This window comes from Ambystoma mexicanum, chromosome 2q, assembly GCF_040938575.1.
Source record: "Ambystoma mexicanum isolate Mex_15411 chromosome 2q, UKY_AmexF1_1, whole genome shotgun sequence".
NCBI classification, from domain to species: domain Eukaryota; kingdom Metazoa; phylum Chordata; class Amphibia; order Caudata; family Ambystomatidae; genus Ambystoma; species Ambystoma mexicanum.
In genome coordinates, this window is record NC_090924.1 from 709091217 (window position 1) to 709163305 (window position 72089).

The following is a 72089-nucleotide window of genomic DNA, read 5'->3' on the forward strand; positions in this document are numbered from 1 at the left end:
GTGATATGTATCCAGTAACTCTTCTTTTTTTCTCCATGGTTTAAAAAGTTGTAGTAGGGACATGTAATACAGTTCTTTATGTTGAGGAGTTTTTAATGACAATTTGATATGATTAATTAAGCTGCATTTTGTAAATTTCACTAAGCTGCCTTCACAATTTACAACTCTGTATCTACCTTTCTTTTCATCTGGTTTAATATTATTTTTGTATCTGTAGTTTTGGGCTATGTGGTAGAGACACATGGTTTCCAAAGTGCTACGCCTGTTTGGGTAGTATGTGTCTAGTAAATTGTTTTTCAAAATGTGTTGGCTGTTGCGATCATTTTTGGCTATTGTTTCTATGTCGTCATATGATTTGAGAACATTTTTCTAGATTTAGCAGGACCAAGTCTTAGCCATACTATATTGTCAGATTTTCCATACAAGGCAGTGCGAGTTAAACAGCCTGCAGCTACATAGCAGCCACATTCTCTATAAGAGAGCATTTTTATGCCTGAGCTGTACAATTTATGTGATAGTGTTTTGTCAGATGATATGTCATCCCAGAGGTCCTGAAGTTCTGTTTTCTCTGCTTTGGTTCAGTAGGCTGTGGCATATCGTGCAACTGCAGTGGAATTGTCTGCAATGTACTGCACATCTATGTTAGCATTCCATATGAGGGCAATGATTGTATTGTAATCATTGATGTATTTTGATTATTCTGTTCTTTTTATGTAGTATGTGTTCTTAGGTGATTTACCTTTGACACTATGGGCCTCATTACGAGGCAGGCGCTCACAGAATGAAGGGGGCCGGTACGGGATCGGACGCCTTCATTCCATCAGGGCCGATTATAAGGTTCCCATCGCGGGACCCGGATCGGATGCCTGGTAAAACCAGGCATCCTTTCCGGGTCCCGTGAGGGGAAGAAGGAGGTAACAACGGGACACTCATAATGTGCACATTGTTACCTCCATCCCCATTCCCATTGAGCCCTATGGGGGCTCAAATGGGATTGGGGAATGGTTCCTGCAAGGAGAACTTACCGGGTCCTCTTATGTCAGAATGACCCGGTAAATCCCCATTGCAGGAACCCGGAAAAGGAGCCCAGTTTGGACTCGTAATGAGGCCTTATGTCAGACTAAAGACATGAAGTTGTTTACTTGACCTGTTGCTGAAACTGGTCTTGGGAAACCAAAGCGGCATTTGGTGTAGTATTTCCCTTTTTTTATATTTGCGACAACAATATTTCCCACATTTGTGTCTTTGAAATTGTAAAATTTGTGCATGAAGGTCACTATGTGTTGTTTGTCAAGAGATTTCACAAGTGACATATTTTTGGATGAACTGCAAAACAGTGGCATCACTGTCTTGACCAAATTTAGGAGCATCTCTAATCCATAATAGCATGTGGATTTGTGGTGCTCCTCTGGCTTGGCATTGTTTTCTCCAAAAGAAGTGTTGAACTTCTCTAAGGGGAGGAACAGTCTTATTACAAATAAAGTGTAGCATAGCAATGAAGCGATGATGGAAATATCTTGCTACATTTACAGGATCTAGAGAGCAGAGTTCTCCTGGTGTTTTCATATCTACATTTGTTTTGTTCTTGTTTTCTATGCGTAGGAAATTGTGTAAATCTTCCCATGTATATTCTGCACAACTTAATGTTACAAACCATGTGGGTGGGCCAACGTTTCTTATCATACAGCGTACATCTCCATAATGTCGCAACCAGTATTCTTTTGTACCATGCATATTTGCTAAAAGATGTGTAATACTTGTCTGTAAAACCTCATCTTTTTGTTGCACTTTTTGTAATAATTGCGTAGCTGACATATTTTTGAAAATGGGTAACTGATTTTAATGTGTCCGCAACTCCATAGCATAGAATGGCTAGTCCACTTTCAAAGAGAAGGTGGAATATGTATTCCACGTTTTGTCTGAATCTGGGTCGTCAGAATACATTAGTAAAGAGCGATATTCTGATGCTGTTATCTGTGTGGGTCTATCATCATACCTTCCTCCTTTTCCAGTAGGAAAGAGTAGAGGAAAGGTCTGTGCTTCTATTCTTTTTTCCCTTATGCTGATTGGAGATCCTTTGGCTTGTCTTATTTGGTACGTTTCCAGTGCATCATCTATAGTGTATTTAGAGTGTAAAGGATAAATGGTATAATGATCTAAAATATTGGATTCTGTAGCAGGATTTAGAAGTTGAAATTGACACGTTTCTGGTGACTCTTGAATTATTTCAATGGTTTCTCTAAGGTTTTCTTCAATATTAACTTCTTTGTAGTATTCATTGTTGTTTTTTTGATATTGCAGGGCTCGTCTAACTTTATGTAAGTCCAAGAGTTGTTGCCAGATTTTTTTGTCTTTTGTAGGTACGCCATTTACTAAGTAAACATTGATCTATTGGCCAGCGCATTCCAAGAGTGTGTACATTTTCTTTGAGATCTAATGGTAAATAACCTACTTTGTCACAAATGCCTTTTACTAATTCAGAGGGAGATAATTTAGCTATTTTTGGTTGAAGGCATATAATTGCTTGAATTGGGTGCACTGTTTGAATTATGATGCTCTCATATAAATTTAGTTGTTTCAGGGGTTTTGGTAGTGGGAATAATTCCAAATTATTTGTGATAGCACATGAAGGTGTTTGGTTGTTGTCAAGTTTTGAAGTGCAGTAATTACAAAGTATTAAGGGGTCAGTAATTTTGTATTTGTTTTCTGCTATAAGGTAGAGAGCTAATTGGAACCATTTGGAATCTTCATTGTCTTCTATTTTGTACGTTATGTCTACAGTTTTTGTGCTACTTTAATAAAAAGACCTGCAGCAACACACACACATGGTTTGGTTCTTCAGCTGAGGTACTTTTAAACTTTAGTATTTCTTTTTTGTATGTGTTTAATAGAAAGTTGCTATTTGTACAATAGTTGCTAGTTTGTTGTAAAGCTGTTGCATTTTGTAAGTGGCTTTTACTTCCAAAATATCTTCTCTGGATATGCTCTTTTTCTTCGAGTAGTTGTTTGGCTGTACCATGTAGAAGATTGTTATTTAAATTGGCTAGTGCTAAAGCAGGACTTTTGCATAGTAGCGTTTATGGATCAGATTTCTTACAGCTGAATGATGTGTTGATATCATTTTGATATGATGGAAGGTGCTTTTGCAAATAGGTCCTGAAATGCAGACTAATGAATGTCCTTGTAGTCCTGTGTATTTGCACACTGGACAGGCATCCATATTTTGTAGTAGTTTCATTTTGAATTTATCCTTGCTTTTTACATACTGATTGAGGAAATGCCGTAAAAATTTGAAAGATTTGTTTTCTTTTTTTTTTTTTTAGGCATTGTTACACACTGATGTGCATGGCCATTTGTAGACTGGACGTTTTGGTTCAGTAGAACGGAGAGGTGATACTGAGTTTTCTGGGGATATTTTTGTGAGCAGAGTTTCTTGTTCCATAATGGTGTTATTAAGTTTTTCATACCCTTATCCACTACTATGTATGGCAATTGGGTCTGTTTGCTTTTATTTATATGCTTCTTCATTAAAATATGGTTCAGTTCTTGTGGTGTGACTCCATTCACCTCCACAGATGTTTAAGAAGCTATTTCTTTTTTTGATTCTGTTTATTGAGAAGTCTTTTTTATAGTTTAGTAGTTAGTTATGTTAGTGGTTTCATTCCGTTCAAAACTAAAATAAATAACTTCCTTTTGAGAAGGATTGCACTGTCTATGAGAGCTTCTAGGATTAATTTCTATGGTAGGTTTTAAAGGTTGTGCATGATTTCTCTCCTGCTTTTATAAGGTTCTGAAGGACTCTGTGGCAGAACATTTTTTGTAAAATATGTTTTTTGGTATGGTTACTTGCCACTACATCAATATTTATGGGTGCAGCATTAGCAGCAGTGGTAGCTGAAGTCTTGTTAATGACTTTCTGTTTCGTTTTACATTTTGATAGAGGAGGCAAAGTTTCTGTACTGGAAGCTTGTTTTGGTCCGCTAAATGACTGTAATAGCTGTTTTGTTTGAACTTTTTGTACAAAATCTGCTAGAGATGGATTCTTATTTTGGACACTATTATTTTGACTTGCTCTACTTCTGCGTTGCTTTCTATGGAGTTGCTTTTTGGTAGGCATTCTTTGGGGTCTGTTGGAGAAAAAAGGAAAGTGTGGGTTGGACTATTGTGTAGTGTATGCATGCTTTGTGCATGAGTGTCTGAGTATGATGGTAAGGACGATTGTGGAGTTGTGTGATTGTGCACTGGGCAGCTACATCAAGTTGGAAAGGCTATTCTTGTATTTGTGTGTTACTATACTGGGTTCAGATGACAATATAAAGTATGGAACTGGTAAGGGGAAGCACTAATACTACATCTAATGGTAACAGGTTAATACACTTGTTTATTCTACAATACTAAAATGCTAGTGTGTTTGAGTAACAGTCAGAACATTATGTTAGTATTGTACTTAATTATTTGTATGGAAAGAATAAGTTTCTTCTAAGTCCTTGTTCGTACTTCAGACGATGCTGCTTTTCAGGAGAGTGGTCTTCACTGCAATTGTAAAAGAAAGAAGTTAGTGAATATGTGTGTTTATTGCAATTTTGATAATGTAGACATTGTTATTTTTTGTTTTCATAATTATACTGTTATTTCTCCCATCTTATGATATGATACGATATGATATGGCATTTGTAACGCGCCTATACACAAGTAGGGAGGGGGACAAAGGGAAGACAGACAGCGATCTTACTAGGCCAGGTGTCATTCAGATCGCGCACGTGCATGGGCATAGGCGAAGGGAAAGTGCAAGGGGAAAGGGTGAGGGGAAAGTGCAGTACAGGGGTAGTAGAATAACAAGATAAATAATAAGGGCCAGCTGGTGGCAAGTGCAAGGTAAGTGCAGACAAGTGCTGGGAGGGGGGGCTGTAGGGATACAGAGACAGTCCCGCAGTGCAGGGGTTGCCAGGGAGGCAGTGCAAAGGGAGAGTGGCTGGGCCAGGGACCGAGATTGGTGAGAGTGGCCCAGATTGCAGATTCAGTGCAGTTTCAGTCATGAATTTAGCAGGGGAGAGGGGGAGAGAAAGCAGAAGCAAAGAGGAAGGTTTTGAGGTGCTTCCGGAACCAGAGATGGTTCTCCTCAAGTTTCAGGGAGGCAGGAAGGCTGTTCCAGAGGGTGGCCCCTGCCGCGGAGAGAGATCTACCCCCAACTCGTTGCTTTCATTATAAAATGAAATAATATTTTTTTTAGATAGGTGTGTGTGTAAACACAAATTTGAAGAGCAGAAAGGTTTGCAATTGACACTTCATCATAGCAGATGGGAGAAATGACAGTAAGTTCATTTTATAGTACAGAGTAAGTGGCATATTTTTATATTTATATTTTTATATTATATTTTATTATTTTATTTTACATTTTTAAAGCACTCACACCGCCCGCAGACATCGAGGCGCTATCACAGGAATTGTTTGTTTTTTAGTTGCGTAATTATTTATCTTAGTTGCATATTTATTACGCGCTTAAACACCCAGAGGTTTCTATGCGAGGACCCGGGGTTCGAACCTGTGTTGCTTCGTGTCGTCTTGCTTCCAAGGCCCGCACTTTGCCGCTGAGCTATGCTCCCGGGATGTATTGCATTCTTTGAAGAACTGTACATGTACTGTGTTGAAAATATTCATACCTGTAGTATGTGTTCATGCATGTGGATGTGCATGAATCTGAAAGTAGAAGTCTTGGGGAGTTTTACAGTAGTTAATGCTGTAGGTCCTTTGCAGTCACAGCCGAATTGTACTGAGAGTGATCAATCATACATCTAAAGTGCTGATCTGTGATGATAGAGTTAGATGTAAAGTTATTGGATGTAATTGGTGATGACTGTGTGACTGCTTAACAGTAGCCAATGTGGGAATGGTGCAGAAAGTGAAGTGGAAAGGGTAGAAGGGCTGCCCCAGTGTTACGCACTCTGCAGTCACTGCGGATGTCTGTGGACCGAGGGTGCCACATCTGGGGTTTCTCAGCAAATCCAGCATGGAAAAGGGACTGTAGGGATCAGCCAATCAGATGTTGAGCTTGAGGTTTGTGTTGAATGAGGCTGTGTGTAGTGAAGATGGCAAGGTGGAGAAAATCAGGGTGTTGGTGCTCAGAGATATGTTTGTTGATAGTTTGGAGCAGTATATTAAATGTAGGAATGTGACAAATAATTTTGATGTAAAAGGAGTGGAGGTGGTGTGGAGTACTGTGCCTGGTTTCTATTTGCAGGCAATTTTGGAAGTTTGTCAGGATATGGCTAGTTTCAATAGTTCAGATGTAGTTATCCTGCACTGTGGTGCTGTGCATTTGGGCTATGTCAGTGCCCCTACTTTGTTGCAAGATCTGCAAAACTTGGTTCAGGCAATCATGAAAGTCCTTCCAAATGCCAAGGTTATTTTTTCTGCTTTGTTACCTAGGGCAGTATGGGAAAATAGTTTTGTTTTTTGTCCTTAGCAAAATATTGCTAGGTGTGCAGTGAACCAAGGCTTGTTTGCTTTTATGCTTAGAGCTGGTATGTTCTTTTGTAATAATGAGAACATTGATTCTGATAATGTTGTTTATTTTAAAGAAGATGGCATTTCTTCATCTTTTATGGGAAATTCCATGCTGTTTTGGAACATAAGGGTTGCTTTGGAGAAGCTAGTGTGAAGATTTTTGGAGGAAAATAAGAAACCCCCCCCCAAAAAAAATACAAAATAAAAGGTGTTTTTGAAGTATCTGTAAAAAAAAAAAAAAAGATTCTTTTCAGAGCCAACCTCAAAGGGGAAATGGGGCAGGCTATTTAAAATTTTCATTCCGCACGTTCAGATTTTCGATCTGTCCGCGGACAACGTGGTTGTCCGTGGACAGCGCATATTACCTACAGGGATTTTGGGGTTGAGAGGCATGCAAATGATAATGAGCAGAGCAAGGGATTGGTTAAGAAGGTTTACTGGGTGTGTTCTGCAAGGAGAGAGTTTGTCAGTAGGTCTTTTTCCTGAGAGAAGAGCAGATAGCTATGTCTGTGTGTTTCAGAAAGCAGATTGTCTGGATTTTGGAAGATTCTTGGATAAATTGGTTGGAGGTGCATGCAGATCGCTGTGGAGTGGCTGCACATCTTGGATTCTCTCATGTGGAAGTGCACTGGCATGGAGTGCATGGAATGAAGTGGGTGAATTTGGTACCTCTCTGTGCTTCGTTGGTGACACAGCGTCATTCAGACATTATTATTATTCATTGTGGAGGGAACAGTTTAGGACATATCTCAGGAATCTCTTTGGAATGTGCATTGAAAGAAGGACTTGGGAAAGTCATGGACATGTAGCCAAACTCCAGAGTAATTTTTTCCTGTATTGCGCAGAGACAAATGTGGTTGCATTTTTTTTCATTTGGTACACAAATGGAGAAAGCAATGTTAACAAGGCTGTTTGTGCCTTTTTGAGCAATGTTGGTATGTCCTCTTTTCAGAATGAAAGCATTATGGTTTGTAGCAGACACATTTTTCGCAGAGATGGAGTACATCTTACTTATGCCGGCAATCAGATTTTTCTGCGAAATATACAAAATGCATTGCAATCTTTTTTGGAATTACAGCAATCCATTTTGCAGTAGGTGTTGAACATTTGAAGTTTTTGAAACACAAGGCAACACCACAAAAAATGCTCTTTTGAGAGCCACCACTTCCCCCTAAAGAAAAGTGCAATGGTTCTAATAGGGCAGTACTCCCAAAAAATACATGTCCGTGGACTGTCTGTGGACTTCTACAAAATGCACTGGGCCCTGCAGTATTTATTTGTCACTTCTATTTTTTAACTGTGAAAGGCAGCTCTGAAAAGAGCCTTTGTATTTTTTTGTTGTTTTATATTTTTTTGTTTTTTTAAACACGATACACAAGGAAAGGAGGGGAAAGGAGGGTAAGGAAGGGACACCAACCACGGGGATAAGAAAAGCGAGGTGGAGAGAGGAAGATGTAGGGTGGGCCTTATTGAGGTAGGTAGCAGACCTTCTGATGTTCCTTGACCGCAGTCTCGAAAGCACTCCCAAGGTTCTCCCTCCTGCAGAGTACTGCGTCACAGTACATGCATGATATTGTGAGCTTTGAAAGGTAAGGGTCAACAGAATCATGGATGGCCTGTGAGGCAGCTGGAAGGATGGGCTGTCCCACAGGAGTGTTTTTGTGGTGACAGGAGCGGAAATGGAGGATGCTGCAGAGGAACTCAACCTACTACATTTATCACAAGGTACAAACTTACGAATAGCCCCATTTTGAAACGACTTTAGGTGTCGCTTCATTGATGTAGTACCATAGTTATACGAACCAGGCTTGCCACGACTGAGCACCATGCTAGCACTGAGTGCAGATCACCTTGCTCGCATCAGCTTTTGACTTTCCATCAACGGTGGTAAATAACCACCACAACCAAGACTCACGATGAGTGCTAGTAGTAGGGACTTCCACTACCTCAACCTCTTCATCCTCTTCATCCCTCTCCTCTGCATCCTCACGCCTGTTCCCCTCTGCAGGCCCTTGGGGATGTGGTGGTGGTGGAGGGGGTGGGGGTGCTGATGCCGAGGTAGTAGCAGCAGAAGCAATTTGGGATGATATCTGGAAGATTAATAACCAGGAACCAGGAACAGAAAATTGCACAATTGTCCTGTTGTACAGCTTGGAAATCCAAAAGCAGAATGAGGATCGGCTCTGGGGTGTGGCCTTTTATAGGGGTTCTGGGGCACACTTCGCAGACATCCGCGCCATCCCCGAACACTTTGAACACCAAGAAAGGGCTCAAAAAGTTTCAAAAAGTATGTAGATCGGCAGGGACATTGTCTGGGACATGTGCAATGGTGAACTTTTACTGTAAAATACTTTGGAGTGCTCACAAAAGCTCTTTTTAAATGTTCAGGGGCCCGGACAGTGTCCGCAAATCAGGACACACGCTCGGCGTGGGTGTGGTCACATGATGACGTCGCAGACACGTTCACAAATGGGACAGCTGTCCTTAGGACACCAAATGCACAGAGCCGGTTGTGAGCATGGGCGCGGGTGTTCTACGGACAGTGTTCGGGTCTCCGAACTAATTAAAAGTGCGACACACAGATAGTGTGATAGTATGCAGACAGTTACGGACAGGCGCGATGTTCGTAGTACCCAAGGGTGTGGTGCCCATGTGCGCGGGTGTTCTATGAACAGTGTTGAAGGCCCTGAATAAAATAAATGTGCATCAAAACTTTGCAGACAGGTGGACAGGATATGTGTTCTCCGGATATATTCATTCTGTGTTCCGGACATTACGAACAAAGGGGGTGTTCTTAGAACACCCCCATTTTGGGTGATTGTGGACAGGCGGACATCTTGTGGGTTCTAAGGACACCTCGATTTTAATAACGAACAGGGCAAACAGGTATATTGTCCGTAGGACACCCCCATTTGGATTAGATGCGGACAGCCGGACATCTTGGGTGTTCTAAGGACACCTCCATTTTAATAACGAACAGGGCAAACAGGTATATTGTCCTTAGGACACCCCCATTTTGGTTAATTGCGGACATAACAGACACCCGTGCTGTCCACGGACAGCCTAACTGCCTTTAAAAAAAAATAATAAGACACAGGCATATACTAAGAACACACTTAACATTTTATTATTGTTTAACAGTATCAAAATTACGAAAGAGAGGGGGAAGCAGAAACTGAAACAAATACAGGGGAATCAGTGGTTTGGACATGATATTTGGAAGGGGAGGAAGGGATGGAAGTCTCATCGTAATGTTTTTCTTGCTGCGGAGGGTTTGGGGATAGTGGGCTGGGACATGGAGAGGGGGAACAGGTATATGTGGGACAGTGATATTTAATCTTTTCTTTAATGTGGTCCTCAACAAGCTGTTTTAGAAGATTGAAACTTTTCATTAACATATCCATTTTAGTTCAATTTGTTTCAGAGGATCTTCTAATGTCTCTCTTGGTATATTACACTTATTGTCTGTATAGTCTGTTAAAAAAATATATATGTTAACCACACATAAAGTAATGGTTATAAATGTGGTGTCTACCATTAGTATCACTGTCTTCACTCATTTCATCTCGTGGGAAATTTTCATCCAGCCATTTCAAAGTACTGGACATTTCTGTGTAAAAAAAAAATATATATTAGTTTTGGTGTATGTAATCGTGAACATTTTTCAATATATGAAATAAATATTGTGTACTTACTAGTTTCTTACAAACTTTTGGTGTTACTGATGTGTAGGTATGCTCTTGCTTTTTGCTGCACAGTTTCTGTGAGATAATTCCATTGGAGGCATATTTATTTTGTTTTGGTATTCCATTATATTGGAAACACTATTTCAGTGGATGGTTGGTGTCTTACATATACAGTTTCCACTTCTTATTTACTATTAAATATAAAGTATTTATGTTGTGCTTTTTGAACATGTTTGGTGTTTTTATTGTATGATACAATAATGTAAGATACCCCCTGAGTTTTTGGATAGTGTTGATGGTGACCGTGCCCATCTGCGGACAGGCGCACGGTCCGCGGACATCAAAATTACTAGCGGGACAGGGGGTTCAGTATTTTCTATGTTATATGTATGTAAGCTAAGGGAGTCTTAGCAAACATTTATAACATGTACATTACCTATATCTATATTCAGTGAAAAAAAATTTGTTTAAGGGATGTTATGGTTAAGTTGCGCTACTACAAACCTATGAAATTCAGTGAAAAAATCTTTGTTAAAGGGACATTATAGTTAAGTTGCACTACTAAAAACCTATGAAATTCAGTGAAAAAAACGTTGTTAAAGGGACATTATGGTTCCACGTAAAACCGAAAAACCCTTGAAATTCACCAGTTATGGTACGCTAAGCAACCATAACTCGCGCCACCACCGTGCACTGCTAAGACTAACACCCAAGACATCAAAGATGACATCACAAATGTCATTGATGACATCACTGATGACATCACATGTCTGGCTCCCTGTTTTCTCCTTTACTGACATATCTAGGCCAGTAACAGTCAGGAACTAAAAATTCATATACGAATAATTCATATTCAAGTACTATATTTGTAGAGTTATACAGCATTAATTTGAGGTAACTGTATATATGTTACTTACTATACTTTTGGGAGTGTAAGAATATTTCTACAAACAGGAGAGTACATACATAGTTAGTTGCAAAGTTTCTCTTCTCCTTTCTATCCACAGACGTAGATTTCAAAATGGATTCCTTTCCTCAGCTATGTCAGGCCTAATGTGTGCACTTACATTTAAATGCACATACAATTACATTGCTCATCAATATGTTTAAGCATTCATTCGCATATATTTGCAGTTTTCTTCCACACGAGCATTTAGAAGTCACTGTTGCATGTAATCCAGGCATCTCTCCATTCCAAGGAATAGGACAGGAGAGAACGTATTTATTGGATGTGATCACCGAATTCATTATTTTTTCCACGGAATACTAATAAAGATATGTTACTTCATTTTGGTTTTAGTGCACTGAATATACTCCGTTTTTTCTTAAACAGATTCAAAGTAGACTTAAACGCATTTTAACCACATTTAGGCTCTTTCCACCTCACCCTTTCACTGCAATCAATGGTCCTCACACTGCTGCTCTTCTCTCTGGTCCGTTTCCTTATATTATTAATAAACAAATGATATAAAAGAAATACTACATTGGGACCAGTGTTACAAAATCTGCACCCTTACTTACTTCATGAACTAATCTTCCCCAGGAGAACCTCCCGAAACTATTTACGAGTTCTACGTTATTGAAACGGTTGCAACTGGAATATAACGTTGTAACTCATGGACTGGAGCAATCAATTTACATCAGCTGAACTGGTGCTCATCCTCTGCGGCACCAACCTGCTGTGTATCTTTCTGCACCTGTTTACCTCCTCTTTGCCTTTTCCTCTTTTCAACCTATTAATTGATTACTGGAACTTCCGTTTTCTACAAGGTCGCTAACGTTCTTCTTATCTTGGAATAACCCCCAGCTGACACAAGCAGTCCAGCCAAATATCGTTTTCTCTGACTTTCTCTCCCAACTTTAAAATTCTTGAGTATGTGGTATGCATCCTTATTGCTGACTACTTTGAGACCAAAAGACTTGCAACACTCTTCTATCTGGGTTCCATAGCTATCACTCCACTTAAACAGCATTCACCCATGCCTCCTACTTCTTCAGCTCTGCTCGCCATTCTGTGCTTTACTTCATCCATATGCTCATTGCCTTGTTGGTCCTGTTTGACATGCTTGTCTTCTCTTTTCTTTCAATCTTGTCTTTCAGGTCACTGCCCTCACTTGGATTGCCTCCTATCATGTTGATGGCTTCTTCACATCTCAGGGAATACTGGCATCTCCTTTGCCACCCCTTTGTAACGGAGGGCTAAAAGGGGTCTATCCCCATCCCTCTGCTCTGCACTCCATACAACTACTCACTCAGCAAACCTATCTCGTATTTTGACTTCTACCAACTATCAACTGATTATAGCCAAATCATTTTTTCCTTCCCTTCATTTACCCTTGCGCATTTGTCTTGCAACTTCAGCTGGCTTTCTGCCATCCAACACTGGATGGTACTTTGTTTCCCCATGCTAAACGTGTCACATCCCATGAACCCCAATGTCACTTGTCTCAGGTAGCAAACAGCAAACTGTCCTACTGCTCTTCTAAATGGGAACAGTCACCACTTCTCTTGCCCAAGAGGTGTTTTATATCACATTGGCCATGTGCAGGTTTACTTGCAGTGACGCTGCTCACACACAAAGGACCAGGAGCATGTAACCTGTAGTTACATTCTGCTAGCATAATGATTATTTCCATGTGAGTAGCACACGTAGGTATTCTGCCCCTTTGCTGACTCGTTCTAGCTATCCATGAGCAAGGAAGGAACTACAGGTCCCAAGTTCCCACTGAATCTATTGTCATCTGTTGTGAATCTGTGTCCATCTTCTGTGAATCAACCTACCTAGATCCACTCCACCTCTGCCCACTATAACCTTGCTGGACGGCTAGCCATGCAAAACTGCTCCCTCTCCAAATGATTGCTCCTCATCTACAAATCCATTCATGTTCTTGCATCCCTTTACCTTGCTAGCTGCCACTCCGTCTTCTCTCCCTATCAGACCAATCTTTCTATCCCCACCCCCTCTGTGTCTCCTTCTGCTTTCACTCATTATCACTACTTGCCTCTCTTGATTGCAAGGCCCTCCCCACTAAATTCAAATCCAGTCCATCAGTGGAGGTATACACGTCCAGACTAGTCAAGGAAGGGTCAACCCTTACCTGCCAATACTGACCATTGCAGGATCACAGCTGACTTCTTTTCACCCTATGATCAAACCCACTCATCTGCTATGACTGTACATTTGTTAAGGATCCACATGCCCAGCACCTGTTCCTTATTGTTTTCTATGATCTTGTTTTCATTGCCAGTATATGTTACCCTTTTCCACCTCAAACTCCTGTGGCTAATTTGACAACAATTCACCCATCCGCGTGTTAAAAAAAAAAAACACTGGAACTGGCTCCACCATTGGTTTTACCTGTATCAATTGCTAGCATAGTCATTTCTTTTCAAAATGACATAGTGGTTGCTAAACAATAAAATACAATAAACAGCTAAATACATTAAAAAGGCTATAGCTATGCAGTATGCAATTGGTTTCTTCGCAAGGACTTTGCTGCTCAGCTGTCCCTGCATGTTCCTTTAAACTTCTCTTTGGATTTCTGGATTTCCTTGTTTTAACCTGTGTTTGGGTCATCCTTTTGGTATTGAAAACTCACTCTTTTTTAATCTTTAGCTTCTTACTGGCCTCCTGCTGGATAATCCTTATCTGTCTCATTGATTTCTAATCTCAACCTTAGAATATCATTGGAATGGACTATTGTCTCCTGGTACTATTATTATTATTATTATTATTATTATTATTATTATTATTATTATTATTATTATTATAAGGGCATTCATTGAGCGCAGATCTAGCTTTGATAAGCAATGGAGCACTTTAAATGAAAGGGAGAAGAACATGGCGAGGGGATCAGAGAAAAAAGAGAGTGGAGAGCTAACAACAGGGGACTGGGAAGGTGGGCAATTTGTCAGTAAGGGATCTACAAGTAACCAGGGGAGGAAACCTTGAGGATGAAATCACCCAATATCAGATAGGGTGGCGAGTGAAAGGTGTGTGGACATAGGTTTTAGGAAAGAGCCATTTCTTGAAGAGGAGGCTCTTGAGAACCTTTGTGAAATATAGAAGCGAGGGGGTGAGTCTGATATTGATTGGAAGGAGGTGCCAGAGTCCTGAGGCATAGACAGAGAAGGACTGTCTTCTGGTTCTTTACTTCCTGCACCAGAGGAGTTCAAGCCTGCACATGCCCTTACTTCTGGTGAATCATAGGCCTCTATAAATGCTGAGTTTCTCAGTGAAGTAGCTCAGGGTGCCAGCTTTGTAATGATGCAGCAGGATTTGAAGATGATACTGGCTTGCAGCGGGAGCCAGTGTAGTACAATGAGGGTCGGGATTATGTTGACAAATTTGCAGATTCCATTGATGAGTCATGCTGCAGCATGCATGAGACATCTGAAGGTTGCAAGAGTAGTCACTATAAGGCCTTCCAAAAGAACATTGCCACCAGCGAGGTGGGAGTGACCAACACTTGGAGAGCAGATCTGACGTTGTTTACTTGTATGAAGGGCCCGATTTTCCAAAGGAGAGAAGGCTGGTACCAAGCAATTTGTGTCTTCCTTGCTATGAGCTGTCTGAAGGAGAGGTTTCTGTCGATGTCAAACCCAAGGGACTTCGTGCAGGTGGACAGCAGGGTTGTGAAGACCTCAAAGTGCATAGCAGAGAGCCAGGTCTGGATGGCCTGGTGTTCAGAGTTGTTGTTCTATGGTAAGAATTCAGTCTTGGAGGAATTGAGCTTCCAGTACTGGACATCCATGACTAGATCAAGGAGAGGCAGGCTTTGAGCCTGTGGATATATTCGATGGAGAATATCTTGAGGCCGAGCTATGTGTTGGATTTGAACGTTGTGTGGCGTGAGGAGGGTTCCAAGCGGTCCCATGTAAAGATTGAACATCATAGGTGAGAGGATGGATCCTTGCAGGAATCTGGTTAATTTCTTGGTCTGGTCCTCTCCCAGGTCCTGGTACACCCTTAGCCACCTATATACAATTCTTCTCGGTTAGCTTGTCCTGAAAGGGATATGATATAATATGATATGATAGTTTATTTATATTGCGCCTATACACAATGTGTTTCAAAGCGCTTCAGGGCAAGGGAGGGAACAAGGGAAACTACAATGACATTCTTACATGCCATGAACAGTACGGATGTGAAATTAACTATCGTACTCAGCCTGACGACATTTCAGTGCAAGAGCTAAGACATAGATAAGGAAGGGAGGGGGAGAGTGGGAAGGAAATGGAAACAGACAGGCGACTGCCATACTAGGCCTGATGACATTTCTGGTAGAGCCGGAGAAAAACAAGAGGTGAGGATGAGGGGTGCAGAAAGGGAGGGCAGAACAAAACAAGCGACTATCGTACTTGGCCTGACAATGTTTCATATAGTGCTGTGGGGAGTGGGGGCAGTAAGGGGATGGGGGAGCGACAGACAAGGTTGCTATCATACTAGGTCCATGAACAATTCTGATAGAGTAAGTGCGTAAAGAAAGTAAGGGGAGGAGGGAAGGAGATAGGAGAAGGAAGAGAAGAGGAGAGAACAGAGAGTAAGCAGTCAAAAAGAGTGGAGAAGGAAGAGGGGATTGTGAATACAATCGCAGAAGTCAGTAGTAACATAATGTTGCAAGCCAGGATACAAGATGAAGATGGGCACAGCATAATTCAGGGCCACCATGAGTACAAGATGCAAACGAAGTACAGAATGAAAGTTGAGAAAGGGTGAAGCACCGTGAATGAATGAAGTCCATAAAAGTAAAATCCAGCATTGGCCATAACACGGTGATGGTGAAACCAGTATGTAGCAGGACATGTCCGGTGTGCGGGAAGGGGGGGGCACAAGGCAACAACACGGGGGACCAGAGAGTGTGGGGTTGACCTGTGGGACAGAGGGGGTAAACACATGTTGGTGCATGCTTACCTGCTGTTTTAGGATGCCCTCTCTCCATTTACAGATTATGGTACCTTACGCCTCTGCAGCCTCAAATCCTAGAGTCATTGCCATAAGGAATATTCATTATTACAAAAATGAACAAATACTCATTTGATCCCATCATTTACACAGGGGTGCACACCCTTTTCAATATGTTTCTGCAACAACCGCAGTAGCTGCAAAATTAAAGTAATTGCATTGCTGTGGAATTTGCGCAGTGGTGCAACTTTAACAATACTTTCCATAGAAGTTTAATTGTACACACTTGACCTATATGTTTAGTCTTTCTATATGTGATGAAGTACAGCCTACAACCTTTTACTAGGATATTGTACAGCCTACAACCTATTACTAGGATATTGTAAGTCATCATGGAGTGCCTTGAGCCAGCACTGTAACAACGCAAAAGGGCAAGTTCCTTTATAAGCTAATCCAACTGCAATTTATGACTCACAACATAATTTTTAGCACCTGCAAACCGAAACAATTGCATTGAATTACAGTCAGGAGAAGATTGTTTTGGCATTTATCCATCCACTGACCAGCCATAGCCATGTCAGTTATTATATCTATTCCCACCAGGTAGCCTCCCCTCTCAAAACACACCCTTGTGTGATCTATTTGAGCTAGCAGTATCATGCAGTAACATCAAATGGTGTTCTGTATTGGGCCTACCAATGTTCTTTCCAATAAGTCTTCTGTGAGTTAGTATATTAGTTGCTTTTTTAAATGAGCTCACACAGTGATAAAATGCCTTTAGCCACTGTGCCATTGGCTACTTCATTTATAAGCAAAATGTGTATCCTAAAATCTGTCCCTTGCACTGAAGTCCTGTTAAAACATCCATTGGCAAGGCCCACAGCTTTGGCTACTGTATGGCGATTAGATTGGTATTTGAAAGGCACTGACATCATATGCCCAGGTATTCTAACAATGTTCTAGCTGTTTCCATTATATGGTCAAGTACTACTATAATGGCAGTGGCAAGAACAAAATGCCTATCCCATGACTAATACAAGGACAGCAATGTTGGCTTTGCCAATGCTCATTACATTTGCTATGTTATTTGATATTTGTATAGCACCGACTGCCATTGTAATGGCTTCGGGGAGGGCTGTGGGGTGGAAGGCCCTTTCTAAGATTTTAATCTGTGCAACATGAACATTCAAAGAGCATTACATTGCATACTAATTAGAATTAGGTGACTATTCAATTACTAGCAGAGGCTGCTAGTTTAAATATTACAAACATCATGCTGAGCACTGTGTTCAGGTGCAGAGATGATTGCTATGTCAGTGACTATGTGACAACTGGACCAAATCTATCAACCCATAGGTTAATTGTCTACAGTTGATGGTTCTGCTGTACTTTACATGTAGAACACATGTACACTGAATAAAAGGCAGTCACATGCAAATTACATCCAAAATTGTCAGCCGTATCAAAGATAAATTCAACACATGTCCTCTTGTCTGTGCAATTGGGTTATTGCAGTACAAGTGTTTTATATTGGATACAAACGGGATTGCAGTGATAAATAGCCATCTGTAGAAAAATATACTGCCTCGTCCTCCATGAAATCACCAATCTCAAAGACTGCCGGTGCTCTAGAGAAAAAACACTCACTCCAACCCAACCCACCTGAGTCCCTGAATATGCATTTCCCCACCAGCGGAGTCCTGTGTGCCCGAGCTTGGGCTAGTGGGAATTCTGGTGATGTATTTTGCTCCCGTCGGGACCCTGTAATCGCCCTTGGACCAAAACAAACATAACGCTAAACCACAAGCACAATGGCAACATGAAATCAACTTGTACACTTGGCAGTGACATCTGTGACACATTGCAATGCACGTCCAGAGTAGACAAATCACAGTTTCATATGAAGATATGTATACATGGTAATATATCAGCAAGAATTACACAAATCCTGAAATATCTTTCTGAAAACATATTGTATGATGATCATCTCTTACTGACCAATCAAAGTCTAATACATAAATCTATATACATATTTGAAAATGTTTGTTTGGATGTTCATGGTTGGCTCCAGCCCCATAACAGTTGGTGGGCTGAAATGTTGGCCCACGGCCGGCATACCAATCTGGGGTGTACTGCTGATAGTGAACTTTGACCAACCCCACCCATTCGCCCTGCACAGGGGTGGAGCGGGGTACTGCCCTGTGCTATCGGAAGACTGTCGATTTTGTGATTTTTCAAAAATAGGAAGTTATGACACAATAAAACATACACAAGCCTATAGTAGACCCCCATATACATACCCAGGTGGTGCCGCTAGTAGGGATATATGGGTGAGCATAGAGTATCATGTGGTAACATCAGAGTTTGTGTTGTACATGGCCTGCCAGTGTTATTTAATACCAGTGTTCTGAGGTGTAAGGCCTTGATTGTGCATTTAAATATGTTCCTGTTGAAATTAAAATAAGGCAAATATGTGCCCTTGCATCAGTTCTATGTGATTAGGTCCAGTTAAAAACAAGTACTAACAAAGGCTATAATTTAGGTTGTTGTGTCGGTAATGGATAGGCATTAGTATTAGTGAGGTACTGACATCATATGAATGGGCGCTGACACCATTTTCCAGCTGTTGCCGTGTCGTGTTCAGATCCATTATCGCAGTGCTTGCGGAACAACTATTCCTTTGTTTCTAACTACTTTATCATGTACACACTTCAAAGTTTGTGTTGTATAGGGACTGCCAGTGTTATTTTTTGGCTGTCTTCTTAGACTTAATGCCTCAATTGTGCATGTAAATGAGTTCCAGTTGTAATTCAACTAAGACATATGTGTGCTTCAGCACCTGTTCCCTGTACTTAGGTCCTGTTGAAAACAAGTATTAACAAAGACAAAAGTGTTGGCTTTTGTATAGATATTATGTATTGCAAATGGCCCTGTATAGCACCCTTCTGGCACTGTGGCCTCGCTGTACGTGGCTCTATAAGAAACCAGCACTGGCAATACCATCAGTTTGGGCTTTTGTGTAGGCATGGGAAAGGCACTTACTAGGCACAGCCATGGCATTAGCAGGCCATTGATGGAAGCAGGATCAAAATGGTGAGAGTACCTGGGCATATAACTGCAGTGACTGGCAAATGCCTAATACTTATACACAAGCCAAAACTATTGGCTTTGCCAATGCTTGTTTTTAATCGGACTTCAGTGAAGGGGACGCAGGGTTCTCATAAATTGAGGGGCTGAAGGCAACCTGCTTAAGACATTTATATTACACCAGTAGCGGGTTTACAACTCCAATTAAGTAATTCATTCTCAGAAGACTGCTTTGAAAACCAATGGCAGGCCCTTTGAGCATCAAAGTTTGATGGTAAGGCTTGAATAAATCGAGCTCAAAGAGTTCCCAAGAGGAGGTGCTTTGGGCGGCGAGGGGCAGCAACACGATGGGAATAGCCATATGGATTGGCATGGCATGGGCAGTCAATGGGTGGGCAACCAACCAAACAACACCTACAATCTGTATGTCCCTCCTCATATGCTATTTCTCCCTATCTGTTCTCTAATGCAAAAGTTTAGGCTTATCGGTATCTCAAGCACCACCTAATAGTCCAAACTAACAAGCATTGGCAATGACAATAGTTTTGGCGTTTACTGCTGTTCTTTGCATTTTGCCTTTATAGGCACCTAGGTGCAAGGAGGAGAGTGCAAAGTTTTAAAGGAGGATGTGATGAGGGGTGTAGGTGTGCAATAGAAAGAGAATAGCAATAGAGCAAGGGAGGAAGCCATTGATAGATAGTGACATCAATGATGAGTAAGAGTAAATATGAGCAAGAAAGGGTAAGAGTGAGAGGGTATAAAATAAAGAGAGAGTGTGAGAGGAAGGAAGAGAGGGGATAGGGGTTAAGAGAAGGTTGGATGGGAAAGGGTGGGGTTAATAAAAGGTGAGGGTGGGTGGTGGGGGTAAAGAGAGATGGTAGGGTCGAGTAGAGAAAGAGGGGGTAGGATGGGTGGCAGTAGAAGAGGAGGTAGGCTGGGGATAGAGAGTGGGGGTAGGGTGGGTGGATGGGGTAGAGGGAAGGGGTGGGTTGGTTGGTGCAGGTAGAGAGAGTTGGTAGGCTGGGTGTATGGGGTAGAGAAAGTTGTTACGGATGAAGGGGAGTAGAGAGAGTGGGGGTTTAGTGGGTGGCAGGCAAATGAGTGGGTTATGGTGGGTGAGTGGGGTAGGGTGGCTGAGTGGAATAGACACGGGGGATATGGTGTGGGGTTAGAGAGGAGGAGGTAGATAGAGGAGGTAGAGAGAGCGGGTGTAGACTGGGTGGGTGGGGGTGCAGAGAGTGGGCATAGGAGGGGGTTAGAGAGAGTGGAGGTATGCAGGGTGGGTTGGAGTACGATGTATGAGGGTAAAGAGAGTGAGGGTAAGGTGGTGACCAAACTTCAGCTTCGATTAAGTATTTGGCCGAATTCCGGCTGAAAAAAAGCTATTCGGCTCTGGCCGAATAGTTTGCTATTCGGCTCTTGCTGAATACTTTGACATTCTCATTTGAATACAATGCATCATGAACTCAGAAAGGCAAATATAGACTTCGGTTTGCAAAACTGAATAGAATTAGACCAGACAAATTGCTATCACAAAGCTGAAAAATATCTTATCTTGTAATCTGCTTTTTAGGGCATGTTTTGTTACAGATTCTTAGACAAAAAATGAGCTCATCTTTTATACTTAGCCTGCAACAATACAGGAACATCTTTTCTTTTAGCGAATGTTTATATGCAATGTGCACTTTTTTCAGTTGGAAAAAACAAACTGAAAGAAATGTGCATAGATACGTTCAGTTCCTGTCATGTCACTTCCCATTGCATACGTCATAGTTCCCCCTTTACTTTTTTTAAGGAATTGAGTCCTGACTTTAACATTATCCGATATTTCATCAGGAAATTATAAGTTGCATATGTTTGTGTATTGGCGAGAAATAGTGGCTAGAATAAGTGAAAAGTGAGCAGCATACGTATGGGTTGGGTGAATAGTTGTGAGATGGAGTTCACGCATTTCAGATTTGCTCTTGACTTGTGTCCTGCATGAGCCAACATGAACCAATTTTATACATTTCTATGTGAGCAGCAAAGAAGTTTCAAAACTTGACCACATCGACTTTGCAACTGGATAGAGAATGCAATGCAGCTGATTCAAAAAGGCAGTCCTTTTGCATTTGTGAAGCCTCCTACTTTAACTGGCACTGGATATGCAACAATCTTCTGTACGTTTGGGTCTCTTCATTTTGGTTAAATCTGCTTTATTTCTGGCTTGTATACTTTAAATAAAGATGCTACATTAATTACAATGAAGAGAAATAAAGGTATACAATGAATTTAAAATGGTGCTTTATTTGTTTTTTTAATAAGTGTTTTTTGAAGTTTGGGACATGATTTATTAAATAAGGCAACTATTCGGCTTCATATTCGGCTTTGGCCGAATAGTTGACAAACTATTTAGTATTCGGCCGAATACTAAATATGCTAAAAATGACTGCCTGAAATTGTTTGACTGACTTAATGAATGCATCTGATTGACTCAAAATATTCTTGATGATGATAGAGAGTGGGGGTAGGTGGGGTTGGGAGAGTAGGGGCAGGGTGGGTGAAGAGAGTGGGGCTAAGGGGGTAGAGAGAGTGGGGGTATGAAGGATGGTGGGTGGGGGTAGAGAGAGTGAGAGTAGGGTGGCGACTGACTGACTACACATACCTTTAAAATGACTGACTGAAATTGTTTGTTTGACTGACTTAATTAATGCATATGACTGACTAGTCTTGTATTACATTTTTGGCACTATGGCCATGTGCATTTATATCCTGCACCTCACATGGCATGGCCTTTATAGAACTGACCCCTTCCCACTCCTCTCTCCTCTTCAGCATAGCAGCGGTTTGAAATTGGGGTACTGCATACAACAACATAGGGTCATTACAGAAACACACCTATGAGCCAAGCAAATATTTGGAACAGTCTCTTACTTTTAACAAACTAAATCCCAGGACCTTTTCCAAGGAACATTCCCCCACATTCCTTGAGGGCTTTGCATACTCTCCCTTACCTCTTTTTTTTCAATGTGCTTCTTGTTAGACATCCCGTCACTCATAATCCAGCTGAGCTGGGGAGGCGTCAGTTTAACAATCTGATGGTTTTTGCACTCTTTGCAAGTGTAATAGGAACAGAGTGGTGGCATTTTAGGGTGTCAGTGGATCCGGCTGCCTTCTCGCTATCCCTCACCTGTGCCTCGGGTAGTGATGGATTGCACTGTCTGCCACAGAGCACCCGTGAGTGAAAAATAACCTCACCCAAAACGACACCAAATGCAGTAAATAATGTTTTTGAAAAACACGTGCAAAGAACAAATTAAGCAGTGAAGGCACAGATTCTGTGTTTGCAGATAACACTCGGAACTGTCCCCTGCCCTTCCCCCAGGCGATTGTGTGCACTCCTCCCTGATGATTCGAGTCACAGTCTGTGGTTGGTGGCTATGTTGGTGCCAGCTTGACCATCAGCAGCGGGGTCGGCGAGAAGAAAAAAGATGTCTGTCCCATCTTGCAAACAGATCACTCCGCGGCCTCAAATCACACAGACATGAGACATGTGACATTACTCCTGATTGGGGCAAAAGACGTTAAACAAACCACTATTGGATTTCATCCTCTTAGTACAACCAAAATGTACACTTAGTGCTTGGTCATTTTAAGGCAAAGCATTTCCTGTTATCATGCCGACCACGAACACTGCTTCTTGAAGCCGTTCTTTACTGTAGCAATGGTGTTGGTGAAGTTTTGACTTGCACCAAAACGAAAAGGAGGCAGAGTTCATTAGTGGGACAGTAGGAAAGTCAGGTGTTGGTGGCGGTGGTTGTGGTGTTGATCAGGGCAGGTTGGATGTTTCCAGTTCCTGACTGCAAATCTGCTTTCTATGAGTTTGGCGGAGAAACTTGGGAGTGTGATATCCATTGGGAAGTTCCCAAAGTCTGATAGACTGCAGTGCTTTGGGTCTATTTAGTCGCTGATGTGAGAGAGTGAAACAAGGCTAAAGAGGAGAGGGTAGTCACAGCTCGGTTAGAGTTGATGTGCTCATGGCTAGGCCTGCGGTGGCCGTCTAAATTGTTTTGTATTGCTTAATAATACATTGCCACACTTCCCACCCCTTCAACACCTAATCCCATACCCAAACTGATGCACACTATCTTTCAAATGTTCATATATCTAAATGCATCCTCTATTAAGGTTGGCAAAAAAGGACACCAAAATGCAGTGTGTAACGTGTTGCAAATAACATGAGCAGGTTTAATAAAAGGCATTCTGAAGTCTTTTTCTGGTTTATAACAAGTTGCAACTAACAAGTAGCTGACGACACTCCTATACCAAACAACTACTGTAATGGCCTCTTCCTGGGAACATCAGCTAAGAACATGGAAAAGCTGCAAGTCATCCAAAACAGCACACTTCGAGCAGCAATGGGCATTCCCAAAAGGGAACATATCACTGCCACCAGGAAACAGGCGCACTGGCTTCCAATCCAAGAACGAGTACTCTTCAAAGCCATTGCCTTGACCCACAAATGTATCCACCAAACTGCCCCTCCTTACCTCACCCAAAGGATACACCTGACTGCATCCACAAGAACACCTTACGCAAACAGGATTACAGTTCCCAAAAGTACGAGAGTCAGAGCAGGAGGTGCCAGCTTTCCCTACCTAGCAGCCCTACAATGGAATGCCCTGCCACCACCCCTACGAGCAGGAAAATCACACATGGCATTCCGCAAAGCAGTAGAAACGCTGCTCTTCACCTAATCATCGCCATATACCACATCCGTGCAATTCTGTTACCTATGCCGGCAGGATATTCACCGTCTATCTAGAATGTATATATGCATAGGTTTTACCTGTACTTCCATTTCCCCTGTCACTATGTTACCTCACAGGTAACAGTGCCTCGATGGCCACGGGCTGTTTTTGCGCTATAAATATGTAAAAATAAATAAATAAACTCCAGCAGTGTGCTAAATAGATATAAATAAATTCATTTAAAGGCAGCTGACATTCCGCTCTGTTGTGTCCCAGGAGGCAGGAGAGTGGCATCGCAACCCATATGTAATAACCTTTTACAGAAGTTGGTCATGTCATTTTCCTATTACCGGTGTTAGTGATGTCACAACTTGACTCTAACAATTCAGAGGTTTTCATACATATATTGCCGACTTCGGTGTTTTATATAGACGGGTGGCATAGGGCAAGAAAGGTTTCTTGTTCTGTGGTTTTAAAAGCTAATGCAGAAATAGCTATATTTGTATGGAAATAGAGTTGTAAACTTCTCTGACTCGATTTCCCAAGGTTCACAATGTTCCAACCAGTTCTTTGCTTATGTGATTTCGACCTTAATAGAAAATGCAATGTAGAAACACAGCACATATTTGATGGACGGTGCCGCTGAGCCAGGTCTGATTTCCTGCACCTCCCAAGAGGGGGCAAGTGGTTGATCAGGCTTTCAAGGATATGCGTATAAAAGTTCAGAGGAAAGCAGGCTAAAAAAGGGCAGGCATCCGAGCTCCGCTGCTGTGACGCAGTTTGGATAGGTTTATGTCCGCTAAAGAAAGCAGTTACCTAGCTGACAAGCTCACGGCCAGAGAGTCCCTCTTGAGTGCTTTAGAAACACGGCCAGTCGGTTAGGCTGCTCTTGGTGATTTGGGATGTGCAGTGCTATACATCAAGTTTATTCTCCTGGGCTAATAGTTTGCTTGCGTCTGCACATTGCAAACAGCAATCCACCAAAGTCATCAGGCACCAGTGGCCAGAGGCAGCGTCAAGTACACGCAGCGGTTCCACTATGCTAATGAAGAACTGGTTCATTATTTCTGAAGGCCCATTTTTGTCTGCTTCATGGAAAGTTTGGTAATGGTGTTGGAGAAATAACAGTATCGGTGTTGTGTCCTCCACGGCACTGATACTTAGTAGAAGAGCCCAATAACTAGTAGGATGCACCTTTCACGTCAACACAAGCTCATTGTTGTATAATGGTGCCTGAAGGAAGACAGGAGCCAGGCAGGTTTTTCACCAGGACTTTATTTCCAACATGTCTGGATCAATGAAGCATAGATAATGTCCAGATTAACTGGGCCAAACGTGGCCAACAGGGGTTTGGGTGCCGTGGCTTTAATCCGCGGCAAAACTCGTAAATAACTCCCGTGCTCGGAGGAGCCGGGAAGACGCTGCTCTCCGCGTCCTCAGCTCGTCCCGTAATCGCCGTAACGCAGAGCGGGATCACTGTACTACATAGTCATTGTATCTCACCGGTCTTCTGTGCTCCCTTCGGGGCCTCTCACTGATTACAGGGCATGGTCTCTGCTGCTCTGGTTCAGGACTTTCACATGGTTCTTCCCGTTCCACTACGGTTGCGTCTCTTTCTCCATCGCTTCCTTCTGCTTCTTGTTCCTCGTTTCTCCAATTATCTCTTTCGGTTTCTAAGTGGGGTGTCTCTTGGGTCCTCGCTTCTTCTTGCCTTCTCTGGTATAATGCTACCCTTTCCAAGTTCCACGAGCGCCCGTCTTCCGTGCGGACGTGATTGGTCCCTTGGTGAGTTACTTTTATGGGCCTACTGTAACGGGATCCCGTGGCTTGGTCCTTTCTTGGCAGTTTGATTTTGACCCAGTCCCCTTCTCTTATGTTGGGCGCTTGCTTCGTCCTTCTTCTTTCATCACTCCACACTTTCATGCGTTTCTTGTTTCTCTCCATGCGCCATACTACTTCAGTCATGTCAACTGCTTCATCTTCCCTTACTTTCGCCAGCCATGGAGGAATGAGGGTGGATGCCGCACTCCTCCCTCTCAACATTTTGAATGGGGATATTTGAGTAATTCCATTTGGCGTAAGCCTGTGAGCCGCTATGGCTTCTTTGGCAGTTTTGAGGGGGTTCATTCCTGACGCTGTTGCCAGTTGGATGGCCCCTTTTATGACCTGTTCGCCCTCTCCACCAGTCCATTTGCTTGGGGGTGATACAAGGCCGCTTTCTTTTGTTTGATGTGGTTCTTTCTCAAAAATGCTTCCATATCTTTGGATACTAGTTGCACACCATTGTCTGTGACGACTTCTTTGGGGAGGCCTTCCCTTTGGAATATTTCAGTGAGTACCTCTATGACCGTCTCTGTGGTTATGTTCGGGACAAACTCGGCTTCGACCCACTTAGATAAGTAGTCGACCAGCACTATGCCATATTTATGTTCCGTTTCCATCGCCTCCAGGGGCCCTATGAAGTCAATGCCCACTTTGGACCATACCGCTTCTGGTATCTCCGTGGGAATGAGAGGCGCTTGTCGGACCTTAAGTCTTTTGTCACTGTTTAGGCATTCATGGCAGCGCTCTATCATGGCGCGTATTTCCTGGTCCATGGACGGCCACCAGTAAGCTTCTCTCACCCTGCGGCGAGTCATCGTGTTCCCGAGGTGCCCCGCGTGGGCCCTGCAGAGTATGGTGCGCCTCATTCCTGTGGGGGGGATGATCTGGTCCATTTTCATGATTATTCCCTCCGTTTCCGACAACTCATCTTGCACCTTCCAATATGCTCTCATGCCCTCCGGCAGCATTTTCTCATTGGGCCAGCCTTCTTTGATCCAATTGCGTATCTTGGCCATGATTGGGTCCTTCCCGTCTTCTTCTTCCCAGTGTCTTTCACTGAGTTCCAGGTAATCTGGGGCCCTTATGTCTGATATGGATGCGACTATGCATTCCCCATGTAGGAATGTGGTAGCCCTTTCCTTGTTCTCTGGCAGTCTCGACATGCAGTCGGCTTGCGAGTTTTTCCATCCTGATATGTGATGGATTTCGAATGTGTATTCTTGTAGTTTTGCTGCAATGCGAGCTAGCCTGGGCGTGGATGTTTTGGTGCCTCCCGGGCTGAGCATGTGGATGAGCGGCTTGTGATCTGTCACCAGCTTGAACTTTGTGCCCCACACATATGTTCTAAAATGTTCGACTGCCCATGCGCATGCTAGCATTTCCTTTTCAATCGTTGAGTAATTCCGTTCCGCCTCTGATAGTGCCTTCGACGCGAAGGCCACCACATGTTCGGTGTCACCTCTCCTCTGCGTTAGCACTGCTCCTAATCCGTATGCACTGGCGTCAGTGGTAATGACCGTATCCCACTCTGGGTTAAAGGGTTGCAGACATGGAGCTTTCATGATGTGTTGCTTTATGGTGTCCATCGCCCTCTTCTGAGGTTCCCTCCAAGAAAATTCTGTCCCCTTTTTGAGTAGATCGCGTAGGGGTGACATGGTTTCTGAAAACTTTGGTATAAATTTCGCGTAATACTCAGCCAATCCCAGAAAAGACCTCACCTCTTCTTTGGTGGCTGGTTCAGGAGCTTTGGTGATGGCTTGCATCAGATTTTCTTTCGGGCTGATCCCCTTTTCCGAAATTTTGTACCCCAGATATTCCACTTCTTTTACTCCAAACGAGCATTTCTCGTGACGTAAACGCACTCCTGCATCTTGTAGTTTGTTGAGAACCACTTTGAGGGTGGTATCATGCGTCTGCTTGTCCTTTGCATAAACCAATATGTCATCCTGAAAATATACTACATTTTCGACTTTCCTGAGTAGGACGTCCATCATGCGCTGAAAGGCCGACGCAGCCGACGACAACCCGAATGGCATTTTAGTGAATTGAAACGTGCCAAAGGGCGTGATAAATGCGGTAAGTGGTTTCGACTCTTCATGGAGCTGTATCTGATGATATGCATTTCTCATATCGAGCTTTGAGAATATTTTGGCCTCTTTCATTAATAATATGAGTTCGTTTATGCTTGGGAGCGGGTAGTTGTCCGTGATGACTTCTAAATTTAGGCTGCGCAGGTCTATGCACACCCTTAATTCCTGTGAGTGGGGTTTCTTTATCAGGACGACTGGGCTCAGCCATTCGGACGCTTCAATCTCTTCTATCACTCCTTCCATCTTCATTTTGTCCAGCTGTTGCCTCAGGGTGTCCCTTGCTGTGGCCGTAACTGGTCTCACCCGGTGCTTGACAGGGACGGCATTTCTTTTGAGCACGATCTTGTGAATGAAACTTTTAATGTGCCCCGGCTCCTCCGAGAAAAGTGTTGGGTAATCGCTCTTGACAACAGATTCATTCCTCGTATGGACTGATAGGACTTGATCTTCTGTGCTGGGATCCAGTCTGATTTTTAACTTGTCTTGATCATCCCAGCCCAATACTGCAGGCCCTTCATGGCTGAAGTAGACTCTGGTGATGGTTTCCCTTCCTTTGAATTCGAGTTTTCCGTTGATATACCCTAAGAGTTCGACTGAGGCCCCGCCAAACACCGTGGGCTTGTGTCGTGTGGTGAGCACTTCCACTTTCTCTTTACCCACCATGTCTTTATATGTCTGAAGGGGTAGGATGGTGAGGTCCAACCCGGAATCTGCCATAACCCGAGTCTCTCTTCCATCGATTCTGATGACGCAGTGAGGCTTCTCTCTCCTGGCTCGGGTGCTGTTCACCATTATGACCGTGGGTCTCCCCTCCTCATCTGACGAGGATTCCCTTTCCTTTGTGTGGTCTGTGGTGAGGCTCGCGACCTTCTTGTTCCTCCATGCGCCATACTACTTCAGTCATGTCAACTGCTTCATCTTCCCTTACTTTCGCCAGCCATGGAGGAATGAGGGTGGATGCCGCACTCCTCCCTCTCATGCTCATGATTTGTGGGTACCCTCCACTCCTGGGTTTGAGCCTTGCCATGGCTTAATCAGATGGTTGTATCATGCGGTTTAGTAGCACCGTTTATTATTTACAGTTCTACGAACTGGCAAGCCTTTGGTTGCAGGAGCTAAAGGGAAACTTATTTTAGAGTGTCGGGGACAATTGAATTTAGAGGTGGCAGAGGGTCAATGGTGACCAGGTAAGCCGTCTATCCCGAAAAGCACATTTTTCCCTCATAGCATTGGATGCTCTAATATCATTAGACTATTTGTATTTGTTTTTTAATTTATAACGCCCTTTCGCCAAACTATCGTGCAACAGTTTGTTGTCCAGCTGGTTCTCCAGGGGTGCCTGGGCCAGGTGCTGTGCTGTAGACTCGAAGGTAGCGGCAAGACAGGTACTGCCCTCCTGGACTACATCCACGCCAAGAATGCCAGAGTTCCGGAAGGCTGGAAAGGATACCAGCGGCGACAGGTCGCCCCGAGGGCTGGCAGGCCAGGAGGTGCCAGTACCGGTAAAACAGGACCTTGCCGGAGGCTGGGGCAAAGTCATTTGGTCCCAATGGTGCTCAACGGCCACACAGTGTGAGTGCCGGTGGTGTTACAGCTGCTAATTGGTGGTGCAGAGCAGTCCCAGGTGGCTGTTACAGGACAGTTTGGGGGTTGTCTGTGGCAAGCACTGGAGCGCCAGCTATGTCGGCTGAGCGATATCCATTTCTGAGAGGGGAGGAGTGGCCGGAGCCTTCAGTTTGGTTTCTCGTGACCGCGCTGTAGATTCTGAGGTGCGGCGGGATGTGACCGCCTCCATGTCCCGCCAGGATTTGGGGGTGAGTGCAGGGTTTAACGGGAGGAGGTGTGTTGTAGGCTTGTTCCGGGATGTATGTCATGGTGAGTGGAATGTTGTGAGGTCATGTTGGAATGTGATGGTTGGAGTGTCGTGAGGGTTCTGGAAGAGGCAGTTAGAACTGGATGCTGTTGTGTGTGTATGTGCCAGTGTTTGTCAGGAACCTACTTACCTTTTTCCCCTTACCTGGTGCTCTGGAAGATAGAATATACATACCTGAAGAAGCCTTGGATGTCAGCGTCTTCATTACCCACGTGGTCACTACACAGTTGCTATACGTAGCCCCACTTCGCAGAGACCAAGAGTAAAATGTAAGCCTTCACACTGATTGATATAAAACAGGAGAGAATGATGAACCCTGCATAGGACATCAAACAAACGTTACGTGAGATGGTTGCGTGGCCTCCTGATATTCAACCACGTCAACCTGACACATTGTGTGATATAGCGGTTATTTACAATTCGTCCTTGCGAATAGACACTTCCATTGCTACGTGCCATTCCCCCTCAGGGGTGGGCATATGAGGTCCAGTATTGGGATTTATGATATAATGGGCAAATTACGAATAATGACAGCTTGGTCCGGAGGCTTTAACAGTGGTGGTAGGGCGGTGCAATGCCCCATTTTTGGAGTCCATAGGATTGACACGCTCTGCACCATTTCTTGCTTCTACACATCCCTCTCTTTTTGGATTACACCATTTTCCGGTAACTCATCTTTAGTATGCTAAGGTCCTGCAGTGCATGGGTAGAGCTCAACACACCTTAACTCGGACAAGCTTTACACGCTATGAGACTACTATGGTGGCGCGCTGGCACAGTACAAAAACATTAATAATAATCTAAATAATCTAAAATTATGATAATGATAATAATTACTGCTGGCAGATGTACAGTGTGGTAAATACACCGATTTGTGAAAGTAAATAGGCACTTTTACCACCAGTTTGTTGCTGAGGGTAAATCCTACACTTTACCTCCAAATTTATAGTTCAGCGGTGTGGGAAAAACAACAGTAATTCTGTTACTACCGAAAAAGTGGCAGTAACATAATTACCACCACTTTTTCCTGGCGCCGCCAAACTTGAATGAGACCCAAAGCTATGTTAATCCATCTATTTCTCTTTGAAATGATTTCTTTTGAGCTTGTCGTGGGATAGCTAAGTCAGGGTTAAACATACACCTAGAAAAAGAATTGTAGTTATTAATGACTGAAGCGGGGAACTCCACATGAATTGTGAGTAGTAAATGCTGAAAGTCTTGGTGTCATGTAATATGCATTAGTAAGCAGCTTGCTTGAACAGGAGTAAGAGAAGAAACATATAAGCAATAGCAAAGTCAACATTCTTGGCATTGATAAGTAAACTCCTTTGACTCTGGAGATGGTCTTCTAGGCACTGGCCAGAAGGAATGAAACACAGCCTGCAAGACCAAAGGATCAGTGCTGTCTTTGATCGATGACGCCGGTCCACACTCTCAGACCAGTGCAAAATAGGCAGCAGACGAGGAAACTTAACTCCCATAGAATAGGTACAGCACGAACAACTGAAGAGTAACCTACACTTGCGCATGATATGAATTTTGAACCATACAGACAAAGGCCCTGCAAACCTTCCTCACACAGACAGCACAGGTACAAGACAGATAGCAACAGTGTGACCAAGTGTGACCATCCCAACAGACAGAAATATAATCAAAGTTACCACATTACAGGCAGCTGAAGTGCAAGTCCTTCTGCCACATTACAGGTAGAGAAGCTGCAGTGCCTGATTCCCTCTAACATGCAACAGATGTAGAGCATCTACGCCTCCAGGGCAAGCTTCATTCATTCAGAACAGGTATGGTGCAGTCAAGTGCAGTGCAAGCAACCTCATGGATTACGCAAAGTTAATACCCAGTTTAGGTCATGTAGTACACATACAGTACAAGACATATGCCCACTGATACACAATCCATGCTTATCATTTGTGCTGTAGGTCACCATGATCACCCTGAAATGCATAATGCACATTTCAGTCAATTGGACCCTCTAAATATGTGCCGTTATATATGCCTCATTTTGTAAGTGTAGTATTTGCACCACTCCACATTTTATCTAACAATTCCCTTTTCTGCCGATCATCTGACATCTCCTCTTGCTGCTGAGCAAATTGAATTGCAGCCCACATGGTGCAGTTAGAATAAATGGTAGTCACCTGGAAAGCGGACAGATGAACAATAAACAAACCTTTTGCTAAAGTTGCATTTAATACCATATATCTGCATCCGTCTCTGAATTCGACGCAGTGTTGTACCACAACGAGTGATTATACACCTATGTGTATTTCATACATTTTCCTATCTCCATCTCCGGTGACTACAAATGCTGAATCATAGTACATGTTGTATTAAAAAATGACACTGGGCATCAATAGAATGTAAACACCCGTTCACTGACCTGGTGCTGTTCTTCCCATTCACTATTGGTAATAAATAACACCCCAATCGTACCTTTCTTCCCTTCCTTCTGTACAATTGGGCCATTCCTTCCATTTACCTACAACCGTACTGAATTCTTCCATCTCACAATGCCCTGTCACCCCCACTCTGTGCATAGCCATGGGCAAATTTACCAAGTCGGGAACCACACTTACATTACCACCAAGTTCTCTCGATGCCGTTACCACCGTGTTCCCTGCCCATTGCTTATACCAATAGATGATTTTTTGAAATCATTTAGTTTCTCCTACTAGTACAAAGAACACAGTGACAATAATATTTTAGCTCAGCAACATGTGAAGTCTCTGGATACAGTACACTTGGATTTTCCATTACCACTGTAGGTATGCTAGTGGTTGTACTCGTTTTACTGTTTCTCAGGTTAGGTTGGGGCCTTGCTGTGGGCTCTTCCCATTTGGAGTTGAGAAATTTCAAGTAATCTTCCTCACTCATCCAATTCAGTAGAGCCTCACAGGGAGATGGGACTACCCCCACTCGACATTCGGCTGGGCATGGTACAAATCCCAACAAGAGGTCCACCCCGCATTCCCAAGATGCATTTAGATGACATGTTTCCCCTTGCCAATGTACTATTCATAGCTTCTTATACCACGGCCAGGCCCTGACATCAGCCGATGTCACAACGTAAGTCAAGTATTTTATGGTTAGAATAGTTTGCTCAACAGAGTTATGTTCTCCTAGAACTACATTAGTACAAGCCAATAAAAATAAACAGATTAACAAGCCAAAAGTAACTATACGGCAGGGGCTACCACCCGTTTGCAGTGACTCACGTGCACCCATGTCGGGTGCCCCATAGCTTTTACAGCTGAGTTAGAGGTGAGCAGGACAAGGTAGAACCCAATCCACCTGGGAGCCAGAGCAGTCTTTCTTTGGTGGACCTTTATCTGGACATTGTCACCGGGCTGTAAGGAATGACCTGGAGAGTCTGGTTCCCTTGGCAGGGCAGCTGAGTCTGATTGTGAATGAGACTGACAGAAGATATCCATGCCTTAACATATTCCAACAGTCGATCATCGGTAAATTTCAAGTGATCTGGTACAGCTTTCACTGATGGTGCTACAGGCAATCTCATCGGTCTTCCATAAAGGATGTCATTTGTACCTAACCCAGTTTTGTTCTTGGCTGGACCACTTCCCATGCTAAACAGAAGTAGCAAGAGGGTTTCTAGCCATTTCAGCCATGTTTCCTGGCACAATTTGGCCAATTTGTTTTTCAAAACCCATTTTCATCTCTCTAGTGCCCCTGCTGACTGGTGGTGGTGAGGGGAATGCAAATTATGCTAAACCTTCAACGTGGACAACAGTGTTTCAATGATCTTATTGACAAAGGAAAAAGGCAGTTTCATGATCGCTGTTAATGCAATTTTGTAATCCTTCCATTCATTGGTTTATACTGTAAATTATTTTATTTTTTTGTGGTGTTATAATCTTTTTTTGTGACTTTTATGGCCTAGTGCCGAACAAAATTAGATAAATTAAATGACTGTGGTGAATGCATGCCGGTATCCTAAACCTAGGCAAAAATTCCTGAATCAGTATTTATGCAACAATCACTGTATCTGCCTTTCTGCAATGGTGAGCCTAGACCCACCCTGAAAAAAACATCCACCATTACAAGCATGTAGTGCCACTGATTATATTTTTTCAGTTGTACAAAATCAATCTGTAACCCCACAAATGGGCCATATGGTGGAGAATGCGCCGCTGGCCTAATTGGCACACTTCTCCCCACATTATTCTGTAAACATATTACACACCTTTGACTGTATTCCTAACCCATAGAGGGACATCATGTCCCAAACCATGATGTTCCCACTAGCATCGTCATGCCAACACTTTCAACATGTGCCCGCCCATCATGCATCCTGATTAGGTGTGGCACCAGTATTTTTGGAGCCACTAACCATCCCTGTTCCTCTCACCGCAGAGAATCCTCATGCAAGCAGCACCCCTTTTAGATCCGCTTATTCTTTACATTCTTCTGCATATGTGCAATGTCTTCTAGCATTTTATACAGTGTTTCCTCCTGTACAGTTTTCACCGGCAAGATGTGTACATCATTTCCCTTGGGTGGCAGCCAGTTTGGCAGTCCGATCAGCAAAACCATTTCCACAACTATTGGGGGCATTCAGTGCCTGATGAGTGTCACACTTGATGATAGCAATTCGCTCAGGTAGCATTATAGCATTTAAAAGAGCTAGTACATACTGGCTATTTTATACAGGTGTACCAGTTGAAGTCATGAAACCTCTCTGCTTCCAGAGTTGAACAAAGTCGTGGGCTATGCCAAAAGCATATCGTGAATCAGTATAAACGTTAACAGATTGCTGAGCCGCCATTCGGCAGGTTCATGTAAAGGGCCAATAACTCAGCCACTTGTGCTGACATCACCTGGGGCATTTTGCCACTGTCATCTATTTCTACAGGTGTGCATACTGTGTACCCCGAGACTGCCTGCCCATTCTGATATCTGATACACAACCCATCAACAAAGTACTCAAGATCTGTGTCTGGCAGTGGTACATCAGAGAGGTCTGCACTGGTGTGTAGAATCAACTTTCTGGGTACCAGTGGTCCAGGGGTGAATATCGATTTCTAAACCATCAATCAGCCCCACACCTCTAATACACCAGAAGGGATCTGAACAGATTGCAATAACAAGCAAATTATAAATCTCCTTGTCCAATTTTGGTAACGTGGATATAATGGCAGGCTAATCTCCGAAAGGTCGTGGATCGTTGGCTAGTTGCAACACAGAGAAAATACAATTATTAGCCAATAAAAAAAGGGACTGTCCCGTCAAGGTTGTATCAAAAATATCTACTTCATTTAAATCACTAAAGAAAGTTCTAGCAAAGCTAGGAAGTCGGGAGGGAGCTGGAGAGCCCCGTTCATAAAAGTACGAGGTCTGGCTCAGAGGAAATCCCCACACCCAAGTAATGAAGGAGTCCAGAAATGTGACAAAACCACTGCTTTAATAATAATGTTTCCGAAAAGCAGAGATACACATGGACATCACAAGATTTCCAATGCTCTCAACTGGTTACATGCTTGTCATGGAGTTTTATTCAGCTGTGATGTCATAAACAAATTATACATTTCACAAACCTAAGGTAGGATGGAATTGGGTAGTACGGTAGTCTAAATATAGAAGATCTATAGGGTTAGTCATTTCAATGGCTAAACAGTGTCTGGTGGCACCTTGTGTGACCACCTCTTAAATGTTGCAAACACAGGCATGTAGGGCGAGCCCGTGCTATTGGGTCTTGTAATAAAGTGTGAAATAGCATGGAAGGTGGGCAGGGATTGGCCAGTGTGGGCTTTCTCAGCTTTGGTAAGTTACCAGCACCTGAGCACATTTGGGGGTGGTGAGAAGACGGGCCCCAGTATGCCGCCTTGTCCCAATAAGGTTAACACTCTCTGACTCCCCTGGCCATATCTTTTGCCCAACTGAAATGGATTATCTGAATAGGCATTCTCTGTAACTGCAAGTCATGGGTGCAGGGACCACATTTTGGATTATCCTGCTCAGTGATTTGAGAGGATTTTAGCTGGTGGGGACTTGTTCAGACTGCCTCCTCCTCTATGTCAGTTGTACGCTGGTGAGAACCTGACATTTCTGCAAAATGTGTTTCTTTGTTTATTCAGATAGAATTTTGTCTCTCGCTTGGGATTTGCTGGCTCACTCTTTTTTCCTTTACTTACATATCTAGGCCAGTAACAGTTGGGACCTAAAAATTCAAAAAGTACTATATTTGTAGACTTATACTTCAAATATGTTCTTACAGTAATTCACCTGGTGTCATGATCTCTGCTTCCAAAAGGTCAGGGTTTTCCCAACTCCCTTGGAAGCAGATCCATAACCCAGGTTCCGAGTGCCAACCAGTCCCAATTGGGACCTTTTGGACCCAGTCCTGGCGCCAGTGGCACCAGGCTCATAAATATGCCCAGTCCCAGCGCTGGAAGCGCCGGGCTCATAATGCTTGGGTGGACTTACCTTCAGCAGACCATGCTGCTTACTTGCCTGCCAGTTGAGCCTCTGATCCTCTTCTGTTTGGAACTACTTTTCCTGTTGGGTGGGGCTGGAGCCACACTCTAGATTCAGAACACTGGAACTCTTCTGGAAGGCAGGAACTCTTTTCTTACCAGGAACTCTTTTCTTACTTAGGCGTGGCTGTGGAAGGAGACACCTAAGCACTACAAGAGGCTATTTAAACCACACCCGGTGGATGAATCTTGCTTTGCGTTATTCTGCAACCTCTGCAGCAGAACGCTCATCGTGTCTTCTGCATCCGGTCCTGGGCCTAAGGAAAAAGGCTTACCATCCTGAATCCAGTCTTCAGCAACACCTATAAAGACAAGAAAGAACAGGTTAGCATTCCGGCATCTGAAAGGCAAAGGCTTACCATCCTGAATCCAGTCTTCAGCAACACCTATAAAGACAAGAAAGAACAGGTTAGCATTCCGGCATCTGAAAGGCAAAGGCTTACCTACTCTTCGTGCGCTCCGGAGGTCTTCACACTGCATTCCGGCATCTGAAAGACAAAAGTTTACCAACTCTTCGCACGCTCCGGAGGCCTTCGGCGCTGCATCCCGCATCTGAAAGACAAAACAAGGTGCGTTTAAAGACATTGGGGAACTTTAATACTCACGTGCCATTACTCCTTTCCACATCTAATCCAGTGGGTATTCCGGCACCCTGCAGCCGCTCCGAACTCGTACGTGCAAAATAAAAAGACAGTTAGAGCGCATAGTGAAGCAGGCAACAAGCGCTTACTTACGTGCTTCCAGGCGCTTCTATTCATCACACGGGCTCCATCTTCAACTCACTTCAGCCCGTCATCCGCCATCGCCGGAACCCTGCAAAACAAGAGACATCATTACTAAATACTTTAAAGACATTTGAATGACTCGAAACTTACCGTTCGTGCAGTAAACGACGGACAGCAGTCCCCTGAAGTCAAGAGGCCTGCGCTACCTATCCAGTGAAGAAACTGGTTACAGCACCCTGCCCCGAGGCAGATGGAGAGCTCGGCATTCACTTACCTAAGGTGAGAGCGTTAACCTTTGGGGGTCTACAGGAGAGGAGAAGAGGAAAGAGATAGGGACACCCCAATAACCCCAGTTCATTAACCCCATATTTTCTATCTGCAGACATCTTACTCTACACGTCAGGCATACAGTGCACAGAGGTCCAGCCCAAAGAGCCAACCGGGTGCTACACATCACCTTTGAAGATACGGTAGTCGCCCAGTCAAGACCGGCGCCTCTGCGAGAATCAGGTGAGCGTTACACCTGGGGTTCACTCACAGCATATGAAACATATACATAGCGGAAAACACAGACTTGGAAGACAGCAATGCCTTCTATGTATGAAGATGATCAGTAAGGTTATCAACACTATATTATAGTTCTGCTGCTTTTTTTATTACTGTACTTTCACTGGATATGCTCATATGTGTATACATTGTACTCACAATACTTTCCTTAGTGTCCAGTCACATTATGTGATAGTTATACATAGGAAAGTAGTACCTTTGAAGCAGAGCAATCATTTCTGTGCATGAGGAGAATCAGTTAGGGTATGCAGATTGTCTGGTAATACTGCTGTTTTTTTGTTTACTTCATTTTCCCTGTATAGGCTCATATGTGTATGTGTTGTTGTCTGTTTGTGTTTTTTTTTCGAATAATGCAATTAAGTAATAAGTGGGTTTTATTAGCTAGGTATTAAATGTTGCATAGTAGGCAAAACTGTAATAAAAAGCAGTTATCATTTTATTATTCAACATGGTAAGATTAATAATATTGCACATCCATCATGTATGTTGCACACAATGCCTATGTTTCTACATGAGTACCTTAGTATACTAGAAAGTACCTGATAATAGAATGGTATTCGTAACAATGCATTACTTAATGCACTATGTACCTCATGATATTCCAATAATCCTTCACACTTTTTTTAATCAACATTACTATAAGAATCCCTTGTACAGAGTTTCAATGAAAAGTAAATGCAAATATGATGTCATCAATGACATTTGTGATGTCATCTTTGATGTCCTGGGTGTTAGTCTTAGTAGTGTACGATGGTGACGCGAGTTATGGTTGCTTAGTTTACCATAACTGGTGAATTTCAAGGGTTTTTCGGTTTTACGTGGAACCATAATGTCCCTTTAACAAAGTTTTTTCACTGAATTTCAGAGGTTTTTAGGAGCGCAACTTAACCATAACGTCCCCTTAACAAAGTTTTTTTCACTGAATTTCACAGGTTTTTAATAGCGCAACTTAACCATAATGTCCCTTTTACAAGGTTTTTTCACTGAATATAGATATAGACCATATACAGTGGATACATGTTTCCTAGGATTCCCTTAGTTTATATACATATAACATAGAACATACTGAACCCCCTACCTGCGCTAGTGGGTCTGATGTTTGCTGACCATGCGTATGTTCGTGGACAGACTCGGTCAACATCAACACTATCCAAAAACTCAGGGACTATCTTACATTGTTGTATCATGCAATAAAAACACTGAACATGTTCAAAAAGCAGCACATAAATACATTAAATTCAATAATAAATAAGAAATGGAAACTGTATATGTAACACACCAACCGTCCAATTACATAACATATGAAACATAATGCAATATACCAAAACAAAATAATTATGCCTCCAACAGAATTATCTCACACAAACTGCAGAGCAAAAATCAGCAGCACACCTACGCACAAGTAACACCAAAACTCAGCAAGAAACTAGTGAGTAGACTACATTTATTTAATGTATTTATAAACTTTCTGTATTAGGTACAGTAAAAATAATATGTATATATTTTTTTTTACACAGAAATGTCTAGTACTTTGGAATGGCTGGAAGAAAATTTTCCTTGTGATGAAATGAGTGAAAACAGTGATACTAATGGTAGACACTACACTTCTCTATATAAACCAATTATTACTCATTACTTTATGTGTACTTACCATTTTTTTAACACACCATACAGACAGAAACATAGACCTTACAAAATCATCTGCAGCAAATGCAGCAAAAAATGGATCTATTAAAAGAATAGTGCACTCAGAAATAATATTGTCCCAAGTATTCGGGCATGTGCTTCTAAGCATACGTTGATCGATCATACAAACATTTCCTATGCACCTTACCATAGTTTTTCTCTTTTTTACACATGTAAAATCAGGCACCAGGGCACGGCCATCTTCTGATAATCGTATCCGATGCCCCACCCCCAAGGCTGACATCAATAAACCTAGTGATATTCTTTACCTATCTCCAGGACGTTACTATACAGCATAGTAAAACACACCCAGTCATCACCTACATGATAACTTTACTTGACGCAGAACCCGGAATATCAAAACACATCATCTCAAAACACAGCGCGTCCCAATTTTGAATATAAAACCATACTTGTAAAGGAAATAGCAAAACATTACAATTTGTAAAGTACTTTTATTTCACAATACACACTCCAAGAACATCCGGCGATTGCCATATTCAAGCAAATAGGTAATTTTTTTCTTCGTTCTCGATCCACAAATGTTTATCGTGAGTCACGCTGTGTTTCTTTTGGGTATAAGAAGCGCATTGGACGCACTGTGCATCACAAGGCTTTGGCATCAACTTGGCGCTAGGCCAACGTAAACAATGTCAAGTTTCTCCTTATCGCTGGTACCACATAAGGGCATATCGGCCCGTGGCGATCGTCACAAAAAAAGTGGCACTGTGATCCACCCATTCACGTGTATCTGCAGCTGACGGTTAAAAAAAATGTCAGTTGGTATCTGGAATACATGACAATTGCACAAAGCCAAGATGTAGCTGTTTAAAAAAGATAACAGAAATGTGTCTCAGTAGCCTATCTTTACTACAGTTTATCATTTTAACCATTAATTTGGCCCTGTGTTACAACTATTGATAAACACAGACATGAAAAAATGGGAACACAGAGAAAACAACGTGGAAAGTACTCTTCAATTTGCTTCATAAGTTGGTTCTACGGAATATGGTCAGCTCGAAATGGGATGCAGAGGCTGACGCTACAATCAGGGAGCAAGCTAAGGGAAAGAAGAACACATAGACAGAATTTGAATTAAATATTAGTGTTGAATTACACGTTTGTGGAACCTGGGGGAACCCACTAGTGGACTACACGCATCTCAATCCTGGACTGCCAATGTGCCCAGGACAAAGCCAAGTACACACACAAGTAGTAATTGCGTGTTGTTGTAATATGCCACAAACACCAACCGAGTGCAATGTAACCCACCAATAATGATCGGCGAATGATAATTTGAGTAGTTCATCTATAAAATCGTCGAAAGTAAAATGTACATAATATTCAGCATTTCCATTCTATCGGCATAACGCAGACACTCCGTTCAGGTCAACAAATTTTCATTAAATCAAATTACATGTTCCTTTGTCCAGTTTTGAAATGGTGAACCTTATCATATTTGAAAGTGTTACATCCCTCCCTTCATGCATTCCTTTCGGAGCCTCCCTTTGTTTCAAGGCCGAAAAACAATTAAGCCTTATTATGTGTACGATGCATGGGTTTGCTCAGCTAGGAAACAAAAATTCAACGGCGCTGACTTTCACTCAGAATGGGAGCCGGTAGCCCTTCAGACCATAGTGGAATTACAAATATTTTTGAAAAACATATGAATTGTTTGCTACCATTCACCGATGCGGGCGACATTTCTACGGATTTGTTTTGTTCGTCTGGAGAACTTTGCACTCTCCCAGCGACTCAGTCAGGCCACACCACCTGTCAGCTCATCCCATCTCCTCTTCACATGGAAAATCACGTAAACATTTTTCAAAGGAGCAAGTAATGTCCGAGCAAACCCTGCTGCAACCCCATCCAGCAAGGCCGCGGCCCCCTGATCCCAATGACTGCAGTTATATATTAGAGGCCTATAATTTGCACATGTGTGTTTGTACTATCCCACTTTCGGTCACTAGCAAAATGAACGGTGTGGGTGTCTTGCCACCTCACAAATACAGACACATAGTAAATGCGTAATAGTAATGCTTTTATGTTAGAATGCAGATGGTACCAAAAACAACTGCAACCTAACTGGATTCACACATGGTAAACTATCACTTGGTAAGAAAACCTTCACAGCAGTAGTTATAATCTACCACGCAGGAGCCACAACCAATGCAGGGTACTACACTGCATATATAAAAAAGAAGTGTGGATGGGTCAAATATAATGATACCAACATTACCTTAAAACAGAGAATGAGAAGGTCTGCAACCTACCTCAATAAAGCCCATCTTCCTCTCTCCACCTGCCGAGGACAAAAAACAAAACTGTTGTCCCATATTGTAATAGGTACTAAACCAGAAAAAACGCCTTGGTATTTGGAAGTATTTTCATTACTGCCTGAACCAAATGTTCCAAATCTACCAACAAAGTAGAGGCACTGGCATACCCCAAATGCAAAGCACCACAGTGCAAAACAACTACATATGGAATGTTTACCCTGCCCATATCTCCACAAACGTGTACAATTCCCAGCACATTGAAATCAGACACAGTGCTACACACCACCTCCACTCCTTTAACATTAAAATTGTTTGCCACATTCCTACATTTAGCATACTGCTCCAAACCATGCACACACATATCTCCAACCACCAATACCCTGACTTTCTCCACCTCTGCCATCTTCACTACACACAGCCTCTTTCAACACAAACCACAACCTCAACATCTGATTGGCTGATCCCTACAGTTCCCTTTCCATGCTGCATTTGCTGAGAAACCCTGGATGTGGCACGTCCTGCCCGCGGACGGAGCATGTAACACTGGGGCAGCCCTTCTACCCTTTCAACTTCACTCTCTACACCATTTCCTCATTGGCTATTGTTAAACAGTCACACAATCATCCACCAATCACATCCAAGAACTCTACATCTAACTCTATCATCACAGATCAGCACTTTAGATGTACTATTGATCACACTCAGTACAATTCGGCTGTCACTGCAACGGATTTACAGCAACAACTACTGTAAAACTCTCCAAGATTTCTACTTGCAGATTCATGCACATCCACATGCATAAACACAGCCTAAAGGTATGAATATGTTCTACAAAGTACATGTACAGCTCTTCTAGGAATACATATAAACAGAGTAACTGCCACTTACCCTATATAAACTGTACAATGAACTTACTGTCATTTCTCCCATCTGCTATGATGAAGTGTCAATTGCAAACCGGTCTGCTCTCCAAATTTTTGTTAACTCACACATCTATCTAAGAAAATGTTATTTCATATTAAAAGATGGGAGAAATAACAGTATAATTCTGAAAAAGCCTGTCCAGTGTGTTATAAAATTACACGCATCCAGGATGAGTACATGCATCTTTATTCAAGTACACATACAGACAATATCATTAGAAAGGCTTGCAGCTCAAACAACACCACTACCTCTATATGAAATCCTTCTGCTTTATTTCCCACACCTTCACAAATGCATACATTGCATGCTTTTCTGTACAATCTCTGCCATTTACCCTGTACAAATAGCAACAAATGCATATGATTATTTCTTCTATCTCTTAACATCCAATAACATAACATTAAAAAAACAAGTGTGCTCTATACATTTACTATTATACTCATTTGTAAAACATATTCAACTAACAGATTCTAAATAAAATATACAGGATGCACATAGGCAAAGGAAAGTGCATATGCATACTATGCTCAGTTGTAAGAAAACACTGCTACTACAAAAACAAAACAAAAAATGTCGACATTAACAAAAGTACTATAAACACACATATTCACTAACTTCTTTCTTTTACAACTGCAGTGAAGACCACTCTCCTGAAAAGCAGCAGCATCTGAAGTACGACAACGACTTAGAAGAAAACTACTCTTTCCATACAAAAAAGTAAGTACAATACTAACATAATGTTCTAACTGGTACTCAAACACACTAGCATTTTAGTATTGTAGAACAAAGAAGTGCATTAACCCTTTCCCATTAGATGCAGTATTAGTGCTTTGCTTTACCAGTTGCATACTTTATATTGTCATCTCAAGCCCAGGACAGTAACACACAAATACGAGAATAACCTTCCCAACTTGATGTAGCTGCCCATTGCACAATCACACACCTCCACAATCATCCTTACCATCATACTCAGACACTCATGCACAAAGCACCCATACACTGCACAACAGCCCAACCCACACTTTCTTTTTTTCTCCAACAGACCCCAAAGAATGCCTACCAAAAAGCAACTCCGTAGAAAGCAATGCAGAAGTAGTGCAAAACAAAATAAGTGTCCAAAATAAGCATCCATCTCTAGCAGATTGTGTACAAAAAGTTCAAACAAAACAGCTAATAAAGTCATTAAGCGAAACAAAACAAGCTTCCAGTACAGAAACCTTGCCTCCTCTATCAAAATGTAAAACAAAACAAAAAGTGATTAACAAGACGTCAGCTACCACTACTGCTAACGCTGCACCTATAAATGTTGATGTAGTGTCAAGTAATCATACCAAAAAATATTTTACAAAAAATGTTCCACAACAGAGTCCTTCGGAACCTTATAAAAACAGGAGAGAAATCATGCAAAACCCTTAAAATCCACCGTAGAAAATGTATCGTAGACGCTCTCATAGACAGTGCAATCCTTCTCAAAAGGAAGTTACTTATTTTAGTTTTAAACAGAATGAAACCACTAAACAAACTAACTACTAAACTACAAAAAAAGACTTCTCAATAAACGGAATATCAACAAAAATAGCTTCATAAACATCTGTGGAGGTGAATGGAGTCACACCACGAGCACATAACCATATTTTAATGAAGAAGCATATAAACAAAAGCAAACAAACCCAATTGCCATGCATAGCAGCGGACGAGGGTAAGACAAACCTAATAACACCATTATGGAACAAGAAACTCTGCTCACAAAAAAATCCACAGAAAACTCAGTATCACCTCTCCTTTCTACTGAACCAAAACGTCCAGTCTACAAATGGCCGTGCACATCAATGTGTAACATTGTCAAAAAATCTTTCAAATCTTCTACGCCAGTTCCTCAATGTTGGGCAGAATTATATGCAGTACCGTTTGGGAACACCACACACAATACAATTAAGACTACAAGTGACAGTACAAATTTGCCTTTTGTACAAGCCTGTACTACACAGTAAAGTGGTAGCGATGGCTGAGCAGCCAGACTTATCTCAAGAGCAAGTGAGCAGTATCAATAGATACACAAAGGACAGCAATTACTATGATTCAAACAAAAATGGACTCAAGGTTTCTGAGTAAAAGAATATACATTTATTTACACATCAGTTGTATAGCATCTCACTAAAATAAAGCAGTTGAAAATCACACTCTTAATACACCACACCTCTCCCAATAGATTCTGGACAAGTTAAGCTAAAAAATGAAGTGTGAGCAAAATGGCACTACAACAATTTAAAAAGGGAGGGAAAGACAAAGTTAGATACAAATTGAGCAGCACCAATAGGTAAGTAAGCAGAGCAATCTAGAAAGAGGAACTACAATGATGGAATCAAATCAAAAAGGCTTAGGGTCAAAGTCAATAGGACAAAAGTCTTTTGCTCAAGATCACACAGTTCAGGTTAGTTTGCGGTTAAGTCTTTGCCAAGAGTTCTGGATGAAGTTGGTCGGCAGAAAAGTGAGTTTCAACAGTAGAGAAGGACAAGCCCTCGGATTGGCGAAAGGTTTCACACACTTTCACCGCAGCTGGACGAAATGAACATCCGGATTTGCACAGTACCTGAAGAAGCTGTAGCTGAGGCGGACGTAGGAAGACTGGAGGGTCCTGCACTGCCCAGGGAAGAAACCAGCAGCAGCAGCAGAGCAAAGCAACAAATAAAAGGTGCGCTCCTTAAAACCCAAGCAGGGTCCGACCTTCCTGGCTGTCCGGTTCACTGTATCTCTGTACAGCAAATTCGGTAGAGGAGGGAGTCCTGGCAGTTTGGGTGAACTGGTTGGTCCCAACAGCTCAGGGGAAGAAGATTCCTGGTAGTTCTTCTCTGTCGTTGGAGTCTGAAGATTCAGACCTGCAGCAGGGCTTCAACGGGTGGTTCAGTCGGTGTAACGGTCCTCTTCTTTCAGCTCCTCATCGGTTCTTTCGTTCCAGTGGCGACTCTGCCTTTCCATTCCCTTTCCATTCCCAGAGACCTGCTTTTTATGCAGTTTTCCCCCATTCACACAGCCTGGCTTAAATCATACAGCAGGGTGGCTGTCCTGGTGGGACAGTCACCTAGCCAATCAAACAGGAGTGAAACTTGGGTTACCAAGGGAACCCATGGCAGGGCTCCTAAAAGCCCTCCCTCACATCCTGCCCACCCACACTTTCAGGCACCTAAGGAGGGCTTCTGCAGAGAAGCCCGTGGAAAGACGGTGAATTTAGGAACTAAACCTGGTTTGGCGTGCGGAGTAAAACACGAGAAAGACATTTTCAAAAAGAAATGGCGAATAAACCCAGCCAGAACGTATTAAAACGTATATGGTCCAGCGGGTTTAAGGTCGAGGCTACCAAGATAGCCTAAAGCAATACCAAGGTTATTTAAGATAACCGTGGTAGGAAAAATAGGGTAGTTACCACTGCCACCAGCCAAGTCTTGATGAGAAGGGAGCAAAACAATGCTCCAAGAGAAAGAGAGAAAAAAGGATAAGTATTAACACTTTCCTGTACTCTATGTAAGATAGTTTGCACTGGGTCTGTGGATTTTAAAGAGACTAATAAAGTCAATGGCAACTTTATATGTTCTGGGAGACAGTAGTCAGTCCCGGAAAATGGAGTCTGAGGGGCCGATTCATGGAACAAACGTGCGCCGAAAATCTACGCGCAAGCAGGCGCAAGCGGAAAAAAAGAGGCGCACGCGCACGCGTGCGATTCATGGAAGTCCCTGCGCGTGTCTTCCTCGGGATGTGCGGCAAACCCGTGCATGGCGCACACGTCACTGCAACATCCCGAAAGACGTGCGCGACGCGCACAGTGAAAGCGCACAACCTCTGCGCATACACTAGAAAGTGGGCGGAACACGGGGCGTAACGCGCGGAATGGGGAACAACTCGCGAAAACAAGGGCGTAACTGGGGATGTACTGCAGGGAAGCAGACGGAACGCCCACACGCACCCGAACCACACGTATTCATGGAATCGAATAGGGCAAAGCCACGCACAGCGAAAGACACGCACAAGCCCAAACACGTCCGCCACACGAAGGCAGGCGGTAGCGTCCCTGCGCATTACAAAAGTGGCAACATACAGCAATAGTGCCTGTGCGAGCGGGGCACGTGTATTTCGGGGTTGTGCGGGAAGTTACACACGCGATCGGGCCTGGGGGAGCGGGCTACGTGTATTTCAGGGGTTCGCGTGAAGTTTCTCACGCGATCGGGCCTGGGGGAGCGGGCAACGTGTATTTCAGGGGTTCGCGTGAAGTTTCTCACGCGATCGGGCCTGGGGGAGCGGGCAACGTGTATTTCAGGGGTTCGCGTGAAGTTTCTCACGCGATCGGGCCTGGGGGAGCGGGCAACGTGTATCTCAGGGGTTCGCGTAAAGTTTCTCACGCGATCGGGCCTGGGGGAGCGGGCAACGTGTATCTCAGGGGTTCGCGTGAAGTTTCTCACGCGATCGGGCCTGGGGGAGCGGGCAACGTGTATCTCAGGGGTTCGCGTGAAGTTTCTCACGCGATCGGGCCTGGGGGAGCGGGCAACGTGTATCTCAGGGGTTCGCGTGAAGTTTCTCACGCGATCGGGCCTGGGGGAGCGGGCAACGTGTATCTCAGGGGTTCGCGTGAAGTTTCTCACGCGATCGGGCCTGGGGGAGCGGGCAACGTGTATCTCAGGGGCACGCGATCGGGCCTGGGGGAGCGGGGTACCACTCACCGTCTGCCTTGCGTGTAGAAGAACGCGTAGCCAACACCCGCTGTGAAGTAATAGCGTGTGAACCCCAACGGATGGAAAACACACGCACCGCACGAAAAGCACGTACAGAACATAAAGGCACGCGGGATCTCCAAGCCCTGCCAGGGCAACGCCCGTGCGCAAAACGTCACAGACACGCTTACGCTGTAAGGGCCTTTGGTCCAATGAAATCGCGTACGCGTGCTGACGCGCTTACGCGCTAAGGGCCTTTCCTCGATTTTCACGCTGACGTGCAGGATTTTCACGTGCCAAATCACTCCGTATCAAGCTGGCCACGCGAAAACACACGGAAGACCACGCTCATGCCCAGAAGGCCGAATTACTGCCCCCCAGTGCCCCGAGCAGCCTCCCACGTGCCATCTGCTGCTGCCTGCCTGCCTGCCTGCTGCCACCGTGCCCTGCCATTTGGTGCCTGCACATCAGCCATCTGCAGGGGTCCAGTTGCTGTGTCCACCCCTGCTGGTACAGAAGACTCCCGACTCGAATAACATCGCTTCACAGCCCATCCCCAGGACCCAGTTGCCCACCCACTCCTGCCCCTGAGGTTGCCATGTCGGGCACATCCACATCTGACCCCAGTGGCAACCCCCGGCCAGAGGGGCAGAGGGGCACCAGCTTCACTGCCACCGAAGTTGGTGTCCAGGTGGAGCAAGTCCTGGGGCAGTATGATGCCCTCTTCGGATCGTCCCGCGCCAACAGGGAAGGACGGGATAGGATCTGGGCCGACTGTGTGGTTGCCATCAACGCGGAGGGGGTGGGAAGCGCTGGGAGGACTTGAGGTCCAGGACCCTCACGAAGGCCCGGCGCCTCGTTGAGGGGGGCCGGGGCCGCATGAGTTCCATCCAGTTGAGGGTCCTGGAACGCGCACACCCAGCGCTCCACGCCCAGGTCCTTGAGAGGGAGACCCGTCTGGAGTTGAGCGGTAAGTGGCCAAGCATTGCTGTGTGAGACAGGGCATGTTGCAGTGTGCTGGTTGTCTGATACTTGCCTGCATGTGTGACATAGGCCATGTACGCATGTATGTGTGCAGGGACATCATGGGAATGCATGTGCGACCTGTAATGTGTGAACCGCACGGTTGTTGCATGTGTTTGAATGCGACATGGGGAGCCCTGTGCAGATTGCACACATGAGAGCATGGCAGTCTCTGTTCCTGGACATGGGTGGGGGCGAGGGATGGGTGCTGATGCCAGATACATATGTGGTATCCATGTCTGTGTGCCTGACCTGCGTGTCTGTGACTTGTGAGTGCCATGGATGCATGACACATGTCTGTGACAATGTACAGATTCACTGATGCAGCCTAGTCATCCTTGTATGCACTGTGATTGGGGTGTACGGGGCCAGATGGATGTGACTGAGGTGAAGTGTGTGCATGTGATAGGCATGACCCATGATGCATGTGAGTCCCATTACATTGTATGATTCGAGAGTCCATTGGACATGCATTGAAATGTCAATGGCACGCACCATGACTGTCACTGTGTGTGTTTTGCCTGGACGGACACATGTGTTGTGGTGTGACATGATGGAAGTGTACTTTGACAGTGGCACTCATCTGCTATTGCTTCCTGTCTAGGGGACCATTGTACAGTACCCTGATGCTTGTGTTCTATGTCTCCCTCTACGCAGCGGCTAGTGAAGGAGAGGGCGGAGACGGCACTGTGGAGCAAGGCGGCGGGGATGTCCCCACGGCTGCAGCGGAAGGGGTGGGTGAGCCCCCACAGGGGCCTGCTACGGCGGTAGATGGCGAGGAGCAATCCAGGTTGGTGGTTTCCACAGAGGAGGAGGAGGCCGCCACTGAGGCGCACATGGGGCCTGGTGGGGGCATCCCTACTGGTGCAAGTGGTGCAGACCAGGGGCAGGGGCAGGAGACAGCACAGGTCACCGTGGAGGGGCCTGTGCATGTCGCTGTCCCTGAACCTGTAGGTGCACCACCTTGCACCAGCAGGGATGCCCCATCCCAGGCCCGTCCGCAGATAGAGGGGATGTCCATGTCATCTGACTCCCCTCCACCTGCGGACGAGGGGACCCCTGGCCGTGTGGAGAAGGTCCTGATTGGGGTCGCGATGCGCACGGCTGTGATTCGTGATGCCGTGCGTGCTTTCCAGGAGGAGCACGCACGTCATCACGAAGAGCACCGTGCCGACGTGGCCCAATTGGGATCGGCCATGTTCGGGGGTTTCCTGCATGTGTCGGACAATCTGGCGGCCCTCTCCTCCTCTGTGGAGACTATACGCCAGTCGTTCTCCTTGTCGTCTTCCGGCCCAGATGCCACCAGGGCCCCCTGTGGACCTGCCTTGACCAATGCAACCAGCTCGGTGGGGATCCCATCCCTGCCACAGTCGGGAGTCAGAGGTCCAGCAGGGGTGGACAACACAGCAACTGGACCCCAGCAGATGGAGGATGTGACGGCATCATCGGGCAGGGCACGTGCACGACGGCGTCGGTGGTTTCCATCATCCTGGATGCCGTCGTGCTGGCAGAGGCAGTGGCGTCGGAGGCAGCAGCAGGCTCGACGTGGGAGGCATCATGGCTCGGGGCCATCAAGATCAGAGGGGCAGGCATCGGCCGGAGGGCAGGAGAACCCTGGGATGGTAGTGTCTTCCGTGTGGGAGCAGTTGGTCCAGCGGATAGGTGCGGAGCGGCAGCGGGCGGAAGAGGAGCGGCTCACCATGGTCAGGGCGGAGTTCTCCATGCGTCGGGCGTTGAGGCGGGCTGAGTGCCTCGAGGAAGCTCGCAGGGAGTTTGAGGTGAACATGGGGTTATCCCTGCGAGACCTCGGGGCCAGGACAGAGTCCCGCCTCCAGGACATCGACATGGAGTTCGATGATGCCCTGGCCGGCAACATCACAGAGTGAGCTGCAGGACTTGCCCGCTGCCATTGTATATAGTTATATAGTTAGTGGTAAGTTTCCTTTGAATTATTTTTTTTTTATTTGGTTGCGATTGGACAATGCGCCACTTTTTTGCATATAGTTCAGTTTTTAGTTAGTTGACATAGTTAGGTTTCATTTGGTTGGGCTCATGGACCCGGGATTGTCTTGTATATAGTTCTTCAATGGATTTTTGGATTTTTTGGATTTTTTTCATGGACATTCAACTTCTTTTTGTTGTTTTGCTTTGTGGTTTTTCTTATTTCATTTCCATTCTTGTTGATTTTCAATACATTTTTATTTTCATCCTTCAATGTGTCGTATCATCTCATTACTTTCATGCATGTCATGTTGGGTGTTTTAACATTCACTTGCAGCCATTGTGTGTGACAGACATGTGTTCATTTGCATTATTTACATTGGGTGTGTAACATGTAATTGCCTTTGATATGTGGGTGGATGTGATAGTTGGGTGGGCCTTTTGGCAGGGGAGGATGGCCATTACGGACATGATTGGGGATTGTTGGGACCCAGGTGCAGGGGGGCATGGATGGGACATGGGTGGGGGCCTGCTGGCAGGTGCCCCACAGTGCTGGGGGGTGGGGGTGGTTGGAGACATGAGTTGGACATGGGTGGGGGCCTGCTGGCAGGTGCCCCACAGTGCTGGGGGGTGGGGGTGGTGGGGGCATGGATGGGACATGGGTGGGGGACTGCTGGCAGGTGCCCCACAGTGCTGGGGGGTGGGGGTGGTGGGAGACATGAGTTGGACATGGGTGGGGGCCTGCTGGCAGGTGCCCCACAGTGCTGGGGGGTGGGGGTGGTGGAAGACATGGGTGGGGGCCTGGTGGAGGCTGCCCCTGGTGACTGGGGGGGTGGGGGTGCTGGGAGACATGGGTGGGGGCCTGGTGGAGGCTGCCCCTGGTGACTCGGGGGGTGGGGGTGCTGGGAGACATGGGTGGGGGCCTGGTGGAGGCTGCCCCTGGTGACTGGGGGGGTGGGGGTGCTGGGAGACATGGGTGGGGGCCTGGTGGAGGCTGCCCCTGGTGACTGGGGAGGTGGGGGTGCTGGGAGACATGGGTGGGGGCCTGCTGGCAGGTGCCCTGCAATGCTGGGGGTAGGGGTGCAAGGGGACATGAGTTGGTGATCATTGGTGCAAGGAGACATGTGCCTTTGCTGGGGGGCATGCCCATGTTGGGTGGGCTGCCTGCGGGACATGGCCAGGGATGCAGGGTAGTCCCCTGTGGTGTGGGCTGCCTGCAGGGGCCGTGGAGGGTGTACAGGGAACACCTGGGAGGACCCACACTGTCAAATCACATGTAGGACTCCCCGGCACCCCTGAAATACACGTACCCTGCTGAAATCGCGTGTAAAACTTCCCGCGCACCCCTGAAATACACGTACCCTGCTGAAATCGCGTGTAAAACTTCCCGCGCACCCCTGAAATGCACGCACCCAGGCTATTCGCGTGTGGAACTTCCCGCGCACCCCTGAAATACACGCGCCCAGGCTATTCGCGTGTGGAACTTCCCGCGCACCCCTGAAACACACGCGCCCAGGCTATTCGCGTGTGGAACTTCCCGCGCACCCCTGAAACACACGCGCCCAGGCAATTCGCGTGTGGAACTTCCCGCGCACCCCTGAAATACACGCGCCCAGGCTATTCGCGTGTGGAACTTCCCGCGCAGCCCTGAAATACACGTACCCTGCTGAAATCGCGTGTAAAACTTCCCACGCACCCCTGAAATACACGTACCCTGCTGAAATCGCGTGTAAAACTTCCCGCGCACCCCTGAAATACACGCGCCCAGGCTATTCGCGTGTGGAACTTCCCACGCACCCCTGAAATACACGTACCCTGCTGAAATCGCGTGCAAAACTTCCCGCGAACCCCTGAAATACACGTACCCTGCTGAAATCGCGTGTAAAACTTCCCGCGCACCCCTGAAATACACGCGCCCAGGCTATTCGCGTGTGGAACTTCCCGCGCACCCCTGAAATACACGCGCCCAGGCTATTCGCGTGTGGAACTTCCCGCGCACCCCTGAAACACACGCGCCCAGGCTATTCGCGTGTGGAACTTCCCGCGCACCCCTGAAACACACGCGCCCAGGCTATTCGCGTGTGGAACTTCCCGCGCACCCCTGAAACACACGCGCCCAGGCTATTCGCGTGTGGAACTTCCCGCGCACCCCTGAAATACACGCGCCCAGGCTATTCGCGTGTGGAACTTCCCGCGCACCCCTGAAACACACGCGCCCAGGCTATTCGCGTGTGGAACTTCCCGCGCACCCCTGAAACACCCCTGAAACACACGCGCCCAGGCTATTCGCGTGTGGAACTTCCCGCGCACCCCTGAAACACACGCGCCCAGGCTATTCGCGTGTGGAAGTACACGCGCCCAGGCTATTCGCGTGTGGAACTTCCCGCGCACCCCTGAAATACACGCGCCCAGGCTATTCGCGTGTGGAACTTCCCGCGCACCCCTGAAATACACGTACCGTGCTGGAATCGCGTGTAAAACTTCCCCTGCACCCTGAAATACACGTACCCTGCTCATATCGCGTGTGGAACTTCCCGCGCACCCCTGAAATACGCGTACCCTGCTCGCACGGGGCCAATCGCGTGAGGTACTTCCCACGCACCCCAGTGATACACGTAGCCCGCTTGCTGTGCTGGTACAGGGTTAGCGCAGCCCTTTGCGCTGGATTGGGTATGTTGATGGCTTTTCCCTGCGCGGGAGGCGTTCTTGGGGGCGTAACTGGCGCTCCTGCAGGGTCGCTGCGCCACTGTGCGCCACGGCTGGTTTTGGTGGCTGGAATCCATGAATACGCTGTGCGCGGAAATGGATTTCAGCGCACGCGGCTGGCGCAGGGATTCGCACGCGCACACTATGCGCCAGCCGCGTGCGCCACTTGTGCGCTGAATTCTATGAATTACCCCCTGAGTTGGGAAGTCTAAAAGACAACCCTGTGTCACTGCACTGAAGTCCCTTTTGAGGGACTCAGTAGGTAAGGACTCCACCCGCCTTGCACTACGAGGAGGCAGAGACATACGCTCAATCGAAACTGACGATATGACGCAGCAGAATTTCTCCAGTTGCACATACACATGACGAACAAGTACGGTTACATACAAGAGTCGCGGGTCTCGACTGACCAGATTACGGCCATTGGCTGCCGGGGTGATCACCACTAGTATGCATGTATTTGATACATACAACGGAGAGCTCCATACCCTTCGTATTGAGGTGGTGTTTGATTGAAACGAAATGGGGTCCAATCTGTCCAGAGATTTGGTTCTGTATCTCACCCTCCTAGATGCTGAGGTTTGATCTAAAGCAGCGATTTTGGGCATTCTAGTACTGGGCCTATGTGTTTTTCTTCAGCGGCACGGATAGAGACAACTACATGAAACTTGCTGTGAGTAGTTCCAGTGCAGTCTATCCGTTCTATTGTTCTCCATCTACTATCCACCTGACCATACGGGACCATAATACCCCTGAAGAATTTCTGTTTATTTAAACCTATACAGAAAGAAACATGTCGGGTTGGGGAATATACTGTTAATTATAAACAGTTTCAAGTGTAACTAGTTAGAGTCGGACCAGATTGTAGTATTTAGGTCTGACTCATTAGTGAGTGTGTATGATCCATATTGAATATTGGACTTATATTGCTAAACTTGTTTTTTAGTACAATCATTTTTTATAATGAAAATTATTTGTAATATGTGTATGAATTTATGAATGGTTTGTGAGTGAATGTGATATGGTTGATGTGTGTTGTCTTGTGGTTTTAAGATGGGAATGTTATATTGTACCAGCCCATGGATGAATTGAGGGGACTGGTTTACACTTTGAATAATATTAACACTTTTGACGATGTGTGTTTTTTTATGATAATAATTTTTTTCTTCAAAGAAATGTTAATAAATTATATTTAATAGTGTTGGTGTGTCGACTGGATTGAATTCAATTTGCTTCTATCCAACATAATGTTTGTAATAAGACATGTTGCTGTATATTGTATCTTCTTTGCCATGATTTAATGAGCGCTCAGAGACGGATGGGTTGCATTGATGCTCACTATATAAACACAGAGAGTACTCTGACCTTTTTTGTTAAGTATTTTTTTGTTCTATCCGGGGTAGGTCACAGTATTGAGATATCCCTGGTATCCCCTGTTACTCTTGTTGTTTGAGGTAAGGGAAATTAGCCATTCTGGAGAATTCTCCCTAACATTCACCCCCCCAGACTAAGTGACAGGAGGATTTAATCCATTCCTGGATGAATCTGTACCTCTAGTCGGTTAAAAACATCCTATAGAGACCATCAGCATTTTGGTGGTGACATCCTGCTCTGTGCTCAATGGTGAAATCAAACCCTTGCAGGCAGATTGACCATCTCAGAAGTTTTGGGTTTTCCCCTTTCATTTGCATTAACCATCTCAAGGGTTGGTGGTCTGTCTGAATCACAAAAGTAGATCCATACAAGTATGGTCTAAACTTCTTCAACGACCACACAATGGCGAAGCATTCATGCTCTATGGCTGTCCACCTTGTTTCTGGTTCCTTCAGTTTCCTACTGATGAATCAAATGGGGTGCACCCTACCTTTCTCATCCAGCTGACTAAGGGCTGCCCCTATACCTTTATTGGAGGCATCTGTCTGCACAATGAAGGGTTGGTGAGAATCAGGAGCTCTTAGGGCTGGAGCTTGACAAAGGCTTTCTTCAGGTTTTCAAAGGCTTGAGTGCACTCCTCATTCCATCTAAACTTTTTAGGGAATTTTGGAGAGGAGATCACAATCAATGGAGAAGCTATGGTCCAATAGTTCTCTATGAAATTCCTGTAGTACCCAGTGATACCTAGGAAAGCTCTCACTTTTGTTTGAATAGTAGGGGTGACCAAGTTTTGTACAGCTTGTACTTTGCTAGGCAATGCACTTATTTCACCTCATGACCAAGGTAGACCACTTTGCTCTGACCAATTTGACATTTGCTTGCCTCTATGGTCAGATGGGCCTGCTCAAGAGCCTGCAAAACATATCCTAAGTGATCAATATGTTCTTTCCATGTAGGGCTGAACACTGCAATGTCATCCAAGTATGCCATGCAGAATTCCTCCATCCCATTCAGGACTTGATTGACCATCCTTTGGAATGAAGCAGGTACATTCTTTAATCCAAAAGGCATAACCTTGAACTGGTAGAGGCCAGCAGGTGTTGAGAATGCAGTTTTCTCCTTGGCATGGTCTGTCAGGGCTATTTGGAAAATATCCTGATGTCAGATCAAATGTGCTGAGGTACTTGGCTGAATCAAGTCTATCCACCAGTTCATCTGTCCTTGGCCAAGGATGGGCATCAGTCTTACTGACTTCATTTAGAGCTCTATAGTCCACACAGAATCTCAACTCCTTGGATCCTGCTTTTGGTACTAGAACAACTGGACTAGACCATGGACTTGTAGAGGGCTCTATAACCCAAAGATCAAGCATCTTGTGGACCTCTCCTTTGATGTGGGATCTCACATGTTCTGACATTCTGGAACCTCTGCTTTTTACAGGTAAACAGTCACCAGTGAGGATATCATACTGGTCCCAAGGGGGCAAGCCTGGTGAAAGTGAAAACAGGGAGGCAAACTGATTTAACAGAACTTTGCACTCCTCCTGTTGTTCAGATGTCAGTTGAGAAGAGAGATTGACTTCTTCTATTATCTCACCCAAAGGTTAGTCTCTCTGACTGGCTTGGGGGAAGGAGCACTCTCCAACCCCTCCTTAATGAGGGCCAATGGACCTCTGACTGGATGGCCATAGAGAAGTTCAAAGGGACTGTAACCAACTCCCTCCTGATGGACTTCTCTATAATCAAAGAGAAGACATGGCAGTAGAAGGTCCCACTTTCTTTTAAGGTGTTCTTCTAAAGCACCTATCATGCTCTTCATAGTATGATTAAACCTCTCTACCAGTCCATTTGTCTGTAAATGGTAGGCTGTAGAGAACGTGTAAGTGACACCACAGTTTTTCCACATGGCTTGCATGTAGTGGGACATAATATTGGATCCCCTGTTGGATATCACGTCCTTAGGAAACCCTGCTCTTGTAAAAATACCAAGTAGAGCCTTAGCCACAGCCTAAGCTGTAACAGTTCTCATAGGTATGGCTTCGGGGTATCTTGTAGCATGGTCTACTACAACCAGGATAAACCTGTTCCCTGAAGATGTGGGGGGGTCAAGGGGACCAACAATGTCAATGCCCACCCTCTCAAAAGGAACTCCCACCACTTGGACAGGTGCCAGGGGTGCCACATTCTTGGCTCCACTCTTGCCAGAGGTTTGGCAGGTGTGACATCGCCTACAGAATTTGTCAACTTCTGAACCTATTTTAGGCCGATAGAAGTAAAAGGAGAGCCTTTCCTTGGTCTTTTTGAAACTCAAATGACCAGCCAAAGGTATCTCATGGGCCAACTGTAGGAACTGGAGTCTGTCTGCAAGGGGCACTACAATTATTTTGCAGTCCCCAGGGATAGACTCTGTTGGTTCACTGTAGAAGATTCCATCTTCCCAGCTTAACCTATGCTTAACAACTTCTTGCCCATCAAGTTGATTAACAGCCTTAGGACACTCTCTTTGTCCTCTGCTGAAGTCTGCCCTGTTGGGTCCACCTTCTGCCAGTAAAGACTGCAGCAGCTCAGGATGGTCAACAGGGTGAAGATCTCCAACCATAACAGTGCCCTCTTCCAGATCTGACTCTTCAGAAACTAGCTCAACCACACAAGGTGGTACCTCACTCTCTGCCTGAGCAGGTAGAGGGATCACAGGTGTGATCTTGGATAATCTTGGGGATGTCCTTGTTGGTAGCACAGGGGTGCTGTATGACTTTTTCCTTGAGGTCTTGGGATTCCCCTTTGCCTCTTCCTTTCCAGAAATAGCAGTGAGCAACTCCTGTGGAGTGGGAGTGATAGTTCCTTCTACCAACTCTTCTGGAGAGCATCTTCAGGTCCTCTCCCTTTGCAGGCCTAGTGAGATCCTGTCTCCTCTTACTGGGAGGCCTGGTGTGCTGGATGCAACTCCAAGAGTTTTCAGGCCATTACCCAACAGGAATCTCCCAGGTACTTCACTCTGCACACTAACAGGTATTTTGACAGTCATATCATTACACTGAATAAGAGCTGGTAACTGGGGAAGCATTTGCACAGGGGCTCCAGCTAACTTGGTGAGGCATTTGGGTGCCTTAGCAATATCCTCCACCTTGAAAAATGATTCATCCACCACAGTTATGCTGGCTCCAGTGTCTCTGATGGCAGGAGTCTCCTGGCCATTCACTAGAAAACTATCTTTATAATACTCTTAGTATTTTCTGGGATGAGATTATAGACATCTAAATTATGTTGTTCCCACAAGCCAAGGGACACTAAAGAAACACTAGCTGAGACTCTCATGGGTTCATCAGCCAGTAGGTGAAAGTTTCCACTTGCCATAGGTACTTCTTCCTCTGAGGAGAAGGCTAAGGAGACAGTGTGGACCCCGGAAGGTTTACCCTTACATCTGGGATCCCCTTTCACATGGTCAGCTGACCCACAAACATAACATTTCCCAAATGTCTTGATGAATGGGGTTTGTTCTGACCTCCATCTGGTTTGGGTCCAGATGGTGCACTACCCTGATTTGGTTTCCCTTGTGGTTTACCCTTATGTTGCTGTTTGTTGCCCTCTTTTGGATTGGAGGTATTAGGATTCTCCTTGTTATCTTTCTTTGGCTGCTTTCCTCATACTTATTCTGAGTTGCCCCAGAATCCTTGTGAGCAGCCCTGTTGGCAACCCACAAGTCAGCATCCTTAGCTAACTTCTTTGGATCTCCTTATAATCAGCCAAGTGCTGTCTGAGCTCAGGAGAGCAGGCATCATAATAAATGACTCCAACATAACAAGATTTCTCATACCTTCATAAGTGTTTACTCTGTAACCCTTAACCCAACCATCTAAGTGGTTCAAACATTCACATACTGTCATGACCAATGTGAGGGGGCACAAGTTGTGCCACAAGCAGGCTCCCACCAGACCCCTGAGGGTCTTAAAACCACTGCAAAAGGGCTTGTGGAGCAAGTCCTGGCGCCTTTGGCACCAGGCTCATATGTAGGAAGGAAGGGTTGTTCAAACGAGTTCCCATTTATGCACATGGGCCTTTACATCCATCATGGAAGCACCCACACAGTCTAGTTCTAAGAACCAAGCCATGCTGTCTAGTGTTTTGGGTGTGGCAGCCCTGGAACTACGCTCCCGGTCTTACCTGAGGAAACACCATCCAGCACTCAGTATCTCAACCGGGCTGCAATCTGTGGAAACCAAGAGAAGAAGAAACATCACTCACCTGTGAGTACTAGTTTAAGGACTTCCGGCGAACCGCTACCACAGCTGCTACTCGAACATCGCGACCTGCAATAACAAGAAAAGGACAAACAATATTAGAAAGCATGCGCTTCCAAAAACATCAAATTCCATCAGTCTTACCTGAATTCCATCACGCTACGCTGCGCTTCCATCCGGAGCACCACTGCAACATCTGCAAAGGAAAAAGAGACATATTCAGGTTTGCTTTCAATATTAAACAACTGCACAGCGCTGTACTTACCTTAACGGATTCCGGGGGCCTGTTTTTCATCGCGCTCTCATCCACTCGCAGCACCACAGCGGCCTGTGAGGAGAAGAAGAAGAAAACACAGGTTTGCTTTAAAAGACATTAAAGGCGCTGCGCTTCGTGCTTTCTCTTCTCTCGCACCTGAAAAGAAGGAGATAAAGACATTAACGAATTCCCACCACAAACAGAACAAAGACTTACAATTAAGAAACCTACCAGCCTACCAGCAGAGTCGGGGTCACAGCAGGCCTGGGCCCAAGGAAAGCGTACTGCACCAGTGAAGCAACTCGGGCAGCTCACCAACAAACGTCAAGCGCCCCTGCACAAGAAACGCAGGACGGATAGCTCACCCTACAAATAACTAAGGTGAGAAAAGAACTCAGTGGGAAGGGAATCGGTCAGAGAGAGGTGGGAGATTCACCCATTAGAGACAGTTAACACAAATCCTCCCTCCTGTAATTGCAGATTCATTATTCAGCACTGGGCAACTACGCATCCAAGGTTCCAGATCTCAGAGCCTTCCAGATGCTCCCGGGGATATCAGGTGACCGTAACACATACCCAGGTAGCCCAAGGGTTACCATCATGCTTTTTGAGGGTCCTAAACCTCTTAAGGTACTGGGAAGGGGTTTCCCAAATCCAGCACTTAAAGCTAGCTTCACACACTCATAATCCATCCTATCCACCTCCCCAAATTCCATCACAACATCAGATGCAACAGAGGGTAGCCTAGAGAAGAGCCAGGGAAACAACAAGACCTTGAACCCCATGGGCATATTCAAAGATTGCCAACCAATCCAAAATATCAAGCTTAACCTCATACATACCCACAATTTCTTTAGGCATACTGGGTCTCTTCGGACTGGAAGGCTGTCATGAGCACTACTCCCGAGGAGCCAGGACTGGCCCAGCGCCCCCGGAAGCAGACCCTTCTTCCACATCTCCGGACCCAGCAGACCCCTACAGGGCCCCTTTGGACCGTGTCCTGGCGCCTTTGGCGCCAGGCTCATAAAGGACTTCAGTCCCGGCGCCATAGGCGCCGGGCTCATATTGATAAACTGTGTAATAATGCTTGGGTGGACTTACCTGAGGCAGACCATGCTGCATACTTACCCAGAACAATCCAGTCTGGCTGAAGTCCCCAGCCATCAGGGCTGGGAGGAACTATTTCCTCTATTCAGGAATTCTTTTCTTACCTGGGTGGGGCCGGTGGAAGAACACACACCTGAAGCACTTCTCTGCTATTTAAACCACGCCCGATGGAATACACGTGCTTCACGTTATTCTGCATCAGCAGCAGGACGCTCACTGAGTCGGCTCCTGCATCCTGGCTCCTGACACGCCCGCCAGCACCCGGAACACCTGCAAACAGACAAGAAAAGAGAAGGCGAGCATTAGAAATTATACTTACCGGAATCCAGCCTCAGCAATCCTACCTCCGACGATCCTGCAAAGGAAAGGTACAAGATTAGCAGCGCTCTCAAACGCTCGCAGCCGCGCCACCTTGCCTTACCCATCCGTGGCCTCACCGAACTCCACCGCGGCCACGACGCCGGCAGCATCTCGGCACCTGAAAGACAGAAAAAGACAGTCATTAGAGGTGCCCGCTCTAAAGCGGCCACATTTCTTCCACTTACTTACGTGCTTCATCACGCGCGACAGCGGCTGTGTCGCCGGCAGCATCTCGGCACCTGTAAGCAGAAAAAGACAATCATTAGAAGTAAGCAGTCGCTTTTCTTTCACTTACCTTCCTCAACCGCGGCCACGACGCCAGCTACATCCCAGCACCTGCATAAGAGGAATACATGGTGAGCACTAACTAAGCACAGAGAACAAATACTCACCAAGAGACTTACCTGCTTTAGGTTTCTGGGCCCCGGCTCCTGTGGAGAAAAGACACTCATACTTACGGCTACCGCAGGAGAGACGAAAGGACACAGTGTCCGCAACTATTTCCCATCCAGTGACGTAACTGGATCCTACGCACCCCTGCACCTGAAGCAGGATGGCGAGCTCATCTTTACAATACCTAAGGTGAGAGCTCGCAGAAACCAAGTTGGGGGGTCAAGAAGAGTGAGAAACAGGAGATTGGTGGGAACACATATCCACCCCAGCTGGTAATCAATCCCTTTTCTTCCACCTGCAGAAAACTTACTCTACAAGCCAGGCAATCCAAATTCGGAGGCCCCGTCCAGAGCATCTTCCGGGCCCTGCGCCTCACGATAGAAGAAACGGTAGCAGTCCAGTTCGGGTCAGCGTCTCTGTGGGAATCAGGTGAGCGTTACAAAGACCTAGAAGACTCTGGGAGAGAAGCATTTTCAAGAGATAACCTTTTCTAGTTCATGATTCAGTTCAATTTTTCTGAGCTTAAGTTCTTGGTGCTTTTGCCCCTTTTGAGCATTTAAACGTTTGAATTCCAGTTCAAGCCTCATCTTTTCTAGAGCAATGAATTCAGGACTGAGTGTAGGACCTGATGAGGTCCCAGTGGACAATGGTTGAGGTTGCTGAGCAGGTAAGGGAGCAGGGAGGCCTATATTAGAAGACACATCTACTTCCTCTAACTCATCAATAATAGACACATTACCATCCTCATTATGTTCCACATTTGCTGGAGAGGTAGGCATTTCAGACCCATTCCCCAGACTTTGGTTCTTTAACAACTTTTCAATCAATTCAGACATTTTGCCTTTAGCAGAGAGGTTCCTTTCTCTACACAGATTTTTTAAATAATCCACAGTGTAACTAAGGAGGGTCTCCTGACTGTAGCTATCCATATCAGACATGATTAATATTGCTTTTTAGTGATGTTAGCCTTGTGGTTAGTTGATCCAAGGTAATAGCAGCACTCTAAGTGTTATTACTATACTTGATCCTCACCGCTGTACACCAGTGTTAGGCAGAATTATATGCAGTACCCTTTGGGAACACCACACACAATTAAGACTACAAGTGACAGTACAAATTCACCTTTGGTACAAGCATGTACTACACAGTAACGTGGTAGCGATGGCTGAGCAGCCAGACTTATCTCAAGAGTAAGTGAGCAGTATCAATAGCTACTCAAAGGACAGCAATTACTATGATTCAAACAAACACTGGCTCAAGGTTTCTGAGTAAAAGAATATACATTTATTTACACATCAGTTGTATAACATCTCACTAACGTAAAGCAGTTGAAAAATCACACTCTTAATACACCACACCACTCCCAATAGATTATGGACAAGTTAAGGTAAAAAATGAAGTGTGAGCAAAATGGCACTCCAACAATTTAAAAAGGGAGGGAAAGACAAAGTTAGATACAAATTGAGCAGCACCAACAGGTAAGTAAGCAGGGCAATCTAGAAAGAGGAACTACAATGATGGAATCAAATGAAAAAGGCTTAGGGCCAAAGTCAATAGTACAAAAGTCTTTCGCTCAAGATCACACAGTTCAGGGTAGTTTGCGGTTAAGTCTTTGCCAAGAGTTCTGGATGAAGTTGCTCAGCAGAAAAGTGAGTTTAAACAGCATAGAAGGGCATGCCCTTGGATTGGTGAAAGGTTTCACACACCTTCACTGAGGCTGGACGAAACGAACAACCGGATTTGCACAGTACCTTTAAATGGAGAAGAAGCTGTAGCTGAGGCGGACGTTCCTGGCAGGTCCTGCAGGCTCACGGTTCCTGAAACGAATGTCGGACTGACATGAAGTAGGAAGACTGGAGGGTCCTGCACTGCCCAGGGAAGAAACCAGCAGCAGAGCAAAGCAACGAATAAAAGGTGCGCTCCTTAAAACCCAGGCAAGGCCTGACCTTCCTCGCTATCCGGTTCACTGTAGCTCTGTACAGCAAATTCGACCAGAGGAGGGAGTCCTGGCTTGCAGTTTGGGTGAACTGGTTGGTCCCACCAGCTCAGGGGAAGAAAATTCCGGTATCACGTAATATTATCCCCATATATATGGTCGCCGTAAATAATATCGCCGGGAAAAGGTCATGGCGATATTATATGGGTGACCATATATATGGGGACAGGGGCAAAAAAAAAAAAAAATGTCCCCCGCATGTTCCACGCAATAATGGCGCCACAAAAAAAGTCCTTTTTTCAGCGCTATTTTTGCATGGTGAGATTTTTGTGCCAAGATTGTAGATCATCTCTGTTGTTGGAATCTGAAGATTCGGACCTGCAGCAGGCCTTCACCAGGATGTTCAGTCGTTGTAGGGGTCCTCTTCTGTCAGCCCCTTGTCGGTTCTTTCGTTGCAGTGGCAACTCTGCCTTTCCAATCCCAGAGACCTGCCTTTTATGCAGTTTTCCCCCATTCACACAGCCTGGCTGTCAATCACACAGCAGGGTGCCGGTCCTGGCGCGACAGTCACCTAGCCAATCAAACAGGAGTGTGCCTTGGGTTACCAAGGGAACCTATGGCAGGGGTCCTAAAACCCCTCCCTCACCTCCTGCCTACCCAGACTTTCGGGTGCCTAAGGAGGGCTTCTGCGGAGAAGCTGGCGAAAAGACGGTGAACAAAGGAACCAAACCTGGTTTGGCACGCGGAGTAAAACACAAGAAAAAGACATTTTCAAAAAGAAATGGCAAATAAACCCAGCCGGAACCATATAAAAATGTATATGGTCCAGCGGATTTAAGTATGAGGCTTCCAAGGCCACCAGCCAAGTATTGATGAAAAGGGAGCGATACAAAGCTCCAAGAGAAACAGACAAAAAGGGTTAAGTATTAACCCTCTATGTAAGATAGTTTGCACTGGGTCTGTGGATTTTAAAGAGACTAATAAAGTCAATGGCAACTTTACATGTTCTAGGAGACAGTAGTCAGTCCCAGAAAATGGAGTGTGAGTTAGGAAGTCTAAAAGACAACCCTGTGTCACTGCACTGAAGGTGCTCTGTAACACACAGTAAAAAGATGATGCCTTGGAGTAGGTGAGGCTCCATAGTCTATGAACACAAGAATGTTAAAACACACACAGCAAAACACATGTAAGAGTGGAAAAAAAGGCTCACACTCTTACCAGGTGAAAAAAATAAATCCTAGAAATCCAGTAAAGCTGCTGAGGGACTTAGTAGATAAGGGAAATTAGCCATTCTGGAGAATTCTCCCTAACACTCAATCAGTATGTAAAAAGCAAAGACAAATTCAAAATGAAACTACTACAAAATGTTGATGCCTGTCCAGTGCGCAAATACACAGGATTACAAGGACATTCCTTAGCCTGCATTTCAGGACCTATTTGTAAAAGCACCTTCCATCATATCAAAATGATATCAACACATCATTCAACAATAAGAAATCTGTTCCATAAACTCTAGTATGCTAAATGTCCTGCTTTAGCACTATCCAATTTAAATAACAATCTTCTACATAGTACAGCCAAACAACGACTCGAAGAAATAGAGCAAATCCAGAGAAAATATTTTGGAAGTGAAAGCCACTTACATAATGCATTGGCTTTACAACAAACTAGCAACTACTGTACAAATAGCAACCTTCTATTAAACACATACAAAAAAGAAATACTAAAGTTTAAAAGTACCTCTGCTGCAGTACGAAACCATGTGTGTGTGTTGCCGAAGGACTTTTTTTTATAAAAGTAGCACAAAAACTGTACATATAACGTACAAAATAGAAGACAATGAACATTCCAAATGGTTCCAATTAGCTCTCTACCTCATAGCAGAAAACAAATACAAAGCCCTCCTGTGTGTCACCCAAAGTTTTCAATGCCAAGTTCAAGCTAATATGTAAATTCGACAAAAGTGGGGAAATTAAGTCACTGGCAGAGATTCTTTCTCTGTGTTGGGAGTCGTGGGAGAAAGTACTCTCTGGGTCTCCCTCTCAATAAATGGGGCAAAACCTATATCAAATGGAAATGCGTGTTCCATCACGCAGGGTCCTGTTTGTGTGGATCCTTCTTGTATGTTACAGGGAGGGGAAACTTTACTTTGGTCACAAAGTTGGTCAGGACACTGTATCTCAATAATTTGGCTACAATGGGCCCCTAAAGGGCCTGCACCAAAATTGTTATTTGTGACCCTGAGGAGTTCTGATGAGGATGCCCCCTCCGATAGGCTCCTCAAACCCTTCAAACTAGATTATGGCTACCTCATCGGCATCTCCAGATCTATCATTTCTTTGAGCAGATCCCCTGTGGCATCTGCCACTTGTAAAAATGAATCATCCAAACCCTCTTCCCCGTGTTTGTTGCTCATAGGCCCAGTGATGGCCTGTGACCAGCTGGAGCAAGTTTTAAAATGGTCCACAGAGCATCCCGGGCTCTAAAGTCAACTTTACGGCAGCACCGGAAGTTCTACATATAAACACATTCAGGGATTGGGGAAAAGTTGGAACTTTCCCAGAACATTGTTCCCTCTTACTATTCCTAGTACCACATACATTGGAATAATTCAACAAACCCAGAGATTTCCCTTTCACCATATTTCCCCTGGGATTAACCCTTTACAAAGGAGTGGAGGCATGAAATCGTATAACCCTTTTGATACCAGGTACACATTCCTGGAGGCATTCTGCATCCGTTAAATCATATCTACTTGTTATAAAGGTTGAATTTCCCAAGGTAGCCTCATTATTTTCTGGATCTACATTTTTGGGAGGATTCGCTTCCTCATTCAGCACTGAGGGTAGTATACTACATATATTACCAGTCGGGAGCATAGCTTCCGCCACAATTGTCTCAATAACCCCTCTTTGAGACAATGCCCCCTACTCACCATCAGATTGTTCCCTGGGCACACAAGGAGAACCTAATGCCCCTCTAGAGGAGCCTCAGACTCCTTGTCCTTCCCCATGCTCAGTTTAACATGCTCTAAAGCCTTCTCCCTGGTTACAGGTTCATCAATAAAACCAAAACCACTCCTCAAGGCCGGCATAGAAAAGCAGGGAAGTAGCCCCCAAAAAGCAAGAACAGGAAAAAGAGAAACAACAACCAAAAGAGAAACCAAGAAGGGCTGTAATGAATTATGCAACACAAGCTGAAGAATTAAAGAAAAAAATAGTAAAAAATATTTTAAATAGATAGATACAATTCATCATATTTTAAAAAAATAGTCCTAACATTTTTCACACTCAATTGTTCTCAATAATGTCCAGAGGGGGAGAGAAACGTCTCGCAGCCCCCAAACGTAGACCTTTTATTGTGTACTACGAGTTTATCACAAAGGTTTATATAATGTCAGACGAGTGCAGCATTCCACCTCAAGAAAACATATCATATTATGAATCATTTGCAAGCTGGGGAACACCTGATAGCTTGGAGAGATCCCTTAGTTCGACTCGCCCCCCACTGGCCTGGCCAAATCTTTTGCACTCCACCTACGTACCTTCACTGCTTTGAAAGCGACGTTTTAAATGAGTCCAAGAGCTACGGACAATAGCCCTGCTTCAGCGGCTGTATGAACTTAACCGGTACCGAACAAAACAGCTGAGTTGCGCCCTTTACGCCAAGCGGGCTTAACGCCACAAGGGTGTTACCGTAGCGTTTAAATAGGCGCACTTCTGTGGTGGGAGTGGTCACCGGACGCTGCGCTGCAGGACTTGTTGAAGTTCGTTTGAGTCCAAATGAAGATGAACACTGATGCTGCAAGAAGTTCACAAGCAGTTTTCCCAGCAGGTAAGAAGACCCATTAAGCATGGCGTGGGCCTCATGCATATCGTGCCGCTCTAATCCACCGTCTGGGAGTACATTTACACAACTACTAATAACAAAGCACAAAACAACTTATGTGAGGTGCCTCTTAATGCTATTTATCTGGTTACGCATCAGTGCAACTCCTCACGCCCTCAATCTCCAGTAGAAATAGGAGTGAATATATATATATATATATAGCTTCCCAGACCAAACTTTGGTTTCTCGTCTGATTATGCTAAATTGTTTAGCCAGCCCCTGTCAATTGTAACTTCTATGTAAATTGCTATGAAACAGCAATCACAGACTATGGTCTGCATTGCCTTATAGGACCAGACCATTCCAGGTCTTTTACAACTAATGGTAAATAAGCAATCTACAAACACCACGTAAAATATTTTAGTATCCGACTTGGGTTACTATAAATGAGACAAACGCACTGATTGCTGCGTTTGAGAGCCTTACCAGACAGTAAGCCCACTCACGTTCTTGCGCATCCCTCGTGCTGGTCTTCATTTTTTTTTCAGGCCACCATGGAAAGGGAGAAAGGACTACAAGTAGTCCCTTCTGCCTGTTCTATGGCGGGCATTTGTGGTGTGTAAATCTGTTCACATTTACTTGAATGGCCATCATGGAAAGAGAGAGGGGACTACGTATAGTCCATTCTGCCCTTCCATGGCAGTCATTTTCTTTATTTACTATGGCCGCCACAGAAAGGGAGAACAGACTACGTTTCCCAGTCCGCTGTGGCCATTTCGTTACTTTGTTTTAATGTCTGCGAAATGCAACGCACCTTGCAACCGAAAAAAAACAGCATTCGTACCCCGGTCTAACGGACCGGGGTACTAATGCCTAAATAATATAAGGTGTATACAGCACTGTATGTGTTCAAGAATTTTGAATTTCTTTGGAGTAATGCTATAATGTATTTATCAAGCATGATATGCCTAGGAATGACTCCCTGGTGCTGAAAAGGGAAGAGTTAATTTTTTTATATGTGACAGTGGCAACTTTATAGTATTGCTCAGTCATTCACAGAGCAGGGTGTTCCATAATAATACTGCTCATATCACAAACATCCAACCCCACACTAATCTGCACAATGCTGGGCATCGTCATTTGTAAGGAATTCCTCTATCACAGGTATCTTGACAACATTAGTGTAGAAACAGGTTTCTGATTGAATAGTAGGCTCCATGCATTCCTCAGAGGGATTCAAACTTCAATCTGTTTTTAATAGGTAATCACCAAACAGCAAACCCCAAACCAATCTCCTGGCTGGATATGTTGGGCTTTTGACCACTGCCATCCTTAATTTTGAGGAGCTGCAAAATCAAAATCGACAGCAATATTACACAAGCTACACAAGGTTAATGCCTTGGCAAAGAGCTGCTTCTTCCACCTCTTTCTGATGCACGATGAACCTTCACACACAGGACCATGTAGCTTATCATACTTGTACAGTCAAGACTAGAAAATGCTAATAGCTTTTGGCTTGACCTATTTACTCATCAGTCTACAAAGAGTAAAAAACACAGCAGCTACAACGTTCCCAAGGTAGAAAAGTTATAAAGCCATCACCCTGACACTTCACACAATCCAGTAGTTCCTGATCAAAAGGAGGATTCACTTCTATGGCAGGGGACCACAATGTATCATGAGGAAAGTCACTACTATTGAATAAACTTCCATCCAGCAACAATGCACTCAAACATTGTCAAGTGTGCGCAGAAGAAAGACTCACACAAGAAGACATACTTTTACTAGAGGAGTTTTATTTAAATTAAAGAAAACACCTTACTGACTATATTGCTAATAGGGAAGCTCCTTACCTAACACACTAAACTAAGGTTGCTCACCACTGCTTGTCAAAATATGAAGCCTTGTCACCTGTACAAATCATAAGTTCTAAACTGGCCCTACCTCTAAGAAAAACAGATTAAACGGGAAAGTGTGCAAATAGGGTGCCCTCCGTGTTGTTTACTTTGCCATCTCTCAGTGTTTCCACAAATTTCTCCTAGTTTCAGTTCACACAAATATTTATTAGGAGGCAGGTTTCCTGACTTTCTCAGTTTGTGTCCCTCATGTCAGAGTTTCAAATAAAGAAAAAGTTTTCCTCAGGTATATTGCATAAACAAGTTCCAAATGAAGTCAATTCTCTCATTGGTCATAGATGAAAGGACATTTCTTTAATCCCCCCTCCACCAGCTACATGGGTCATCCTTGAGATTTTCCATTCTTACTTGATTCTGGTTTACCCTTGGGGTGATTCTTTACTTGCTGTATATGGCCCTCCAGGCTCCCTTGGTTCTCTTGTTCTGAGTTTCTTGCTTGATTCATAGTGGTATGTGCACTCCTATCATTTATGTGTATCTCCCTCTCTGAACCTGGCTGCCCCTTGCAGGGATTTAGGCTTTTCGTTCCTTCTCCCATTCTCATGGTCTGGTCTCTTTGCCCCCATGTGAGCCACCCTGGGAGCTTCCCAATAGCACCTCCAGCTTCAGCGAGGCAGCTTCAACCCAGTGACAGTGGTGTGCCCTCCAGATCCTGGGCATCCTTTTCTGAATGCTATGTTGCTCTCTCTCTCTGGTTTTGCGTAGTGTGAGCTGGGGAATTGTTCCTCTCTCACTCCCTGGGTTTGACATTGTTTCCTGGACTCTAGGCCCACTATGTCCTACATGTGGTCAGGCCTTCACTCTGGGCCGGCTACGCTGCGCTTCGCCTCATTGACCATGTTTCTTGTTCTCTCTAACTTCTCTCCCGGTTTCTCTATGGGTCTCCTCCGGACATCCTTCTGGGTCCTTCTTCGCAACACAGAGAGGGGTGAACTGGGAACCTAAAGAGGCCCTGGAAATAGTTTTCAAAGTGGACCCATTTTACACATTTTCAGCAAGCCCAGCACGGTTCCTATGGGAAAATGTGGAAATAGCACACGAAAGAGGCCCAGGGTGCAGAGGCCTACCGGGAAATCTCTGAGTTCCCTAAAGGCCAGTCCACCGCTGAGCAGAGCTGGCTCTGCTCGGCAGTGCCCTCCACCGCCCAATGACATAAGTACATCCGAGGCTCACCTCTGCAAATAGCTTCCTTTCCTCCATTCAGGAGGGAAAGTCATTTTATTTTTACTACCAGATACCAAAGGGGTGTGTTTAACTGTCAAGTCCATTGAGAGGCCATCATTGCCTTCAGCCAACTGTTCAAATGCACTTTCTACATTATTTGGAGTTCCATAGCTGACTACAGATCAATTTCTGGTAATCCCATATATACAATGTTTCAGTTGTAAGGAGTTCCATACCGGAATGGGAGATCCTGTCCCCTTGCTTCGTACACTGCTTGATGCCATCTTGCTTTCGTACAGTGCTTGATGTTTGTAGGGTGATAGAATGAATGTCAGGTACACCCAGATGCTAAAAGGAACACCCAAGACTTGCATTTGCCTAAGGGGTAGCCTTAGTTTTGAGTTAAGAAGGAGACAAGTGTGGCCTGAATCTTCAGAAGCAGAAGACGGGGGCACTTAAAGACATGCATCTTCGTGTCTCTTCAGGTTGCCAGATAGATCCTTCTGTGAAACTAAGGAGGTGGGATGCAAAGCAAGATTTCTTTAGACTCCATAGAAACACTGTGATCTGGCAACAAAAAAAAAACTCAATGAGCATGCTGCCTTTCCTCTAACAGTGCTGAGGAAGGTTGAACAAACCCCACCTGGTGTGATTGGTGCAGTCAAAGTTCAATTGAGAGAAGGATAATACCTGTTGGAAACTACTAAGGCCAGAGCCAGTTGAAGAGACCTCAGATACAGGGACAATCCACCTGACTCCATACGGCCTTTGAGACCAAAAAAGAAAGTCAAGTTAGAATGATGAACATCCATTTGTATTTCAGTGTTTTTAATTGAGGAGAAACATTGGGTTCTTATATAAAGATAACACACTATCACTGAAGTCAAGTTTAAAGGATGGGTGTGCGTGACTTCTTGGCTCCACTTGGTGCCTGCCAAATCTCTCGACTAACACATAGGCCAGAGTAAGAGGCTTACCTTTCCAATGATTAGGTTTTTAAACCCTTTTAGGGCTAGGGACTTTTGCAGTCACCCTTTCATTCCTAGCAGCACAAAGAATTCAAATAAGTGTTAGTGTTCAACTTACATGCATGTTGAAAAGTATTCCACCTGTATGTGGGAAGGCACTTATAAACCACACATGTATGATTTACAAGCAAATCCCAGGAAAAAGAAAACCATTTAAAATCTTCACAGTGATGTCAGGTCAGGGTCTAGGGTCAGGTCCCAGGTGGAAGTCAAGACCATGGATGTGGGTGCTGGTTGGGGTCTACCTGACAAAATATTTATGGCATGCATCTGCATTGAAAAGGAGCCCACCCTGACGTAGGCCTTACTTATTCAATGTTCTATTAGGAACTCTGAGCCTAGAGCATTAGAAGGTTGGTAAGGTGGCCCAAAAGTCCAAGATAAGCCCAGAGGAAGCAGAGTCAATCCAAACCAGACTCAATGAGGGAGTAGACCAAGTGCATGGCAAACCCCAACCATATTCACATTACAACAAACCTAGGACAGCATACTGGGAGAAACCTGAGGGTGTTCTCACTGGTAAACCCTGGGGATCCTTTGTTCAGGTGGCCAGGGGAGGGCCATCAAACTTGGATCACGACCCTGGGTGCGGACAAGTGAGGGAGTATCACTTGGGCAAGGGGCCCTTGGGGCCCGCAGAAGGAATGAGATGTAGGATCCCCTTTTTTATGATACCCACTTACCCAACAACCCCTCAGTCTTTATGGGATGTTGCCGCCACAGTCCCATCCTACCCCAGTACTTTCCTTTAAGAAAAGGCAAGAGAAAACACATTCATCCACCACGATACACCTGTTCTCCCCTTTCTGACAATAATCTGCCCTCCTCTTCAGTGAAACACTAGAAGCCCCATAATCCCTGTTTTTTTGTTGATAAACCTTTTTATATTTATTCAACAGACTTTCTACAAATATCTACAACTCACTAGATTTCCCAGAATGAAGGATTCAATCTGTCCTCCAAATACTGTGAAGAAGAAGAAGCAACAAGGAGGAATGAGGATTACCCATGGGAATCCCTGGGCCATTGACTCCTATGGACTACCACCATTTTTTTACACCAACGAGGCCGGGCAGAGTAAGGCAGGCCCAACCCTAACCACACACCTGCAGCCTGTTAATATCACACAGGTGCTTAAAAGGGGCCTGCAAAGAGAGAGAAGGAACTTGCTCTTTGGAGCAGAGGAAGGAGGCTGCAAGGCTGAGTCCAGCAGAGGATCCCTACTACAGACCCAAGCACATCAAAAAGCAGGAGGGAGCACAGGAAGTTGTGGAGAGTGCCCAGAGGAGGGGGAAGGGCGAGGTGCTGAGCCAGTACCTATGTGGGGCTGCAGCACAGCTAAGGTGCCCTACCTCCCTAGAGCTAAAGAAGGCAGGCAGCAGCCTGCTGGTCATGTTTACTGCAAAGCTTGCTTCCCCTGGGCATGTGAAAGGAAGTTCAGGTGAAGGAGGTGCAGGTGGTGAGACCCTGACCTCCTACCAGAACTCTCACCCTCACAGGGAGCTACCCACGAGCACCACGCTAGCCGAGTAAGTCTCATGACGGATGAAGAGAGGAACCTGGTAGGCTTATAGGTGGCTGGAATGGGGGAGTGAAGCAGAAGGGATACTAAAGTGTGAGAAAGGGAAACCCTGCGGAAATATAAAGCAACCACAAGACACAAGAGGTTCCATGTCTTTACAACGACGCCCAAAATAAGGACATACTTTAAAAACAACACCTGAATAACCAAAC